This window comes from Lissotriton vulgaris, chromosome 7 (genome assembly GCF_964263255.1).
Source record: "Lissotriton vulgaris chromosome 7, aLisVul1.2, whole genome shotgun sequence".
In the NCBI taxonomy this organism is placed as follows: domain Eukaryota; kingdom Metazoa; phylum Chordata; class Amphibia; order Caudata; family Salamandridae; genus Lissotriton; species Lissotriton vulgaris.
This window is the reverse complement of record NC_141695.1, coordinates 1,066,040,255-1,066,112,343: the sequence shown is the minus strand read 5'-3', so window position 1 is coordinate 1,066,112,343 and position 72,089 is coordinate 1,066,040,255.

Here is a 72,089-nt window from a genome sequence, read left to right as displayed (position 1 = left end):
TTATCCTGACTATGAAAAACGTGTCATTGACCCTGCACCCTTTCTAGCACTACAAGAATAATGTATAGAAATAGTGCGAGGAAATCAAACTATTCCATGCTGATGGTTCAAAGAAAATAAAACATTAAACTAATTTCCATGCATAATTAGTGAAGTGGCACAAGGTCCACAGAGAAATCTAAGAAATTAATGGCATTTGTCAATAAATTTGATTACACAAGGGGATAGTTCAACTGTTTTCTTCCACATTCAATAATGTTTGGGGAGGCTTAGATTTGTTACAAAACCACCACTGGAACTTTCATTGCACATAAGCAATGGTCGAGTATGTATGTACCAGGTAAATAAAGTGACCAATTACCTATTTTACATATAATTGTAACAGTGCTTGCACCAAAGTTAATTTGTGTTAGGTAACAAAGTAAAATAAGCAGTCACCTCTTCAAAACGCTGCTAATACATCGACAGCCATGTCCCACAAGGCAATCTGTAGGGGTCACGTCCTAGCATTTAGCTACCAGTAAAACACTCAAAGGTAAATGGGTTCCAATTGGTAAAGCTGCACTTCACAGGCTGTTAGCAGGAACATTCCTGTCTCTTGATCTATCAACCATGTATCAATTAGAGACTTGAGGCTTGCCCCTTGGGTGGGTATATGAGCTTCACAGAAGCAAGGTATTTTTTGTAATGTCCCTTCTTTTTTAGAGATGATGATTGGGATGTTGAAATTCAGATCAAAACCACACCTCACTGGTTGCAGAGCCTTAGCATGTGGATGAACTGATGATGTGATTTTTTGCTTGAGAAAGTTGACTAAGGAGCCGGGAAATGGCCAACTGCATAGTCATTCAGAAGCACTTCTTTCTTTGATAATAAAACTCGTAATGTGAGGAAGTGAGCAGCAAAAGGCTCCTATATTAGAGTATCACCAGTATTACAACCTTGTGAAAACTTCTAGTATCATAGTACTTCAGAACTGTGGCTGCATTCCCCTGCCAGGCTGGGCACCATCACCACTCACTTCATCCCCCTCAAGGCTACACCCCTCCAATTATGTCACTTCTCAAGAGTCCTTATGGAAGGGCCATGGGACTAAATCGACGGCACCCCATTATTCTCACAGCAGTCGTAAACCTGAGAAAATGGGGACTTGCCTAGTAACTCTCCGCCTCTGAGCATGAGATCTTTTCCTGGATTAGAGGGGCCAGATGAGGGGTGAACCCCCAAAGATTCAGCACCAGAGGTTGTGTATTCTTAGTTTTCATTGGCTAATCAGGCCGGGAAACCAGCTTAGGTCATATCATCACTGGCTGCTCTTGGATAACCCATAAATTAACCTGTTACCTTTGCAAGTAAACCTGCAACATACCGTTCTATAAATAAAACTGGTGAAGTCTTAGACATATTGCTTGTGGAATTTTCCTTTGCATGCATTTATTCAGTGTAATCCAGTTTAGGGGGTGTGGGTGCACCTGCAACAGGATATCTGCGTAAGGCTATTGAACCAGGGCCGGCTCTAGGCTCATGGTGGCCCTGGGCAAGGGAGCGTAGGTAGGGGGCCAGGAAGAGGGGTCCGGGTGGGGTGGAGCGCGCAGGCCAGTAAAGAGGGGAGGGGGTCAGGGAGTTTAGAAGTGGAACAGAGCCGGAGGCCGCCAAATCCCTGCCAGGGGCCACCACGCAAATATGTATCCATCCTCAGAGGATTAATATATTAAGCGTGGTGGCCCCTGGGGTTTGGTGGCCCTGTGCAGGTGCACAGCTTGCACATGCCTAGAGCCGGCCCTGATTGAACCCCAAATCATTTATGTGGCTCAAACAGAAGTAGTCACATCTCACCCCCACAGCCCATCCTCCTACCCGAGAGAACCACTAATCAAGCGTGCAAAGGTCACTATTTAGCATAATATTTTCATTTTGGATGATAGACATCACTACCTCTAAATAATTACTAACTCTAAAGGCAGGAGCAGGCGTAACATCCAGGAGCCAGTGAACATATACTTTGAAGTTAGATACAGATTCCTCTTCTTTTGGAGGTTTCCAGGTACATTGTGAATCTTTCAAATTTGCTTTGATATTGCCTTGTATTGGGTGGTAGAAAAAAACTCTGTAGATTCCAAACAGTGAATATCATGGACTTGCAAAAAAAAAACTCAATTTGGTGGTGGTTTGTGAATCCTCCATTTTGAAGTGTAAGGATCACAGCCAGATAATTATTGTGATGGTCAATTATTTGTGAACACTTTTTAACCATTTCAATGGCTCACTACTGGCAATGTTTTATTCTACTTTTTATTTCAGGATTGTGCCAAAGTTCTCCATCATGTAGTGGCTGCACCCATAAAATAGCGTGAACAGCCAGGGGCCCTGGTTTTACTGCTATATTGTTTTAGGTCATTGTTTGAATATGCACTATTGTAGAAAGTGATTTATTAATTGAGGTGGATAGCAGTCCTCTACAAGTAATAAGTCACTAATCTGTGAGCTCCAGTCAAAGGTTCCGGTAATTTAAATGTAAACTCACCCGCTGGTAGCTATAGCTCAGAGAAGACAGGCTTATTTTAAAGAAAATGTGTAAAGCATTTAAAAGGTCACACAGCAGTCAAAGGTGCAACACAATAACAATCTCGTTAAAAAGTATAGAAATAGAGAAACATTTAATGAAAATAGCACCAAAACAACTAAAATACAATAAAGGGAAATGAAGATATGAATTTTTAAAGATTTCAGTGAAAAGAGTACCAAAAACACGTATGGTAGTCATTAGAAACGATAGACCGGTACCTAGGCTCAAATGAATGCAGACTGTCAATCTTTTCAGACAGATTCTGCTCTACATATCTTGTAGTTGTCTGGCTTCACTTTTGGAGTTTTATTTGGTGACAGGAGGTATGAAATTGGTCCTACGGTAGACAGCACCTGAGGATCTACTGTAAGTTCATACAGGAATGATTGATGATTGCTTGTTTCAAAAACTTAGGAACTGTACTGCATTAAGCAGTGGCTCATAACCTGTCAACCGGGGACATATCGGGGTCTGCAAAGTTTTCCAGGGGGTCCCCCAATGCTTAGAAAATTAAATAATTTAAACAGATCAATAAAGTATTATAGAGAAAAAGGTTACATTGACGTTTTAAAAAAATTGCGTAAATGTAAGGAATTTGCAATAGGAGGCAAAAAATTAAGTTGGCTTCCATAGTTATTTTGTGGGAGTAGTGCAAATGCATCCAACAGAATATAGTATTTACGATGGGTGGAGTGAATTGAATTTAGAAATATTCCCATTATTATTTGGAAGATATGCTTGTAAATTAAATAAAATACTTCATAATTTGTGTATTTGATGGCTTGTTTTTTCTGTATTTTTGTGTGTTGTTTGCAGTTTAAACAATCAAAATTGCTTAGGACTGGGTCCCCAGATTTCAAAAGTATCTCAGGTGGGGTTCCCTGGATGAAATAATGATTAAGTGGGGGTCCACGGATGTCAAAAAGTTATGAACCACTGTACTGAATCTGGAGCAGGTGAAATACCAGCTATCTATGGTTAATATTCTGGTACACATCAGCCGGGCACACAGCAAGAAGAAGCATACTAACTTTTCAGCGTCCCTAGACCATGTCTAATTTCTTTAACAGATCAGCTGAAGAACTAATTGTAGAAGGTGTGGGGGCATAATCAAATGGCAACACTCCCACATCCATGCAATAGGCCTCACATTTGAGGATTCAGACACTAGCTTTTCGCAATAATTAGTTGTAAAGGAAGGTGAATTCCAGCTCCATCTTCTAAGAAAACACCCTATTCCCGACTCCCTTAAACCTCTGAACACAGCTAATAAATGTTCCAGTCACTTCTCCAATGGACCACTGTGACATAGTCTGCAATGGCCACCACAAAAAAAGCTTATTACAAGCCAGAACATGTCTGGTTTTCTGAAAAGTTGACCATTAACAATAACATTAATACATTAATAAAAACATCACTTTTGCGATGTGCTTTCATACTGCGTTTCTGACCACTATCAGATGAATATTTATGTCACAAATAGTTTGCATTCAAAGTACCTTTAGTGCCTTGAAACGATGAAGCAATCTGTACACACAGAAGCCTTTAAGCTAAGTACAATGTTGAAGTAGAAGCACAGCATTTACATAACGTAATTTGTGCTGTCTTTAAAAATGTGCATATTAAGAACGCAAATACACAAACTAAATACTAATCACTCGCTGTATCTCACAATTTACATGAAACCGAATAAATGCATAAAGATGCATTTTAGGTCCAATCAGTAACGTATATGAAAAATTCTCAACAAAACAGTCGTACAAAATATGCTATTGGAATATTTTACTGATTACAAAATCAACAGGAAAACAATAGTTGCTTGAGCGTTTGAATGAACTTGTGGACGAAAAAAATAATAAGTTAGGAAGGTGGTGAATAGATTTGCATAGTTATGAGAGCTGCACCTTGTGTCACCCATCAGTGATATTTGAGTATAGTATTTTTAGAGTGTTGAAAGGGGAAATATGACTTCATAATTTACAAGAGGCCTTCAGTACTTTCCCCAATGCAAGCGTCAAATGTTTCCATGTATTGCCGCACTTTGCTTTGAGGAACTTCTCTCACTGATCTTCCTCATCAAACAGGTACCATGAGACAAGCCTGAGTGTTGCATGCTGCGCTATAGCTACCTATCACAATACTGAAGTAAGTTCCACTTGATGCCCTCTTCAACACAGAAACATGTCTCACCCCACATTCACACACCACCTAGACATTCTTCTGTCCACGGTCTACAGCATCCATCATGTGGACTTCGCACATAAAAACGGAGGAGAACTAGCTGTCACCCTCATGGTCCTGTACCCTCGCAAGCAAGTAACACTCAAATCGATGGATCTACTGATATGCCACTTCTTACCCTCTGCAGTTCAGACCACCACTATCCATCTCATTTACAGACCTCATGGACGGAACAAGGACATTATGATGTATTCTTAAATCTCCTCACCACCTCATCTATCCAACACACCCACACCACCCTCTTGGGTGACGTCAAACTTCCAGACAATACAACTCAAAAAAATAAACAAAAAAAACACCCTCCTCAAGACAATCAACACACTCAACGTGATAAAGCTCGTCACCCAACCAACACACTCCAAAGGCCAAATCCTCTACCTTGTCTTTTCAGCATTACCATCAATCCAATTCAAACCACCCATACGCCTGGACTAGACCGACTAACTTGTCATTCATATGTTTCCGCTCAGTATTCCACCAAAAACAAAGGTCAACTCAAAACAGAATACCAACCTTCAGATCGTTGAATGACTTCTCAATTGACAATCTAGTGCAGCAACTCTTGCTAGGCCAATTCATGTCCGATGCCTACACCCTTTGAAAACACTTTTATGCTGGTTACATAAACAATGTTAGTATCCATGCTCCAACGAAAACACGCAAGCGAATACCTGTGGGACCATTGTTTTCTAAAGACTTGCAGACAACAAAATATTCATCTGTGGACAAGAAAGAAAATGGAAGAAAAGGAGAACTACTGATGACCTTGTGATACTGAAGTCCCTCAGCAGAAAAAATGCAGACAGCTCATCACATTATCCAAAGCAAATCTCTGTACAAATACCCTCAATGAAGCCTCAAATAGAAGCAGAACATGTTTCAAGACACTTGAGCACTGTATAAAACCTCTGCTTGACCCATCTATCCTACATACCACAGACAAGTGCAATGCCACCAACCTCGACAACACTAACCCAGCTTCTCTTCTTACGCTTATGCCTTGTTGTAGAATCCCACAATGGCCAATTTTAAAAACCTTGTGTCTTACTGATCTTACCAACATGCTCACACAGCTACTTTCTATGTTACTATTGTCTTTCATCAAAGCTTTTCCTGAGGAAGCACTCTCATCCGTACCCACCATTATTAACACCTCCCTCACGCAAAGCATCTTTCCAGAAGCTTTAAAGTAAGCCAAATCCTCCCACTCCTTCAGAGACCTACATTAAACCTTTATAATTTGCTGTCTACCGACCCATCGCTCACCTACTCATCATCAGTAAAATCACTAAAAATTGAGTCTTTGCTCAACTTTAAGATCACATTAATGCTAACCATCTCCTGCATGACTATCTATGTGGCTTAAGAAATCCAATCCATCAAATACTGCGTGCATCCCATCTTTACCTGAATGTCCAGAACCTACCTGAACCATAACCCAATAAAGACAGAACTTCTGCTATTTGCCAAGAGCAACCAGCAAAAAATTGTGAAAACCTGGCTCAATGACATGAACCTCAAGTATCACTGAATGCCATGTCACTTGGATTCCCCTTGGACATCAACTTCACCATTAAGGACTACATTGCCAACAAAAAAAAGACCGCCTGATACCAGCTCTCTTGTCTAAAGACAGTGAAGCCGTTTCTCCCAGAAAGAGAATTCAGAACTGCTGTTCAAGCCCTTGTACCCTCATATTTTGATGGTGGTAACGCTCTTATCAATGGCCTCCCAAAAACTCAACACTGGCACCACTTAAGGCCATCCTACATGACATAGCACATCTCATCCAGAGATGGAAGAAATAAGAACAATGCCATCCTGATGGAACTCCACTTGCCAGCACACACCAGCTTCAAACCAAGGTAACCAAGGTGCATCATTTACAAAGCAAGCGTAGCCAGCACCCATGCTTATATTGCAAACAAACTCATTTTCTCTGGTGGCTCTCAGCAGCCAAGCCACCAACAGACTGGAGAGGAAAAAAGTTGACAAAAAGGAAAAAACAAGGTATCAAGCATTTCTGATTTATGGACCAAGGATCTGGAACAACTTCCCAACATCCACAAGGACCGCCCCAACACTGCTCCAATTTAGAAAAAAGCTGAAGATACACCTCTTGAAAAAACACTAAATCATAATGCAATAACAATCTAATAACCAAGGGGCATATTTACAAGCCCCTTGTGTACTTTTGCGTCCCTTTTAGCATGGGAAAAGTGACGCAAAAATGACACAAGGGGCTTGTAAATCTGACCCCAAGTACCTCTACTATTACTTTTTCACTGAATGCTTGACTTTGACCCTGTACAGCGCTCTGCTGCCTTTTTGACAAGGTTCGCTCTACAAAAATACCACATTCATACAGGGAAAAGTGTAAAAACTGTAATCATACAAATAATTTCCAGCAAATTAGTTGTTTCTTATGTTAATACAACTATTGTTTTGGACACCACATACTTTCCCACTGGGGTGCCTCAGATGCGGGCCATTTTATCTGATATTACAATCTGAGAGAAAAGTTGATGTTAGATGGCTTTTTGCCTTGATTTTTAACAACACTTAGATCAGTAGGGTTTCAACTTGGTTCTCCCAAATGAGTTAGAAAGGGCCCAAACTGAGTATTGTTAGACACGAAGAGCTGTATTATATTCAAAATTGCTTCCTATCCAGAGAATTATTAGGAATAATGGATGCACATTGGGTCTCAAAGCCTTCCATAGCCTCTAGAGTTTGACAATAAAGAGAATTATTATTGACAAGTAACTGCCTTGAACTCAATGCTCCTTTAATCTTTGTTATCCCGCCTAAAAATATCATAGCAATCTACAGTCTGCATGCTATTCCATCTCAAGGAGAGGGAACAGACATCTGTTTCATGGGGCAAAACAGTGGCTTTATGTCTTTAGCAAAGATACATTTGAGACAATGCCTCTTCCACAAATCAGTCCATAGTATAATGCCCAAATACAGTTGAATTGATGATCCCCCTTCTCTTTATTTGTTTTTCTATTTGTATACCAAGAATTTGAACTCCATCTCGCCATGAAAATAGAATATGCTCACGTTCACTTTTATCAGTTTCTAAAGCTCAATTTCCTAAGCTAACAGGGCTCATCTGGCTTTGATCCTACCATGTTGGGAGAACCAAAAGGTGTCATGGGAAATATATGGCTTACTGCATCGTCAATGTCCACTCTTTGCATTGCAGATCCATCAGCACGTCTCCACTGACGGATGCCACAGATTGCTCAAACTTTATGCCTTAAATTTCCCAGTGCTCTAATGCACTCACCATCTGGCTCCGCTCTGCTGACTGCTCTATTACTCAGATTATGCCTCATAAGAGCTGCCTGTCCCACTAACACTTTTAGAATCCCAGCTCTATTTCCCAAATCCTGGATCTTTCCGTTTCCATTCACTAACTCTAAGAATGCCCGACTTCCTGGTATTGCTCCACTTGCCCCGACCATTCCGCCTGGCTCCATTTACTGGCACACTGCCCCATCTTCAGCAGACAGGTTTTGCTAAATGTCCCACTGAGTTGATGACCTGCATCCACTACACTGCACCAATTACAGCCTGCTTTGTTAGCTGTCTCGCTGTAGAAACAACTACCTCAAGCATTTCTCACATGGAAAGTTATTTCCCCTTCCAGACATTAGCCTGCCCAGCTCTGGAATCTGGCTGGGAATGTACCTGTTGGCATGCTTAACAGTGAAACCACACCTTAGCACATAGAATTGTAGTATGAGTATTCACCAGGCATAAATATATCCCCTAGTAGCCAAGGTGGACACAGCCACTAGCACTTGCCCATTTCTCTGTTTGTTGTCATGCTTCACTCACCCTTACACTGCCTCTCTCATTTAGAACCATGCCCTTTCTGTAGGCACACTTTCCTCTTCCACAAAACTGTGTGATGTGTTTAACTGCATCAACAATTCGAATGCCTTACCGTTAGAAGTATAAAACAAGCCGAGAATATAATGTAATGTTTCTTCAGAAGTGCCAGAAAAATAGGAGCATTACAGTGTTTTTGCAGTTCAAACATAATGATTTGCAAACTATCTAGCATGAAAGGAAGCTTAACAATTTTATGATCATTGTATTTAGATGGAAAAAAATCATATTGAACATAATATTTACATCTTACTTCATCAAATATAGAAAGTTGAAGATTTCCAAATTGTGATCTCACACAAGAGCTAACAGAGTATTAAAATCACCAAGGCCAGCCTCTTGGAATCTTTGGAGCGAAATAATTTCTCTCCTTACAATATACGTACCTCAGATTATGCACCGCTCACTTTTTTTTCACTATTTGGTCGCTGTGTTTCATTCACTCTAGGCCATTTACTGGGCATTCTACCTCATTAACTTGTCATCCTTCTTCAATCAGTTGTATTCTGTTGTAGAATTTGCATACTGATTCACACCCCCGAGGAGGCTGTGAATGAATGGCTCTGATTTACATTGGGGTTATGGGGGCCTTTGTAGAGCACCTGCTTGGTTGATAGGGTGCTGGTTGTAATTAGGCCTATATGTGTGGTGCCCCCTTCTTCATTTGTCATCATGAAGCACTACACCTTCATGATCATATGCCTGAAATTACAACGGTACCATAAACAATGTTACAGTGCATTCCTCTTTGTTATGTGAACTTGCATAGCACAGTATCTGCAGTTGGTAAGGAATAGACATGCTTACAGCAGTCCACAGACAGTCCGTGTATTTCGGGATTACCATGTCGGATGTTGTGCGGTAATATGTTGTAGAGAAATTTAATGTAGACTTCATTCTGAGATATGCTGAATACCTTTGATCTCCATGCACCACTAATCTATGTCATCTAAAAGTCTATCAAGAAGTTGTACTTACAATCAGACATATCTCTTGGGATTTCCATTTCAAGCAGTCAATGCGGTCTCATTGAGAGGGAAGAAAGAAACAACATGCCATTTTGGATGGGGCGTGGCCTCTTATGCTCCTTGCTCTGATTTCAGTTCCCATCCGCTCTATCAGTCCAATCAAAGTCCTGGTCCCAAGAGATGCGAAGTAAAAACAAGAGAAGCTGCCGATGAAGCACTGTGGTGCCTTCTCCTAGGGGCATAACACGAACACTAAGGGCCATAATGCACGATAAAGAAATGGGCCCATCTGTATCCCCTAGAGTAGGGCAAGGCATACATAACTGAGGCGCATTCAGCCCCTCACTCGGGCAGGGGTCCTCTGCACCAGCTGCATGGTACATTCTTGCATGCTCTGATAGGTTGCACGAAATGCAATCATGTGCATTTGAGGACTTGGTGACAAAACCTAACTTGCTTATAACAGCTTCTATTGAAAAAAAATCAGCGTTCAATATAGATAAGGAAGCCATTGTTCATAGGCCTTAAACACTTTCTGATGTGGCCAAAGAGTACATTAGCTCATCAGATCACCCATACAGACTTCTGTTTAAGTCAGATGCCTACATATTCCTAAACACCTGCTTAACTTGGGGACCTCGCGTTTCGGCAGTAGGCTGAGGTATTGTGACTGCAGAAGGGAATACTACCCCTAAATATAGGAAGGTCAGAAGCATCCAGATCGTTGACGAACTACTACGCAATAGCAATTTCAAATATAGTCCAGGTTACATAATTTTCCCTTTCCGTAATCTTAATTGTTCAGAAATTCTCCCCATCGTCTACGAATAAGCAAAGTTTTTTTGCTGCTATAAAACAGCATGCAGAACCTTACAATAAGCATTAAGGTGCTAAAATGCACCTCTGTGCATAATCATTTTTATTATTATTTTTTTTTTTTGGGGAAAACCTTTATTGCAGCATTCATAAAATACAAGTATGGGCCTACAACCGCAGGGGCCGGCCGCTAAACATAATTAGAACCCAATATATTGTGGTACAACACAGCTCATCAGCCGACAACCCTGAGGTCCTGCAGCGATTCAGGATAGAACTTGTATTAGAACGCATGAATAGGTCACAGGATATAATAGAGGTTTAATTTTATATTATATAAATAAACGGATCAGATGCCATACAATCAAACAAAAGGATCCGGGGGACAGGCCAAGAAAACAGGATATGCATCTAAAAACAGCCGTATATGGAACTCTGGCGCCAATGCTTATGAATCGGAGTAAACAACAATACAATATTCGTGAACGCCAGTTCTCAGGGACTGCCCACCCAGAAGTCCGATTAACGTAAGGAGCATGGGCACTAAATTCCAGAACACAGTGAAATCAGAATAAATCACAAACCATACTGATCCTAAAGGAAAGAAAAGGAAGGGAGAAAAAGGCCATAGAAAATAAAAAAGGCAAAATAAAAAAAACCTCCAACCCCCCACCCTGCACCCCTGCCGATGGCTATAGCCTAACCCCACTAGCAGCGTGCCTGTCGCCCCAAGTAATTTAAACACCCCCTGTCGCAAAAAGACGGATATAAAGCAACCCTTACAAAAGAAATTAGGGGGCACCGTGATAAACAGCCCAGCCTCTTGAATCAAACAATTGCAGATCGAGCATCCATAATAGCCATTCCAAACCATCCCGATTTATTTGATCTTAACCTTGACCCTTTCGAACCAGCACACGAACCCTCCCAAGCGAGACCCAAAAGCACACAAACGAGTCATAAAGGAGAAGGCAGTCACCGAAAGTCAATCCACTACCACTCGTAGGTAGGAAGTCCACGAGAACTTCAGGCGCAGAAAGGCTCCCTCTCCTAGCTGGACAGTCCCGATGTTTCCTGCCCCAGGATCGTAAAATCTCCAAAAAGGGAGGAGACGACCACAAGTTAAGAGATGAGTCTACAACACAAGTCTCCGGGGGGGAACGCCATTCGATACCTCCAAAGTCAATATTGATGGAAGGTATGGTGGTAACTCACGACCTCGGGGACACCATCTTCCAGGGCACCATCCGATGGTTTCAATACTCGCTCCCCCACAGGGTCCTCGCACAGAGTCAAAATGGCCACGGCTTGAGTGGCTGCAGATTGCTGTTCCAACAGTGGGTCAGAGTCTGGTACCACAAGTAGCATTCCAGATAGGCTTGCATCCATTTTAGTCAATAAAACATCCACTTGTGAGTTAAACGTCCAAAGTTCTGCCAATATTTACCTCAGCGATAGCTCAGACACCGTTCGATCCATAGCCTCACGCCCGATACCAATCACAATCAGCTCACCGGGTGAATCTGGCATCTCCGGGGGGGACAAACAGGATCACGAAAGGGCAATCGTGGATGGTGACCCGTCGTTATCTACAGCCACGTTCAACCGGCTTAACGCTGCAGGCTGGGGTCCCGACCCGCCGAACCCCGGCGGGAATCTATGCCGGGTTCGCGGGAACGGGGACCCCCACCCACAGTCAGTAGCAAGCAAGGTCACCTCTCTCTCAATGCTGAGCAAAGAAAACAATTGCCGCCAAATTCGGGCGCAAAAGAGGCCTCCACTACGATTGACCGGACCCTGCCTAGGTCTCTCGGCCGATGTTGTTGCACTGCAGCCTGGCCTTGCCGATACTCGAGGCCCCGGCTTCACCGCTGGAATAGGCCACGATCTTCAAGTCGATGTAACTTCGTAAAACCAGCCGATAAAAATTTGCGGATTTCACCATCGGAATGAGGATCAGTTCATCCACGCAGGGGCTGGGCGTAAAATCAGGATATTGTACAGGATCTTGTGGCGGGATACGGAGGTTGGCGGAGCCGGGAGCCTAAGCAACCATCTTGTTTGCCGTCCTCCTCCCCCCCTATTTTATTTTATTTTTTAAAATAATTTTTATTAACACTTTTTATGTTACTTTGCATACAAATAAGCGTATAGGCATTGCAATTGATTGAAACAATACCATTATACATTGCATTTCGTCGGTTCCTACAAGGGTGCAGGAGTACTTATTGAGGAAATACGCTTGGATAGTGAACTCCCTCCAACAGACGTGTGATGCCGTACTAGGCCTCAATGCTTGTCTAGTAGGATGCAATGTCGTTGGGCTATTATCTGGCCCTTTAAACTACCGGTGTGTGTGCTTAACTGGGGGTTGAAACTTGGAGTGAATTCGTTTGGGCGTGCTGAGGCTGCTTCTAAGAGCATTTGGGGATAGAAGTAAACATGTTGCTGTATGCTTTTATATGTGTGGGGGCGCCAGGAGCGCGGGGCTTTCTAGGAGTGTGGCTCCATCAAAGTAGGGTATGTTGCGGATGGTTCTATTGTTATAGGGATATTGTCATGACTTTTGGCATGGGCTAGAGGCGCTGGCATTCGCGCATGGGGGAGCTCAGGTTGTGTATCGTGACTCGGGTTGTCTGGTGTCTTCAGTTGGAGCACTAGCTGTTGTGTATGGCTAAGTGGTGGCGGAATTGGTGCAGCAACGTAGCCCATTCCATTGTGGCCTGGGACTGCCTAAAACCCCCACCGTTCCTTTATCGAACCTTATTAACGTGAGATGAGAGGGATTTCTTTGGAAGTGGAGGGTCGTACAACCCCCGGCCGTATTTATTAAACATACAAATAAACAAAATTGAAAATAAACAATATTTACATGATTACGCAGAAAACTTTCCAGTACATTGATTACAATTGATAAAGGCAGATATCAGATGGCTAACCTTAACATAATTCTATTACAAGGTTTTTCCTATCCGAATCTAACATATTAACCATAATCATACAGTAATCACTTTTCTGCGTTTCCTATTTGTGGCCTACGGCAAGGTCACTAACTAGTATCAGATCCTTATCAATTAACCATGCCCTCCATTCAGAGTGCGCATGCGCAGAGGGCCCATTTACTGTGAGGGTACTTCCCCGCCCCCTAGTTACCCACGTACACTTTATTAACTCCATTAAAGGGGGCCCTTGCATCTCTGCACCGTTTACTAACATCATTGTGCACGTGCGGGGTGGCAAACCAGCCTAGAGAAAGCGTGACTACTACACTCCCACACCCATCTATCCAACAGGCTGTACTGCCCCTGGAGTTCTAGGAGAGACCACTTGTCCCTCCCCTTGGGCGACCCCATTCAAGAATGGCGCCGCCCTCTAAGGACCTTAAATTTACTGCTCACCAATCATGACCTTACCGCCTGACCAAGCACTAAATACGACGATTGATGACCTGTAAACGGGATAAAATTCTAAGGAACAAAAGATATTAGTACAACACACCTGTACACCATTACATTTGAAAAAAATCTGTGCAAAAACCTTCATAGGGAGACCCAGGGTCCAATCGACACTGGGGCGCACCTGTCGCGTCATTGTATCGCGACAGGCTCACCCCAACACAGAGAGGGGGTGGGGGCCAGTGCGCCCGCCATACTTGCGGCGGGGCCGATGTCGGCCCCGCCTTTCTATATGGCCTGGGACTGCCTAAAACCCCTACCCTTCTTTTATCAAACATTATTAACGTGACATGAGAGGGATTTCTTTGGAAGCGGGGATCATACAACCCCCTGACGTATTTATTAAACATACAAATAAACAGAATTGAAAATCCGAATCTAACATATTAACCATAATTTTAAAGTAATTACTTTTCTACGTATCCTATTTGGACCTACGGCAAAGTCATTAACTGGTGTCAGATCCTTATCAATTAACCACGCCCTCCATTCAGAGTACGCATGCGCAAAGGGCCCGTTTACCGTGAGGGAACTCCCACTCCGGTTACCCCCGTACGCTTTATTAACTCCATTAGAGTGGGCCCTTGCATCTCAGTGCCGTTTACTGAAATCATGGTGCACGTGCAGGGTGGCCAACCAGCCTAGAGAAAGCGTGACTCCCCTCTCCCCCGCACCCATCTAGCCAAGAGGCTGTACTGCTCCTGGAGTTCTAGGAGGTTCAAGAATGGCGCCGCCCTCTAAGGACCTTAAATGTACTCCTCACCAATCATGACCTTACTGCCACAGACCAGCGTAGTTGACAGACTATCTGGCCACCCTACCCTCCTACACTGAAAGGTTATGCTCTGTCCTTAAAACTCACTAGCCAAGCCATTATATTTTCTAACAGAATTTCATTCCCTACCCTAGTTAGGTGGACCCCGTCTTTTAAGAAAGACTGATACACCTGTGTGCTATCATCTTTAGCTGAGGAGACCTGAACAATTTCCCTATTTTATTGTTGATCCTCCTTACCGAGTGATTCAACGCTGTTACAGAATCACCCCCCCCCCCCTCCATTTAAATCTGGGTACCATCTGAGACCATACTATGGTGCAGCCCTGGCATGTCTTAGCTAACCACCCTACTTCTGAGATTATGTCCTCCATCAAGTCCCTTCTCCCCAGATTTACCAGATCATTCCTACCCAAGTGTAGGATAACTATACTGGGTGGAGCCCTATGTTTACCCAAAAGATCTGTAACGAAACCGCTGAACTGGCTAAGGCAGAGACCCCCTTTTCCATGGAAAGAAACCCTAAAACAGGCCTGCTCAACTCTGTGTCTGTAATTTCCTGATAGAAAAACTGCATTCAAACGTTTTACATACGAGTGACCAATGACCCAGACAACATGTGATCCTGCGTTTTGTGGATGTGCCCGACATTGTATTGTATCTTGTTGCTGGTGTGCCGACGCCAGTTTCCCCCCTGAGTGATAGGTTTGAGAAACTGAAATGTAAGCAGAGAAGGAACATGCATCAGTACAAGTGAGAAATGCCACACTCACAGCATGTGTAGCCGCACATAGCGCTTATAACAATTGGAGGACCACCTCCCAATTCTTTTTACACTGTTACTGTTACTGTGCAAACCTCTGGCTGTTGCTTCTGTGGCAGCCCTTATTCTGAATGAATGTGTTCCAAAGCACTTTGGATCCAAACCTGTCCTGTTTATTGCCATGTCCATGTCTATGACCCTTTTAAACTGAAACCTAGTGAGCAGGGTCCCATCTGCATGTATTAGTAGCGCTCCCCCCCATTGCACTATTCCTCTAGGAATGTTTCTAGCTGAGTCACGGGGCAGCAAGGGTTATCACGTGCACAGTGAAGTTCTATCCCTTCGCCACGGGCTTCCTGGTCTGTTTTCAATTTTCTAATTGATATTAGTAAAGTGTTGCCCTGTACCTTTGCATGTTCAAGCTGCACCCCTCCTTGCACACCCTGTTTATACTGTGCCACCAACTCCCCTATCCTAAAGATTCCATAAAAAGCCAATGAAAAGGCGGGTCTGAATAGCAACGCCTCTCTTGTTGAGCTGCAAATGCCATCAAGTGCTGCTAGTAGAGATGTCAGCATTTCTATCCCAATTGGGCGTCTTGTGTCTGGTACTGACCCTTGGAGGCGTCGCCACCCCTTCAGGGCCCTTCTAAAAAATGAAACTATTAGTGGGATCCCTGCTGCCCTTGATTTGTGGGAAGAAAGAGATTGCTGCTACATGTGGCCTGGCTGCCGCCGCAGAGCGCCCCTCCTTATTCAAAGTATCTAAATACTGCAGGAATGCCCCTGTCTCATGCCAGTTGTCTACCCAATCCTGCCCCAAAAAAGCGCAGTAAGACCAAAACACCCCTTCATAAGCTTTCCTGGTCTTGGGAGCTATGCTAGCTGCCACGAGTTTCTGTCGCTGGGGGCACTAATCTGCCAGAGAACTTCCGGGAAGAGTGTTGGTGTTGCTTCCACAGAGGGTAGGTGTTCCCTGAAAACCTGCATCTTGAAGCAAGAGAGTGCGTCAGTAGCATTATTCAAAACCCCGGGACATATTTAGCCTTAAACTGTATGTTCAGTTTCATACATAACAACACTATTTCCTTCAACAGGCGGAGGATCATTTTACACTGTGCAGCCTGTTGGTTAATGCATTCAACCACCGTCATGTTATCTGACCAGAAAATCACAGATTGATTATGCAGATGATGAGGCCAAACAGTGAGTGCCACCCAGATGGGAAAGAGTTCCGGGAAACCAATGTTGGCCACACCATTCTTCGCCCACCATGCCGGCCAATGTTGTGCCTCTCATTCCCTCCCGAATATAGCACCAAATCCCACACTGCCCAAATCCCACCTAACTCCGCAGAAGTAGTGGGAGGACCGGGCCACACCACCCTGCCGTTGAACCCCTCCAGAAATGCCATCCAAATAGGCATGTCCTGGCGAACCTTAGACGACAGTCTTGTGTGATGGTGTTTTTCTTGGAGACCTGTCATGGCCTGTAAAATGGAGCGGGAGAGTGGACGAACCATAAGTACGACTGTCAGTGCGAAATTCAACTGACCCACTGTCTGTTGCAGCTGATGTAAGGTTACTTTATCTTTTGACAGGCATTGTTGTAATGATGTCTTAAATTTCTCATTTTTTTCCCTAGGTAACCGGAAACACCCCTTTACCGAGTCTAACTCTATGCCCAGGAATTCCATTGTGGTCGCTGGACCCACCGTCTTCCCTGGCACCAGGGGAAGCCCGAAGGCCCGCATGAGCACGCAAAAATCCTGCAATGCCCAAGCGCACTCCCGGGAGCCCGCCGACCCCAGAAAGAGAAAATCATCCAGATAATGCATGACGTATTGGTGCCTCGTCGCCTGTCTAAAAACCCATTCCAAAAATGAACTGAATTTTTCAAACTAAGCGCAGGAAATGGATCAATCCATGGGCATGCACATATCCATGTAGAATTTGTCCTGAAATTTGAAACCTAGCAGGTGGTAATCAAGAGGATGTACCGGCAACAAACGGAAGGCAGACTCAATATCTGACTTGGCTAGCAAGGCCCGGGGCCCAGAACCCTTAGCACATCCACTGCCTGGTCAAAGGAAGCATATTTCACGCTACAGATTTCCTCATTGATGGCGTCATTCAATGAATTGCCTCTAGGGGCTGACAGAATATGAATCAACCTGAACTCCCCCTCCTCTTTCTTGGGGACCAATCCAAGGGGTGAGCAAACAAGATTGTGTACTGGGATGAGATCAAAAGGACCGGCTATTCTGCCCAAGCACAATTTTTTTTGCAATTTTTGTTGCTGCCACCCCAGGATTGGTCCTTACAGAAAGCTGATTTTTGCAATCTGGTGTCCCTATGTAATCAAATGCAGGAAAACTGAAGCCATACAAAAAAACCTTCTTGTAAGGTTCTAGCCGTGGCATGATCTGGGTACTTGCTTAACCAAGGAGTCACAGCTATAACGTCAATGGGTGAGTGTGTTACAAGTTGTGTCCTCTCCTCACTCCTGTTTCTTCTTTCCCCTATATCCAGATTTATTGCAGCATTTTGATTCTTGGTGAGATGGGTTATTGCAGATAGAGCATGCGTGCCTGAACTTACAAGTGCCTTGGTCTCTGGTGCATGTCCGCCTATTAAAATCCCAACATGTCCCTTTCCGTCCCCCCGCTCCCTGGACTAGGGGCCGTGCCCGTTGTTTGGGGTGGCCGAAAGGGCTGAGAAGCTTGTAATGTGTGACCCTTGTTGAAGTTTTGCACTGTGCTACCAGGCTGCCCTGGCCCAAACTGATCCAACCATGAGATTGTGTCGACTCCGTCCCAGGAAGGTGATGGGTCAGCTGCCCTAGCCTTCCTAAAATTAATGTCATACTCCTTCCACCCTACGCTATTTGTCATGAGACATATTAATCCTGCTCTGGTAAAAAGCCATCTCTGATCTCTGCTTGTATGTTAGGTTAATGCTCAGCTGTTATTGCCATAAAAACTGAAAAGGCCCTAATCAAGTTGCTCAAATTCTCCTCTACTCTGAATTTGAACAGTTAGCTGAGCCATTTACTAGGAAGCATCCAATCTTTCTGTTTCCTTGAATACTCCATTTCCCTTTCATCCATGAGTAGGGAGAACATATTAATGTAAACACCAGACCATACCAATTCTTTCACTTCCCATGTTACATGCCTGGCCAAATGTTCCCTTCCTGTTCGTGACTCACCCATGCCCAGTAATAGCAATGTCACTCCCTTGCCTATTGAGACCCCTCCAGCTGGCTCCGTCAGCTTGTCCTTTCCCTGGCTGCTCGCTGACACATTTTGTTGTTTCCTGTTAAAGGAACCCCCCCCGTCAGTTGCTTAAGAGATGGAGTACCTGGCCCCTCGTTTGGCGCCCCACCTGGAATATTCATTGCCACCATCTTTCTTGCCTTCGCCAGGGGGTCCTCCCCTACTTCCTTTGACCCCTACAGAAGTTGGCAACATCCCTCCCCTCCCTAACCAAGGGAGAACTGCCACTATCTGTGCTACTAATTCCTGTGGGACCTGATTGATGTCCATTGGGGTACCCGATGGGATACCACCCTGCGGGGCCACTCCCACAGGCACCGTGGGGGCAGGTGAAGGGACCACTGGGGCAAGTGTAGGAACCACTGGAATATGTGTGGGAACCTCAGAGATAGGTGTGGGGGCCACTGGACTAGGTGAGGGGGCCAATGGAGAATGTGTGGGGACCAATGGGATAACTGTGGGGACCACCGGGACCGGTGTGAAAGGGACCCCCACTGGGACCCTCGCCCGTAGGCACCTCCCCCGATGGACCGGGCCTTTCCCCGCCCCCTCAGATGAGTGACTGGCGTGGGGGTTCCTTCTTGGGTCTTCCCCTTCTTTTGCCTAGCCCGCCTGGGGAGTGGATCCAATTTACCCTGGGTTTTGGTGGTAGTATGGTTCGCTTAGGCCTCCCAACCGGCTCACTTTGCCCTTCAACTTTTTCTCTGAGTTCCCCCAGGCTCTGCCTCAGTTTTTCAACCTTTCCCCATTTCCTATTCATAGTCACCATCCTGCGCATCATGGACTCCATCATGTGTTCCATGCGGGAACGCTTCGCCCCACGTTTACTGGCCATAGCACCTGAACCCCAATTGGTGAATCACTCAGACCTTGCAACAATAACACCGCAAACACAATGTTATCTATACCTCAATACTTTCACTCACTGAGAGGCTCCCCGCACTATTTGCCTAGCCTGGAAACCTGTCCAGGTGATTACCGGCGCACTGTTGAAGGTACTCAAACTGGCCGAAAGCACCACGCAACTGGAGCCGCGCCACACACCACACGCTAACCTGGGTGTTGGGCGAGTAATCTCTAGCCCGTGCGGCCCACAGAAGCAGTGAAGTGCAGGCCTGTCTGTGACCTCTGATGAGCGAAACCCGTGTCACCTCCGATGCGCCACTGCAGAGAGTCTATTCGAACTTGGATTCTGTAATTATAACAAGTGGATGTTGTATGACTGATAACCGCTCTGCACAACGTTTGATTCTTTATTAAAATGATTTAAATCAGGGCTGTAATCACTTTTGTATGCACACAGTGCTCCAAACACAATGCACAATTAAATGCCACTACATGCCCGGGCGGGTTTAACCAAAATGAGTAGCACCCCACAATATTGCACTTGTTCAATGCTTGCACCCTTGCAAAATGGTTTACAAACAAGGTCCCTTTATATGGACCCAGTGCTTACACAACAGACTCTCCAATGATATCAATAATGTCCCCCTTTATTTTAAAGCAAAAGATGTTATTCAAACATTCCCTTGTCATCAAGGGATATACTTGAGCCATTTCTACTGAGAGCCGACTGCGGCTCGATTGCCTGTGCTTAAAAATACTCCTTCACCACAGGCCTTGCATCGCAATCCCAGTATCGCGCTCCCGAGCTTACAAACCCCAAGCTCTTCAAAAAGTGAGCCTACCAGAATGCGAGCCTACCAGAAGCTCTCCCAATACCTTTGAGGAGCGCTGCATGTGCTCCTCGATGCAACAAACCCTCCAGCGAAGCAGGAGGGAGGGACGGTCCGGATGTCCTGAGACAGCTGCCCTACTGCCAAGCTGGTCCGAGCACGCCGCCTGCTTGCCGTTGCGGGAGACAAAGAACGATTCCTTTCCTTTCCTTTCAAAAACTTTATTTCGATTTCATGTAGAAACCATAAAAGTATACATAGGCAATTTTAAAAAGACATTAGAATTAATCAACCATAAAATCACAATACATGTTTACATAATGTTTTTAAAAAAGAACCAAATTCCATCAATATCTATTTCTAATTACCAAAGCTGATCTACTAAAGTTTAAAACGGCATTACAAATACGTGCAGTTGACAAGGATAACAAGTGATCATACGCTTCTTTATAGTAACGCGTTTCAAGTGATTCCAATAATGGTTTAAGGAAAGTGTTTCTTGGCACTTTGTACAGAGTGCAAAAAAGCAGAAGGTGGAGAGTATTTTGTGAAACCCTATTGTTACAGGGGCAATAGGGTAACTTCTCCCACCAACCCCCCTGCTTTGGGAAAGCAAACAAAAAATGTAAGGTGCCAAGGCGAAATCTTGTGAGATAAAAAAGCCATTGCGTGTTCGTAATATATGACAAATAAAACTGGCGAACTGGTTTTCCCCGTACAGTTAATACATGATTATTTGTCTTAAAAGAACCTAAACTAATACTGAAAGCATTTTTAATAATCTCCTTGGCATCCCTACCAAGCAGTTCGGGATTTGTAAACATCTTACCTAAACCTATATTATTAAAAGTTTCTCTAACATATCGTAGCCACGGAATTTGGGTGTAATAATCAAGCTTAAGACAATCTTGAATAATATCTTTTGTTAATTTCAGTTCTTCAGATTGCCAAACCTTAGCCCATAGTGTTAAAGGGGCAACGTGAATAATATCACTTATAAACTTGATTCCGACTTCTCCATGGCAAAATATATTAGATGCGCCCATTGGGACAGATAATAAACGTTTAACAAACTTGTTTCCCACAATTTGTATTTTTTCACAATTGTGCGAACCCCAAACCCCTGCACCATAGGTCAAGGCAGAAACACACTTGGCTTTATATAATGATGTAACTTCTGCTACACGTCGCTGGCCTAATTTGCTAGCAAAGCGGAAAAGAGCTTCAATTAACTGTGCAACCTTCTGAACCCGTGCTATCAGCAAAGGTTCCCAGCTCAATTTTTTGTTAAAGAGTTTACCCAGGTAACAGAAGTTATCCACTTTCTCAATAGTAGCGTTCTTCACCACATATTTCCGTGTTTTAACATTTTTTTGACCACAGGCCATGGCAAAAGATTTAGTAAAATTAACACCTAATTCTAATTTGCCCATAAATGTATCAAAAGCATTCAGGGAAATCTGCATGCTATTGGGGGTAAGTGCCATTAAAACAGTGTCATCTGCATAAGACAACATTGGGATTCTTCTTCCATTTATCTTTGGAAAATCAGCAGATGTTTCTAACAAAAAGCCCTCTAAGCCGTTTGTATAGACCAGAAATAAGAAGGGTGCTAAAATACATCCTTGTCGGACACCTTCAGTGGATAATATAGATTTTGATTTCTCTCCACTACGGCCATATCTAACCCTAACCATTGTGGCGGTATGTAACCTGCGGAGTAGGGTGACCAGTGGTTCTTCAAAACCCATAGAGTCCATCATGCGCCATAATTTGTCCCTACATACTGTATCAAAGGCGCTGGACAAGTCCATGAATGCCAAGTGTATAGAACCATTCTTGGCACCCATGTACTTGCCCATAATCAAAGCAAGGTTCAGGCACTGCTCATTAGTTCCTTTCCCTTTCCTAAAACTATATTGAGATTCTACAATTACCCCTGATGACTCAGCCCATGTTTCCAGCCGTGCCAATATCACCCTACCCATGAAGAACGATTCCTCTGGAGCGACGTCTTCCCAAAAACAAGGCTCCTGCCCGACCTCAGCTTCTGCTTGCCGTCACAGGAGACGAAGATCGATTCCTCCATAGCGACGTCTTCTCAAAACAAGGCTCCTGCCGGAGCTCAGCTTCCTGTAAAGGGGGAGAAAAGGAAAAAGAATTACAGCCTCTCCAGAGGCTGAAGGGGCAGGCCGTGGAGCGCGGAGTCAAAGAGGCAGGCTCCCGCGCTCCCCGGCCTCTTAACCCCTTACAGGCCAGGCCGGTTCTAACCAGCTTGACCTTTGCTCACTGGTGACCCGGAAGGGATTCTATCTCTTCCGGGTCACAGGGAGACCCGGGGTCCAATTGACACTGGGGTGCGCCTGTCGCGTCATTGTATCGCGACAGGCTCGCCCCAACACAGAGAGGAGGGGGGGGCCGGTGAGCCCGCCATACTGTTCTTAGGGTAACAGACGGAGCCTTCTTCTGGGAGCCCTTGACTGTCGAGCTCAATCCCCTTCTCCGCCTCACCTCGGGCTAGCGCAGGCCTTGTTGCGCATGATTTTGCCCACCACCGCCGCAGAGCCCATATGCCTTCTTACCTGGGTGTCCCTGCCGGTGTACCCTGAGTCTGATGTGTGGTGGGCCCCGGCTCCCTCAAAATTGGCATTCCTTGCCTTCTGCGGGAGGAACGCTTCTCAGCTCTTCAATCCTCCAGCCACGCCGATTGTTTAGGGGGCCGCCATTTTGCTTGAAGTTTCACTTCTGCTTGCAGGCACCGCACACACCGCTCGTTGGTGCCGCGCCTCTCTCAGCACCAGTCCAGTAATTAGTGGTGTGTGGCCACCGCTTTGACTCATCACCAGGCCCCGTCTACCAGGATGGCTATCAATGTTAAATGACGGTGACCGGAGCTCTACTCGGGCACTTCCGCCATCTTGGCTGGCTTAGCCATGCTCCACGCCTCTGTGCATTATAATGCCGATTTAAATAATCTTTATAAGTAATCCGTCACTTTACTGTAAAAACATTCTAAAAACTTTCAAGTAACAGTTCCAATATATGTACGACACATTAATTTAACATGCAGGTAAATCAGCTTTACATGATTCATTCTCTGATAGGGTTCTTCATCAGTATGAAATGTGGTGCAAACAAAAAGGTGTGTATTATCTAGATAATGTGATATATGGGCCCGAACTGTTCGTTAAGTGGTAAGGTAAAAAGGTCTCAGTGATTTATGCTAATTGGAAGCCAATACATAAGTGCACTTCTTCTTAGAAACATGTGCATTTTTAGGTCTAGGGTTAGCAAAGAACTTTTGATTTGACTAAAACAGCAAGTTACTTCCCTTCAGTATTGCTCTTTCTGATGGGCATTCTATCCAACAGCAGGTTCCTCACTGTAGCATATTTTCCAAGGTGCAGACTGGATCAAGAGCTTTTTCTAGCAGCGCTCCAGTGCACCACTAGATGGCGTACTCTGGCACAGTCTGGCTCCATACTGCTTGGGAGTGACAGAGCAGAGCCACATATAAGTTCTATCCCTGGGCGCAACATCAGCGATTTGTTGTAGGAAGCTGGATCTGTACATACTATATCCAAGTAAGTTATAGTGTGCAAAGAGTTCTGTGGAACACCCAAGGTAGGCAGAGGTAAAAGTAGATAATACCTTACTCTCTATTTGTGGTAGTGTGGGTGAGAAGTACAGCTTTATCAGAGGGTAGTGTTGAGCGTTTGTTGTACACACTCAGGCAAGAAATAATATCACACACTCAAACATTAAACCCAGACCAATTTTGTTTGTATCAAAAATATTAATTAGTTATTTTATTTCTCGAACCAATTCAGGCCTGGTACAGGTAAGTGAAATAATACTTTGCAATATTTATGCATTAAATTACAATTTGAATGCAGGTTCAAATGCAATTGGTTGATTTACAGGTAAGTCAATAGTTACTTTGTAGATTACAGAGCGTTACTTCTTGGATTACTTTTTAAGTTACTATTGCTAATCAGGGTGATAAATGCCTAGATATCACAATGGGACATATCCTAGACAATAGGTAAGTAATTCACTTTTTTACACATATACAGTTTTTCAAGTTTTCATACAAACCAACTCCACAAAAGAATGTTTAAATAAAGCAGTCAATGCAATCCTATGGGAGGAAATTAAGTTATCAGTTTGCAGGTAGGTACTTTGTTGTGGGAGTTGGGTGTCTCGGGATAGCACTAGGGTTCCCCAATGGGTCGAGGATGCACTCTCAAAGCACCCTCAGCGGTACTCGGGCGGCCGGGTGCAGAGTGTTGAGGATCAATGTTATTCATTGGGGGAAAGGGAGCCTCCGGTTGGTGGCTGCTCAGGAGCAGGCCACAAGGTTGTGAGAGCAAAGCTTCTGGGGTTTAGCTGAGGGCAAAGGAGGGGTCCGAGTTAGCACACAAGGTGCTCCCGCAGCGGCACAGAGGCGGCTGGGTGCAGGGTGCTGTTTTGTCATTGGGTGTCCTGTTGATTTCAATGGGGATTCTCCAGTTACAAAAAACACTGCAGCGACCACTAGTTGGAGAGCTAAGTTGGGATGCCTGGTGATGCAGGGACACGGTCGGTTGGGATACCCAAGGATGTGGGATGTCTGGTGCAGGGGTTGTCTTTAGGCCTTTGGTTATTCTTACCAGCTCTGGTCGTGGGGCATCCTCCAGAAAGGGGCAGCTGGCGTCCATAGGAGATTCAAGGCAGGTCAGAGATCACCAGGGAGAGCTCCTCATGGTGTTGAGCCACTGGAACTCGAGCCGTGGGCGTCAGTTGCAGAGTGATTCAAACTCGAAAAATTTGCGAGAGCCAGAGTCTGTGGGTGAGCAAATCCGGTGCTCACTGGAGATAAAGACTTGGGGGGAGATTTACAAACCCCTTGCGCCACTTTTGCGTCACTTTTAACATGGGAAAAGTGACGCAAAAGTGGCACATGGGGCTTGTAAATCTGCCCCTTGGTTTGGGATGGTAGGGCAGGTCCTCCGGGTTATTGGAGGCTGCTTGCTGTAGAACATGCCGGGATTTCGCTGGAGAAGGTTTGAGGTTGGGACAGGCCAGTAGGGTTGGGTCCACGTCAGTGGGCGTCCTCCTTTTCTTAGTTCAGCATGGTTTCGTATGGTATTTCTTCTGTCTTCTCGTCTGAGGATCGGGGTTTCCCCTAAATACTAAATTTAGGGGCGTTACATGTGGGTACAGGTTGGGACCAATGGGTCCCTTCCTTGGGGTGGGTACACCCCATATTATGCCACCTTCCAGTGGGAGGGGAGGTAAGCCTCACTCTGGTGGGCTGGGTCCCTGCATCTGCAAGATGGCAGGGACTGCGAGTTGCGCTTTACCTCGCCTCCCTCACTTGAGAGGTGGGCTTGGCAAAGGCAAAGGTGGGCACACTTCTCCTCCCAATTTGTTTTTCCTGCCGATTCTCCTGCCTAAAGTGGAGGTCCGAACCGGTGGGGGTCAGTTGTTGGGAACAGCAAATGGCTGGTGGCAACCTTTTGAAGCTTCCCTTCGTGGACCCTGCCCATCCTGCAAGAAGAGGCTTGGCACCTCGTTCCAGGGTGTGCATTGTTTCAGGACCACAAGATCGGCAGGCTCTCGACCCAGGGGTCCAGAAACATGTCTGGTGGTGGCAGCTGGTGAGCAGCCACTCAGCCAGGACACTAGAGTTGGGTCGTTTTTCAGGGGCATTTCTAAAATGACCTATGAGTGCATTTTTCATTAAATCCCACACTGGCATCAGTGTGGGTTTAATGTGCTGAGAAGTTTGATACCAAACTTCCGAGTTTTCAGTAACTCCATTGTGGTGCTGTGGAGTTTGTAATGCAGACTCCCAGCACCATATACTCTTTGTGGCGCATTACTGCACTTACAATGTCTAGGAATTGACACTTTAGAGGTACAGGGCTCATGCACCTGTACCCTCACCACTGGTATAGTGCACACAGCTAGAGGGGTGGCTTACCTATGCCAGTATTATCAACAACAATATCTCCATCGGTATCAGTAAAGGGGGTGAGTAAAAAAATATGCACAGAATATTACACGCACTTGGAGAAAAAGAAGAGACTTTGGGTCTAGTTTTTAGAAAGTGCAAATAGCATCATATATTTGAGGACACATTTTATACAAAAATAGTTAAAGCAGCACTGTAGGCATAAAATATGATGGCAACCCAAGGGGGCTATGTGCACTAAGTGTTAGTGAATCAAAGAGTGACGGCGCAAGTGACAAGTGGGTGAATACAGCGAAGACGCAATGTGACAATGTGACCAAAAAACACAATATATACAAAAAAGCAATGGTTCGTCCTCAATCAATGAGTGATGATTCTTTGTTTTTTTAACCAAGGTTGATGGTGCTCCATAAGGTGCACTGTAGAAGGGTTGATGGCGTTTCAATCCTATTTATTTAGGATCTTCATAAGGACCGGGTTGCCAGTTAGGTAAGTGCTGCATGGGGAGGAAAAAGGAAAATGAGGGCTTGAAGGAGGACTGCGGACGCCATGTGGCTGCGGGGGTCACAGGGCTCGGTAGAGTGGAGGTATCGTAGGCGTGTGGGCATCGTGCCAGGTACAGGCTGAGGTTCTGGGGAGCGGGGGAGTGAAAACAGGTCCCTGGTCCCAGGTATTGCTGTGCCGTGTCCTGCACGCAAATGCATAAGCTGCACCCTTTCCCCATTTATGTGCTTGCTCTATGGCTACCATTCGTAACCTCGTATTGCTTCTGCAGCTCAGGGGCGCCTTGTAACTTCTGCAGTGATCATCAATATTCTTCCGCCTGCGCAGCGCCTCCTAGAGTTGCTTCCTTGAAGTCAGCCAGGCTGCAGTTCCCGGCAGTGTTCATAAAAGTGCTTCTTTTGCTCGTAGGTCCGCGGCAGTCTGGAGTTGACTTTTCAGTGGACAGTAGTGGCCTCCTTCTTGTACGTCGAAGTCGCAGCGCTGTTAATTCTCTACATCCCCTTTATTACGCCCCTCAGGTAGGCAATTTTCTGGAGTCTAGGAACCTCAGGTGCAACCGAACAGTCCTTCAAACAAGTACTGTTTCAAGAACATCGAAAAGCAGATACTACTGCGAGCCTATGTGCGAGAAGCCTCCCAGTTAGGTATTGACTCTTAAAGGGGAAGCAACAGGGAACGCCCACTCATATATCACTTTAAACTTTGAACCATGTTGGGTGGGTGGTAGAGCATTCAGGTAATTATAGAACGCTGAATAGTACATGAAATTCCAAAGTGGTGTTATAATTTGAATCATTACAAAGAACAAACTGGTACATACGGAGCAGGGAGTCTGAATGTAATTTTATTGACTGTCATAAATACTGACCCGTTTCGGGAGGACAACCCCTGAATACCACATCTTCGCTATAGATAAACACCTGATCGTGGTTACGCCATCATACTCCCATGCCACTTTTTAAACTGAGTCTGAACTGACAGTAATCTCTAATAACGGTGGCTCCGATGTACATCAACGGACCCTCAAATTGATGACCTGAGGGTAATCCTATAGAAGTGACGATCGGTACCCATAAAAAGCAGTTGGGACCTGATGATCAAAGAATTGGAATTGAAAATTTGAATCCTTACTTGTACCTCTTGAAAGTTTTGTTTGAGAATTGTCCTGAAGAAGGTGTTTTACTGTCAAATAGCCGAAACGCTGCGTCGACAACTGCTTCTCAAATTTTGTTACTACCACAAAAGAAAATGTCTTTTAAATATGTGTTTTAAGTTATTGTTATTTATGAATTTGATATACATTATAATGTATTGTAATAAATAAAATCATGTTTTTTTTAAAAACATATTTTAAAAAATTTCTTCAGTATGCTTTTTGTTGATAATGTTACATTGACACTGTGGCACTAGTGTTTTTCATCTGAGCCCTGATAGTTGTGAATTCAGCTTGACTAAACAGATGCTTAGCATCTAGTCTTGTGACTGGGACTTGTCCATTTTTCGTTACAATATGATTAACAGTGTAAACATATTCACGGTTAAACACATACCCGTCAACCTGCCTGCATACATATTCACCCTTTGAGCAAAATGCCTCCAAATACTTTTTTTTTTTATTATGGTCACTTTGTTTTCCTAACTACATCACTCCACAAAAAAACTGTTCATTCTTCGTTCACAATATTTGAATACTCTTCCTAAAAGTCTGATGCCACCCTCATTAGGGCCTGAGAACAACTGGGGTCGGCTCATAGTCAGTACGGCTGAGCCAAAATCAGAAATAAACAAAGGGAAATGCCAATACTGAACGTTTCTTTAAATAGGTAAAGTAACCACCAGGGCAAAGACCATCCGTCAGAGCTAGGATATGCTATTGAATAGCTTTTTATTATTTATTTTTATGAAAACGTATATTTGTTTCAGTCATATACTGTTAAACTTTTTTTGAAAAACATGACAACAATTTTTAGACAAAAGACAGTGAAGCATTAAAAATTAGACACACATGCCAGCCTCAATCGTATCTCATTCATGCCTTCCAATCATACACACAATACACACACGTGCATACAATTACTGTACCCCCTTGGGTACGAATAGACAAAGGGGTAGAGTAATAGGTCTGCTGTAGTTATATACAATTATATACAAACAATTTATACAGTCAATTCTTATATAACAGTTTCAATCAGTATATTATCCAGAGTCAAATAACAAAATCAAACAATATATACACAACACTTATAAATCAATAGTATGACAGGGTCGTCACACTAAGAAAGAAACCAGGGAGCAGACACAAAACATGAAGGGGCCTACGCGTTTCGAATCCCTAAAGGTGGAAGGGGATTCTCCTCAGGGCCAGGTTTCTCACTATGGAGAGTATCCAAAGAATGAATCACCTTTCTGGCAGACGAGCCAGTCAATGTCAGGCTTTGATTGAACGGGCAGGTAGAGCCGGGCGGCCGGGAAATAAAGCGGTAATCTCGTCCAAAGCACAGGATCGCGTCGTGTTTTAATAATTTCTGGAAGAATAATGGCCTCGTAAAAGAGGCAGTCACCGGCGTCTACATGAGCACTATTCTCTGGCGCGCCAGAGAATAGTGCTCGTGTAGAGAATACGATTTATGGTCCCTCTGGAAACTGTTCCCGTGTTTGGCCTATTCTCAGTCCTTAAATGGTAGCACTGGTATTCACACATATAAACTAAGCCCATGAAGGCTCTCTTAAATGTTTACCTGTTGATGCAATTTAAAAAAAGATGGAACGATGCTGAGCTTTGATGCCCTTGTTTTAGGTTCATTGCATTGTGTCCCTGTGGCTCCTTGAGTAGAGGGTATGTTGTATCCTCAATATGAATGTATTCTTCAAAGCATAGTCCCTCCAGAGATTCTCTGACTCTTGTTAAATACAAATGTTGCTGCATTTCTTATTTGTGTTTTCTGCCCACAGTTGCCTCTCCTTTCCTCGGGCTGTGATTTAGGATTTTTTATTTTAAATGTGTTGCTGCCCCACCTCATCACACCTGCCCCACCCCACTGTCCATGCTTGTTTAAGGAGTAGCCGCCTTTTACCGGCTACCGTTTTCCAGTGTTCTTAGCTTCCGGCACTGAGGACTAGTTATGGTGACTTATTGAACTTTCTTTTTGACCCAATCTTTTCGCTAGGGCCGGCGCGGAGTGTGAAAAACAAATTTGCTGTGGCCAGGATTGGCCTCAGCCTCTTAGTATCTCCATCGTTACTCAACCGCCCGTAACCCCACAAACTCTACAATAATACACAGATACAAAGTTATTGGAAGATAAAATTGCAGGTTTATTTGTATACAAGTAAAAGGTGGGTTATCTTACAGGTGATCCCGTTCGCCCCGCAACCCCTTGTTGCAGGGCACCTGAAGTTCAGCCAAGAAAGACACCAGCGGCCATAGCCCGGTGTGGTATCTGGGAGGATTTACTCCTCCCACCGGTGAACCTATTGTCCACCAACCCCGACCGCTGAACAAGGGAGAGTGACTCACACCTTCCCCAGCTGGGCGGAGCCTATAAAGCAAGCCCCCGGTTGTTCAGGTTTAAAACCGCCCTAAAGACTAACGGGGTGCCGTCATGCTCCAAGTTCCCAAGAAGGACCCCTTGAAGCCTGTATGACTTATGAACTGTGCGCTTAGCACTGGAGGCTTCAGGTCCTGTTCCAGTGCCTTTCCTGTGTCGGACTCGCCCTGTAACTCCTCCACAACCGTGGGTGTGGCACCCGCTGCACCCAGAGCCCCCACCACTTAGCCCCTTGTATCTCTTCCTACTTGCACCGGCTGCTTCTAGCATTTCACCCATGTCTAGCAGGAAAATTGCCATGCCTACCTTCGGCCAATGCACCCCGTCAGTTTCCCAGCAGCTGACCGATTTTGCGTGCAACAGGCTGTGTCTTATGAAACCTAACCTTTGCATCTCTGTGAACTTGCGCATGGCAGTGTTTACGTGCTTACGAGCTATCTCCAATGCTTCTTGGGATCTTGCCCGTGCCATATGGGTCTAGGTGTCATCTCAGGCCACCAGAGGCCACATGATCCCAGCTCGCCGCTCAATGTGCTTAAATCCTCCCTCATTACTTCCAGAAGTCGCCTCTTGCCTTCTGCCACTAGGTCATTCCTCCCCAGATGTACCACTATGCTGTGCGGCTGCGGTCTACCCTCCTTCAAAGTCCTACGCAGCGTTCCTAAAAGCTCACTCCAGCGCATTCCCGGGAATCCAAACTAGGATATATTGGTGTTGGTGAAACCATGTTTCCAAGGCACAGCCTTAACCCATCTTGCAACTCTTGCGACGTAGGAGTGCCCCATCACCCACACATTCTTACCTGAAATAAATACACAATGATATGAAAAGGTTTTTAGTTTATTAACACTCCACACGAATGTACAAAGTAACGGCCACCCATATGGGCGCCAATATCTCAGATTCCTTCTCTGCTTACATGTTCCCTGGGACATTTCTGATTACAGGTTGTATTACGCTTACTGGTCTCACATACCTTTTATAACAGTTGGAGTCCCAGCGCCCTACTTTTTTAATTGTCTCTGCAGGCAGGCCCTCCCTGAAGGCAGTGGTGGCCGCCCCAATCCTGAATGAGTGAGAGCTGTATTTGCCCCCCCCCTCTAGTGTAACCAGCAAGGAACAGGGACCCTTGCATCACGTGCTCTACTTGAAATTTGGTGACCGGGGAGCCATCCAGGTGTATCAGTAACAACCCGTCTGTGCGAGGGCGGCTGGCCAGGAAGACGGGCAGCAGAGCCACCGGGCAGTACCTGTTGTTTCCCAAGCGGTGCAGGGAAATTTCCCTCCCCCTGCCCGCCTGGTCCGTTTTTGAGAATGGTAACAATATTTCCACTGAGTCAGCTGTCAAGCGCACATCCCTCATCTGCAGGGCCCTAGGCTTTGGTTCTGTCTTGGATCGAGCCACCAGTTCTCCTATTCTAAATGCCCCAAGGAACTCTAAGCTAAAAGTGGAGGCGAAGAGGGATGCTTCGTATGCGGACTGGGCGACAGAAGGGAGAGCATCTTGCATTCCTTGTAATGTCTCATAGTCAATGGGGGCCCTCTGGTCGAGTGACTAGGGCACCACTCTGGCCCAACCTTTGAGTGCCTCCCTGGTTGTAAACAATGCGGTTGGGTCGTCCTGCCCGAGCAGCTTTGCGTGGTGCCCGATGGCCGATAGGTGCCCCGCCATCCTTGAGTGGCTTTTCCCACAGTCCTTTGCCGATATCATGAACGCCTGGACCCTATCCCCCTGGAGGAGGCTGCTTGCTCCCATGGGCCCATGACTTCGCAGAATTCATTTACGCATGTCTGGTATCTCTTCATGGTCCGGGGGGCCAGAGACAGCTCGCCTAGCTCTCTAATGCGCTGCGCCACTGCAGCAGGTGCCATAGCCGCGTCTAGAAAGGTGTCATCCCCTCCCTCTCTCTCGGCCACGCCTCCCAGAAACGCTGCCAATGAAAACGTGAGAGGGCGTCAACAGCTGTGTTTTGTGCCCCAGGGATGTGCCTGGCCCTGCACTCTACATTGTTGTACAGGCAAACCTTTACTAATTCCCTGAGCAAGCATAGTACGAGCGCGCAGCTAGCGGACTGAGTGTTGATTGCTTGAACCACGGCCAGGTTGTCGGACCACAGTACCATCCTCTAAGCCGCTAGCATGGCCGGCCATAGGTGAAAGGCCACCACAATCGGAAACAGCTCCAAGACAGTTATGTTGGCTGTTATTCTTTTCTTCCTCCATGCATTGAGCCATTTCTCTGCGCACAACTCTCTGTCTAGGATCGCGCCAAATCCCTCCCTGCCTGACGCGTCTGTAAATAGCGCTTAGTTCCTGGCTGCTAGTCCAGGGGTCTCTCCAGATTACCAAGCCATTAAACTGCTCCAAAAATTCCCCCCACATCCTCAAGTCGTCTTTTACTCCCTTGCTCAGCCTCACTTCATGGTGTCTGCGCTTAATCTTGGCGGCTGTCTTAGCTAGTCTGTGCACAAAGGCCCTGCCCGCGGGGCTCACTTTGGTGGCAAAACTTAGTCTGCCATGCAAGCTTTGTATATCTTCCAGAGATACTTTGCCCTGTCTCAGTACTGTCTGTATCTGTGAAGCCAGGTCACTGACCTTGTCTGATGGGAGCCTGGCTTCCCCTGCCCTGGTGTCGATTTCCACTCCCAGGAAAACTAACACTTGTGCCGGCCCAACTGTTTTCCCTGGGGCCAGGGAGACTCCTAGGTGTTTTGTGACCTTCTGGAACTTTGCTAGTGCCTCAGTGCAATCTGTGGAATCCTCCCTTCCTACAAACAGGAAGTCATCTAAGTAGTGAGTCATGCTGTCCACTCCCTCAGTTGATTGCAGTACCCGCTGGATGAAGGTGCTGAATGCCTAAAAAAATGCACACGATATGGAGCACCCCATAGGCATGCACTTGTCATAGTAGTAATCCTGTCCTAACCTGAATCCCAGCAAATGTTGGCTGCTGGGGTGTACCGGCAGAAGGCGGAAGGCCGATTCTATATCTGCTTTTGCTGACTAGGCCCCCTTGCCGGCTCTCCTCACCAAGTCCATGGCCACATCAAAAGAGCAGTAGGAAACTGAAAAGACTCCTTCCTCCAAGTTATGGTTGACTGCCTCGCCCTTGGGGTAGGACAGGTGATGTATTAATATGAAGGCTCCAACCTCTTTTTTGGGGACTATCCCCAAAGGGGAGACAATTAAGTGGGCAACCGGTGGCTGCTGCAAGGGGCCCGCTACTCTACCCAACTCGATTTCCTTCAAAACCTTGGCTCTTACAATCTCGGGGTTATCCCTAGCAGATTTCAGGTTCTCAGCCCCTCGCGTTCACGATGTCCCTGCGTAAGGTATCACAAAGCCCTCAGAAAAGCCCCCCAAGAGCAGTCTCCCATTCACTCCGTTGGGGTATTTGTTCAGTAGGGGAATTAGATGTTCCAAACTAACTGGTGAGGGCCCTTTCACTGCACTTGACTGAGTGGATGGTGGGTGGGTGGGGGGGGGGGGGGGGGAGCGCGGGAGCCGGTGACCAGGAGAGGGTGACCTAGCGATGGGGGGGGGGTGCGCCATTCGCCTGGGTGCGGGGGAGGGGGGGGGGCGGGGGTGACTGGGTCGCGCCTCTGTACTACTTGCTCTGCCACGCACCACCCTTCCCTCCGGACTGTCCTCCTTGCTTCTGTCCCTTGTGGTTCCTGCATGCTCCTGTCTGGTGCTGCCCTCCGCAATGATTGCACGTGTGCGAGAATCTACAAGAATTTCCCCAGTGACAGTGACCATTGTTAAACAACCTGCAAGTTCCTACCTGAGTCCTCCCGCCTCCCCTTCTCTGCCCTCTCCCCCGGTGACCACCCCGAAAGGGCTGATTGACTTGCTGTTTTGTAGGAATCATGAATTATAAGTAGTGTATACACATGAATGTCTGTAAATATATGCCTTTTTATTTACTTGTATATATATTTTTATCTATTTTATGCACAATGTATGTATGTATTGCTGCTTCTTTTATGATTTTAACTAATCGAAATAAATAGTTTTGACTGACTGACTGACTTGCTAATAATGCTGCTGCGTGAAATTCTTTTCAGTTGTTGCTGCTTGCGCATCCTGCCCTTTGCTGCCTGACGCGACTCCGTGCTGCGCTCTGGACCCCATGTGTTCCATCCAAAGTTGTACTTCCTTGTGATCCCAGCGCATGCTGGGGCATTTGGACATCTTCTTTCGAAACTCCCTATCGTAGTTCAACCACCCCACTCCTCCCCATTTCTCCGCCTCGTTGTGAATTAGTCTACCATATTGAACTAGGGCGATGCCTTGATCCACAAATTTTTCCATGATTACTGAAGATAGTATGGCGAAAGCTTCCAAACAAGAGTCAATGGATTTTTCTGGCCAAGGCTGGAACCTTATCTTTTTCTCCTCCTCTTTTAGATCTGCCCTGCGCAAGTCTGTACCATGTTGCCCTAACATGAACAGGGAAAAATATCTATGAACTCCTTCCTCCATATGACTTCTTTCGCAGCCAGGGGCACTTCCCATGACAAGGAAAACCGCCCTGACAGCAAGGGGGCGTCCAGCAACACCTCCTCGTCAGCTGGGGGCGTCGTCGGGGTGGGTGCTGGTAGAGGCGCATTGGGAGGAGCCGGAGTTACAGGAGGGAGGGGCATCGGGGTGGGAGTGGGTGGTAAGGAGGGTGGTGCAGGTGACGGACTTTCAGGTGGTATGGGCGCTGATGCCGGTACCGTTGACCCTGGTACCATCGGTGCTGGAGTGGGGGGTCCCTGGCCTAGCTAGATCAGGGGCGACCATCTCCTCTGGTGCAGGTGCAGCCGGTGCCAGCGGGGCCCCTGGCGTGCATGGCTGGCGGGGAAGGAGGCCTGGGAACTGAGCCCCCTTTGCCCCATACATTCGCTGGGCACGCCCCTCCCCCCACCCACGTTGGATACACTCTCCTTTATTTCAGTCATAAACACTTGTAAGGTGGACATTATCTTACCAAGATCGCTCTGTGTGGCGTATTCCACTGGGGGTAGCGACCCTTTTTGCTTCCCCGAGGGAGCAGGCGCTTCATGAACCATTGCGACTGCCGTATTGACCCCAACTTTCTTTTTCACGAGTGGGGAGGGAACTCTTTGTTCGTGGCAATGCGTAACCTCTTAAATGCCCTAGTGTGTCCTGAATCATCCGCATCAACTTCCTCAATATCTATAATATCCTTGTGGCAACTTGAGTCATTGTTGCTGGCATTGAGAGCTCAGTGGCCCAAGCCATGCAGTTGTTCCTAATGAGCTGTAGAAAGGTTGCCGCCTGCTCATCTGCGGACGACCTCGCATCGGACGAACTCCGTTCACACATCTTGACGAGGTCCCTGTTACTCCTGTAAATAGAAATGTGAGGTGACCATCCCGCCTTGGAATAATTATTTCGCTCACGCCCGGAGAGCGTCCCCCCACCCTTCTGTGTACGCCGCCTCCTTGCCCCCTGTGAACTTACTTCCTGTATTTGAGCGTAGAAGGGGCCTAAAGAGCGTCGAACGGGCGTCTGTGCGATGTCACCACCGTATTCCGGCTTGGCGTCCAGCCCCTGTATAAACTGTGATAAAAGCAGATATCAAACTTTGTCCCTCCTGCCTAGTGGTGCTGCGTCGGATCGGAGGGGGGGGAAGAGGGTTGGAACGCGCATGCACGCTCCCCCCAGGTGCATTTGTAATTGTTGCCCCTTTGGTGCAGCGGGCACCCCAAACCCGCCTATCTTATGCTTACCTTCTACTGTGCTCTTGTTCTGTGCTCCCGCGATCCTGCTGCTGCTTGTCTACCCCTACCTGCAATAAGGAACACGCTATGTCTGCAATCAGGCCCGTGCTGTCTTAAAGGCTACAGTGGGGACCTGTCCTGTGCTTACATAAACATGTTGGCCCCCAGTAATACACTCTGAACTGCTCCATAAGGAACTGCTTATCTGGCCTCTAAATTATTTTGGCAGGGTCGATGCTGCATGCGCGACGTGAGAACAAAACATCATTGCGGGCCTATGAATAAATTAAAGACACTGAGTGCTCCCACGATCAGTTCTGTCCCTATTGTGAGGCGCCTTGACACATTCCGAATCTATGATGCACAACTAAATTTGCAGTAACATTGCTTGTGTAAATAAAACGCTTCCACTCGCCTCTTGTTCATAAGCAACTTTGGCTGTTTGTAGCTTTTACCGAACTCATGTAGTCCAAAGTCCTATGTAATGCAACTGATTCTTATGTAATGCTCTCTGACACCTACAGGAAATGTTCGCGCTATACAAAATCGCATTTAAATAAACGTAGCACAGCTCCTCCCAGCCTCAAGAGGGAAGCAGTAAACAAGGCTCGTATAAATTGAAAACTGGTTCTTCTATGCAGCGCTCTGCCACCTAGGATAATGTTTGCGCTGTCTAAAACCTATTAAATAACCATCGCTCTGGCTCATGCTAAGCAGCATGGGGGGAACAAAGAACATGGCATGTATAAATGAAAACTGGTTCTTCGTAAAGCGCTCGGACACCTTCCGTTGATGTTAGAGAAACCCAAGCCCGACCAGGCACCTCCTGATCGTACGCCCCGTACATCGTGGAGATAGACGGTCTGCAGCTCTCGCTGGCGGACGCGTGCAATATAACCCAAACACAGATACATAAATTAAACTAAAATTTTCAACATTTGCTCCGTACATCGGGGGTGGCCAAATGCTGGGATTTGGCCGGAACGTCGGGAACGGCCTGCTGTCCCGGACAATTCCACCGCGGGCAAGTCTATGAACGCATGGATGGGGCCGCTGGGGTTTCACTGCACGAGTCCCCTGCCTGGCCCGCTCCGTCATTACCTGCGGCCAGCCGGGATGGAAACACGCCCCCCCCCACCTTTCAGTAGTTCACGTTCTGCCCTGGGTTGGGCAGGAATCCACGCTCATCCAGTTGCGGAAATAATGCACATCACAGAACGGTGCATGCTAATACAAAGGTTGCAGTGACACATAAATACTCAGAGTATAAACGAAGGAAACAGGGACCTATACTGCAAACGCCACTAACGATCTGATATGTACATAAAACCACACCGCAGAACAGAACCGCGCCCAGTCTCCGTCCAATGTTGACCCTGCATGTGCAGCCTAATGCACCTCGAAAGCGGTCCACGATGCCACACTTCCCCCTTATAGACATTTCACCCACGCTCTCTCTGCCTGCCGACATGCCCCCTCTCAAAATGGCCACTACCAGTACAACCCCCCCCACCTCTGCGCGATGAAACAAACCTTTCCCGGACCTCAACCTCACCGTGGGCTATAGCCACGGAGCCCCGTACAACTCGAGTTTTGCCCAAGGACGGGGCCCAGGGGGAGGAGAAGAGGTCACGCTTACCTCGATCCCGAAAGTACTCAACGATGCGGTAGCCCGGGGCGAGTCCTTCGATCCCGACGATGCTCCACGACGATGGGAGATGACAAAAGGGGGGGGGATCTAGGGACCTGGACGGGGTGGGGGGACTGGCTACCGCCGATGCGGCTGGAAGGGCCTGGTGGTAGCAAAGGATGCGACCTGGTGGGAGAGGGGGCAGCAGACAAAGAGGGCGCGTGTGAGGAGGGGCCTCCCCTATATACCTGTAACCCCGCCCCTCTCCCTCGCACCGCCCACCCCCCGGATGCGCTGGCTGCTGCGTCCCTCGAGATACTACGGGGCCTGCCCTCCTATGGGGTCCCCTGCAGGGACCAAAGGCATCCTGCAAACACGCAAGTACTGGGCCCAGCCACGCTGACAAGATTCTGCCTCCTCCACACAGTGACAGTCATGGACTTTCACTAAAAGGCTCCGTTCAGTTAAGGCTGTGCAGCAACAGGATGTTTTCATTTCAAATTCCTGCCGCAGCTAGCCCAGTCCCCCAGGAATTGCTGCTACTACAAGCAGAATGAATAATTAAAGTGCTTCCGTGGCCTCCTTGACAGGTGCTGACCTCCCCTGCTTGTGGGGGGTCACGGGGGACTATGCTATTCAAGCTGAGAGTGGGGGCAACGTGTCTAAAGGCACAGGGCACAGCTCTGAAGGCTTGTGCCACGCTATGCCTTCTCGCCATGACTTCAAACTATAGCAGCAGATGGGTCAGCTTCATCCCTGTCACTGTGCCTGCCTGCCCTCCCTGGACCAGTAACTTACTCCTGTCTCCAGCATATCAAAACACTGAAACAGCAGCTGTCTGCAGTGAGCGACTCCACAGGCGGCAACTAAAGATACCAGCCCGAGGCAGTAGCCAGTATTTACCTAGCTCTGTCAGTGACTTCTTCGGTAAATCAAAGATAACGTGATGATTAATGTTCCTAATGGAAAGAGATATACGTTTTTTGATTGCAAGTTTTGACTCACTAGCAGCACAGTGTTAATGTGCCTGCTGCAAAGAACGCTTTTTCTGCATATCACAGATACTATTTCATGTGGATAGTTCAGTGGGTAACTGCTTTTGCCACAGAGATTTTTTTTGTTACTTGCATTTTATAAATTACAATACTAATGTTCACACTACTCAATGCAACATAAATACACCCCACATAACAATAAGTACCACATAATTACAAGCCACATAATTACACTCTAATCAATGCAACATAAATACACTGCACATCATACCATCCAGTACCGCATAATTACATGCCACAAAATTACACTTTACTCAATGCAACATAAATACACTCCATATAATACCACTCAGTGCCACATAATTACAAGCCACATATTTACTCTACTCAATGCAACTTAAATACACTCAACATAACACCACTCAGTACCACATAATTATACGTCACATAATTACACTCTATTCAATACAACATGAATACACTCCACCTAATACCACTGTGCCACAATATTACACGCCACATAATTACACTCTACTCAATGCAACATAAATACACTCCACATAATACCACTCAATGCCACATAATTATACGCCACATAATTACACTACTTAGTGAAACATAAATACACTCCATATGATACCACTCAGTGCCACATTATTACACGTCACACAATTACACTATATTCAATGCAACATAAATAGACTCCACATAATACCACTGTGCCACATAATTACACACCACATAATTACTCTACGCAATGCAACATATATACACTCCACAAAATACCACTCAGTGCGACATAGTTACACGCCACAGTGGAGAAGTGTGGCTCACTGGTTAGAGGAGACAGACCTGGAAGCAGAGGTCAGCCCGGGACCAGGGTTCGATTCCCGGCTCGGAGGGGTCTTGAGTCCTAAAAATGTCCATGGACTCGACAATTCTCGCTCCGGTGCCTACTCGATTCACGGGTTCACACTCTGCGACTCTGGGCAATAGCTTGCTTAATCTCCACAACGGCCCCTCGCGGTGGGATGCCTGGCTTTCACCTTGAGGATACCCTGCCGGGGTTATCTCACAGGGGAATACCAGGACGGGTTCCCTAAGCAAGCGCTTAGAAACCGCTCGGTGATTTGCGCTATATAAATTCCTGTACATTTACATTTACATTCACATAATTAGTCTACTCAATGCAACATAAATACACTCCACAAAATACCACTCAGTGCAACAGTTACACGCCACATAATTACACTCTACACAATGCAACATAAATAAACTCCACATACAGCTCAGTGCCACATAATTACACTTCACATGATTACACTATACTCAATGCAACATAAATACACTCCACATAAATGCACTCTATGCCACATACCACCAATCAACATAAATGCACTCCACACCATGACACAATTTCACTAAGCATAATTTCACTCAACACCACAGTTCCAGGCCACACATTTCAACTCCACACATTTCCAAAACACACCACATAATTACACACCAAACAACATATTTCAACTCCACAATCCACAACGTACCTCCAATCCACACCATATAGTGGCACCACCTGAGCACCAAACATCACTCTCCACCACTATTTTGCATCAGCGGACCACCTAAGCATCACCTGAGCACCACGTCAGTCTGCCCTCGAAATCTAGCATCTGTTGATTCTTCCCTAGTGTCCGTCTGCTGCTCGTGTTCTAATTAAATTACTGTTTTCCAACCTCGACTCTCCTGTTATTTATGTCCCGCTCCCCCATAACAAATAAAATGATAACAAACAAGCATTTGAACAGACAGAAAGAAGTTGCCAGCAGTGCAAGTACCAAAAAACTAGAAGACATGTTTTATGTTAAAATCTATTTTTAATCAGGTTGTTCAGTTGTATATAATGTTGTGTTGGTTTGTATAAAGGTATCAAAAATGCTTAACACTTTTTATTATAACTTGTCAACATGATGCACAGCAGCCACAATGCTCTACAACATAGCCAAACGTTCTGGCTAAATACATAAGGTCTCAAAGGCGAGACCTATTGGCTATGCCAATGCTTTTTACTTTCATGGTGTTGCCAACTTAGATGCTTTAGGCACTTTGCCACTGCTGATCAGTGTCAAAGTGCAAGTGCTCCCTGTGTAAAGTGTAATGGTAATTGGTTGTGCTTGATTTGTATGTTTGCCTTACTAGTAAAGTGCAATATGTGTGCCAGGGCTGGTAATGCAAATTATACTAGTGGTCATGCAGCACCAATCGTGCCACCCACACAAGTAGCCTTAAAGAGATAATGTAGGCCTGCCACTGCAGTGCCTGAGCGCAGTTTGTTAAACTGCCTTGTTGTCCTGACAAGTGCACCCACTTGCCAGGCCTCAACCTTCCCTTTTTATGCACATCAGACACCCCTATGGTATGCCCAAGGTACCCCCCTGGGCAGGGTGCAGTGTATGTGAAAAGTAGGACATACTCTAAGGTGTGTACCATGTCCTGTCAGGGAAAAACTTCCAAATTCGTTTTTCACTGTTGCAAGGCCATCTTGCCCATAGGACAGAATGGGGCAGGCTGTTTAATATGCTTAAGATGGAGAGGTGAAGTTTAGTGTGGCTGAACTCACAATTTAATAACACATCTTTTTGTGAAGGTGTTTTTTGAATTGTGTGTTTAGAAACCACGCTTTTAGAAGTGGCTGGTATCTTTGTTCTAACAATTCTGTGTGTCTATGCCTGGTTGTGGATTTTCTGTCTCGATTTGAATGTGATAGGATGTGGGAAACATCTTGACCCAGGGGGAAGAGGTGAGACAGCAACAGGCTGACCTGCATCTGGAGTGCAGGGGGAAGGAGTAACCCCTGAGGTGAAGAGGCCTAGGCTGCTGCCATAAAACAATGGCTGGATCTCCTGCTGAGTGATTGAGTATCCAGACCACCACTAATCAAAGGAATAAGGTGTCACTGGCAGGCAGACACCCAGAACTGGTTTGGACATTGGTCAGTGCCCCCCTGAACACAAAGACTTCAAAGACATTTAGGGGTATAACAATGAGAGCTGAAACCCCTGAACGTTGGGCTGATCAAGACTGAAAAGGATTGAAACTACTTTGCGTTCAAGAGGAGCCTCTGCCAAAGGAAGAACAGCTGAAGAGAAGGACTGATCCTTGCTGTGTATTCTGGGGCTGGCCTGCAGTTTGCTGATTTAACTAAGGAGAGGCTAAGGGACTTTGATGTGTGCTGTGTTCCCCTGCTTGAAAGGACTTTGCTGTGTGCTTTTTCCCGAAGTAACGTGTCTCCAAGGGCCGGAGGAGCACTCGCTCTCTGTTGTAGAAACTCAGGAACATAAAAGTTTCCAAGTGTGTCGCAGCGACGCTGTGTGCATGTGTCCTGTTGCAGCCTGAGACCTTCGTAAGAACTGCCCAGTGATCGTATACACCCGGAGTCCAAGCGAGTCTCAGCAATGCTCTGTGTGTGTGCTTCGTGCAGCCGGAGACCTTTGTGAGGATTGCCCTGTGATTGTGTGCACCCGGAGTCCAAGGGAGTCTCAGCGACACTGTGTACATGTGCTTCGTGCAGCCTGAGACCTTCGTGAGGATTGCCCTTTGATTGTGTGCACCGGGATCTCAAGTGAGTCTCAGTGACGCTGTGTGCGTGTGCAATGTTGCAGCCTGAGACCTTCGTGAGGATTGCCCTTTGATTGTGTGCACCGGGATCTCAAGTGAGTCTCAGCGACATTGTATGCATGTGCCCTGTTGCAGCCTGAGACCTTCGTGAGAAATTGCCCCGTGCAGTGACGGTGTGTCCCGAGTAGTCTTGTTCCTTGCTTCGATCGACAGCGTGACCAGATGTGCTGCGATCGTCATTGCCATTGGCCCGGACCAGATTCCCCAGAGGATTTGTGAGAAGTCACAGGTTCCGGCCTGAGCCTGCCTTTGCCAAGGAAAGACCTCAAACCATCACCGTCGGGGGTCCGAGTTCCACTGCCAACATCAATGAAGTCGCATCGGAGGCCCAAGCGAAGAGAAGAGAGGGTGATCATACACCCCAGGTAACACTCACCGAGCATGCATGTGTCGCTGTCGGGGTTTGGGTTTGGGGTATGAGAGAAATGCTCCCTGCTTTTCCATCTGTGCAGCGCAAGCCTCCACTCAAGTCTGCATCTTGGCCTGTACTTGTCAGGGAGTGGCAGTACCGGGGCTGGAGTGTGGAGCTGCACTTTGTTTTCCATCATAACTGTGTTGGGGGCATAGTTTGGCATTAGCTGACCGTGAGTCAGTAAAAGTGGCATGGAGACCGTCCAGAGCACCATGATAGGTGCCGGAGTACATTATTTTGGCATTACGAACTGCATTATTTTTACATTACGAAGTGCCCGATTCTTGCATTACGAACTGCATAGCATTGCATTCAGACTGCATTGGATCATCGAGAATTGCTCATTAATTGTCATGGAGATAGGCTTTGCCTTCACACTGTGTTAAGTTAGCATGAGTATATTAGAAGTTTAAACGCCATCTTTCCTTTTTGCTGCTTCTGCACACGGCACATATTGTTATTAGTGCTTTTAGCCTAGTAGACTATTTTGCTTCATACGAGAATAATATGTTTTTCCTATAGTATCAGCTTTGCTTGGTAAGCTATGTCTGTACAGTGAGTGCCGAGGCCTTCAAGGTTATTTCAACACAGTGGTTGTTGTTCAGTTTGATCAGCGCACGTCCTAGATATAACACATGTACAGCTGTGGCCAACTCTGGCTTTTGGCGCGTTAAATAATGCAATGCGCAGAGCATGCACACACACACTTGATGAATATTCGCATGCAGAGAGTTGGTGTAGAAGATGATGTGATCCCTTTCTAATAAATCCAGAGGTATGGTGAAACCCAAAGAGACCTTCTTTAGATATAATATAATATACTAGCAAGGGAGGGTAAGACTTCGGTGTAATTTAGCCTTCTTCCCATTTGCATTTTACCATGCTTTCTCCCTTTGTATTTTATGGAATAGTAACTATGCTGATAACCTTGTTGCTTATAATATGTTTGCTTGTATTAGCTAAGATACTGCGCCTGAGAACACAGCATTAGAAATAAATATTTCAAACTTGCACGTGTCCTCATTTACTCCTCGTTCTGGACTGGTATGTTAGTATAACGAAAGAGTGTTCATGTGTTCTACGTGACCTGAGGTGTTCTAAGTTCATGTTCTGGGTTGTCTAAACATTGGGGGTGTGTAAGAACCAATGAGACACTGATTGCTAGTCTGGTAGGGGATTTTGGATACTAAGGTGAGTTTTGACACACCCTAATTCACTGAGGTTCCAAGAGTCTATGCACAGTTCTGTGTAGGAGCAGAATCCCTGTGACATGGCGCCCATTCGTTGGTGGTCTTATTACATGATAACTGAGTAGTGCTTATATCAGTCCTTAACCCCCTTCGCTATTGTTTCCGGAAGACAGTGGTGTCGGACAAACTTACCTATAATTACATAGGTCTTTTCAAGCTTGAGTCTATTCGAACGGTTTCCTTTTGAATTACTACCCAGTTGTGCTACGTAGGGTCTTATTGTACCGCTTTCTTTCTGTGTCGTTATGGCTGGTGTTGACATACCGCAGCATAGTCGCATTGCGGTGCACAATCATTTGCAGAATTATAACGTCACCGTGGATGGCATGGCAGTAATTTTGGTTGTGAGTGCGGAAGTGGCTTACCCTTTTGAAATTTTCTACTCATGGGTGACCTTCCCAGAGGGTGAACGCAAATACTAATGTGTTCGACGTGTACACTCCCACTGCCGTGCTACAGGAATATGTTCCGTATAGGACACAGGAAGTTCCCATTAATGCTTGGCAGCACAGAGTTTGGTTTAATGGCGCCCTACCCCACACTTTATTGACTCCGAGATTAGGTCCTTTGTCCATTCCAGGTGCTACTTGGCCTGTTTTGGCTTGATTTACACTGCATTCTCAAGCAGGAGCATTTTCCCTTGCAGATATAAGACGACTACATACAGTCGCTATTAGCGTTATTAGGTCGTTAGTACAATACATTACACGCAATCTCCCGGGCGGGGCCCAGGTGTTGCGGCGCTTCCAGCCGTACAGGGTGGAATGAAGCTTAGCCCTGTGATGGTAAACGCAGTGATAGGCAAGCACCAGCAGAATAAGGATGACTTTCCTTTCTGGCTTGCCGAGAAGTTTGGCCAGCTGGAAGCAGTATTTCCTAACACGACTCCTGGTGAAAAACACAGGATTCTGAAAATTAGTATGCCTAAAGACTTGATCCCAGAAGCTGGTGAGTGTGAGTCTTGGGGTAAGATTTTTGCGGCAGTGTATACGAGGTGCTTCAGCACTCCGTCAATGACTGTCCTTTCATCGGTCATTAAGCGTGTTCAAGATGAGCATGGACCTGAGGCAGCGGTGGAATTGGGTATGCGCCTATGCAGCAGTTTCGACGTAGTTTCTGATCTTGTACTTGCTAATGTCAAGGGAGATGCGGTAAGCTTTCAGGTGTCTAATGCTTTGATGGCGGTTCCCGATCAACCCCGATAGTTACCAAGGAATATTGTACGGCTTATAAAACCGTGGCCGCAATAGTTCAGGTGTCAAGCCTTTCTCTGTTAAAGAGAAAAAGCAATCCCAAGGGCCAAAGTTGGAAACAGACGAACAGCCCAAGGCTAAAAAACAAAATTGGCCAAAAAAATAAAAAACAGGGTAAACAACAACAGCAGAAACAGGAGTCAAGTCCTGCATCTCCAGGGCCTGCGTCTACAGAACGTGTTTATGACGATAAAATCACCTGATCGTTTTCAGGTTTCTGAACAACGCTTTCCTCGTTCTTTTCAGGATTCATCGGCCTCGTCGACCGTTGGTGATGAGGCGGCAAAGGTTGGGGTGGCCATCAGGGACACGACCACTCACGCCCGAAAGACAGGAAAGGCAAGCAGGACAATTGGACACCGAAAAGACCCCAGTTTCAGAAAAAGAAAGTTGCCGCTTTAACAGCGAGATATGCCACAGATATGGAGAATGCGGCTTCGAAATCTGACATGGGCGCTGACGTTGTTGGGCAGCGCGGCGGAGATTACCATAGTGCGAGAGGCCCTGCGTCCACTACTGAAGGTGACAGCGCCTGACCAATATGTTGTTGTGGAGACAGCTGATACTAGAGTAGCTCCCCCTGATAGACTTTATGAAATAGTCCTTTTAATTGAAGGTGACATACAGCATACCATCAAAGGGGTATTTTGGGAAAATCTTACAACTACCTATGACATTTTGTTAGCGGAGGCTGACTGGCCCCCATCTTTTGTGCTCGCGGCTCCGAGAGGGGAGGAGGTAATCCTCCCTAGTTTCGCGCACACAGTCTCGAAAGAGCATGCGCTGAATTTTGCAGAAGAGTGGGCTGAGGCTCTTGTACTGTACACATTGTGGGTGGGATAAATTTTCCCCATACCACAAGATTCCTTTGCAGTCTATGCCACAGCCTCAACCTCAATATCCCATCCAACGTGAAGCTAAGGCTTCCGTCGCGGAAATCCTTGTACAGTTGGAATATCAAGGTGTAATTAAAACGTGTGTTTTACCGATGAATAACCTTCTTTTTACTGTGACCAAGCCAGACGGCTCGTATCGGTTGATATTGGATTACCAGCATTTAAACTCGCATTGCCGTACCTGTGCAGTACAGAATACCCACGGCTCTGCTCTTGTGGATGGTCTTGTGCGAAAGCGGTTTAAAACCACACTTAACATTTCCAACGTTTTTTTGCCTACAATTTGGATCGACTGAGTTCCCAATGGACCAGTTTTACCTGTGGCGGCAAACAGCGCCAATTTAAACGCTTAGCGATGGGCTATAAGAATAGTCCAGGCGTGTTTGCTGCCCGTGTTCTCTCTCTCTTGGAGAAAGTGGACACGGATGCGTGTTCGTATGTGGATGACATAGATCTCACAGACGTCGAACTTTGGGCGCATCTGTGTCGCGTTGACCGCATAATTTGTAACTTTGCGGACTTTGGTTACAAGTTCAACTTTTTGAAGTCTAACATTGCAGAGTACAGTGTTGTTCCTGGGCTATGAGCTCAACAATGAAGGTCGAGGATTGGCTCCTCACTTCTTGGAGAAATGCGCACAACTGCGCGCTCCTACAACTCTGAAAAAATTACAGTCCTTGCTGGGATTTTTTAATTTCGGGCGTACATACATTCCCGAATATGCTCAGCGTATCAAGTCTTTGTATGCTTTGATACAACCTACTTTTACCAAATCTTGCTGGCTGCCAGAACATTCAGTTATTCAGGCTGATCTTCTAGAATCTAAATTCTAAATTCTTACTGACTAGTGATAATCACACCAACCTGGTGATAAGAATCATCCCTGGGGCGGTGGGTTTCACGTACCTTACTTTTAACGAAGGAGACACAGTACCTATTGCTTACAAGTCACACTTGTACACTTCGGCTGAAATGCGGTTTTCCTCTGTGGAAAAACTTTTGACAGCTGTGAAAATGGCGATTCTTAAGGAACATGCGCTGTTGCAGGGAAAACGCATATTGGTTGTTACACCGTATCCTACACTAGAGGTAGTGACGAAGGCCAGTGTACCGAATTCTAAAGCTTTGCACCCACGGTGGATACAATGGGCAGCATCATTGACATCTCCGATGTCACGTTTATTTTTGATGCCTCCTTACAGTCGCAGGAGTTTTTTCAGTATGAATTAGTTCATCCTGCTCCTTTGGCTATACGGCCTTTGAGGATTTCCATTGCATCATATACTCTGATGGGTCAGCGCAAGTTGCGCATGGGTCTAAGCACACATACGTTTCTGCTTGCGCCATTGTGGTAAGTGCCATGGTGAATGATGAGTTAAAGTCCAGAGTCGTGCACACGCAACTTTTAGGGGACTGCACCGCACAATTGGCAGAGCTTCGTGCTCTGATGCTTGCATTGGAGTACGCTGATCCTAGTGTGACAACATTAATTGTGAGTGATTCTTATTATTGTGTCCAGTCTTACAATGAAAACTTGTTCTTTGGGATTCAGAATGATTTTCGTGATTCCAAGGGTAGCACAATAAAACATAAAATGATCTGGGTTTGAGTGGCTAAACTTAAAGAACAGTTGCCACTTGTGTTTGTAATTCACACTCTCGGTCATCAGCGCGTGGGAGTCCACGCTGTTGGCAATTCGTTGGCTGATGAGGCCCGAAATCAGCAGTATTGAAATATTTGGTTGCAGCAGTTACACGTTCCAAAATTAAGATTGATGATGATATCTTGGCAGCTGTTGCTGTGACTGAGAGGGGAAGTAAATATCCTAAAGCAGTGGTTCCCAAACTTTTGACTTCTGAGGACCCCCATTGACTCACCACTGGAAGCCGGGGACCACTTGCAATTTGTATGATTTAATTTTCAAACATTAAAAGAGTAATAAAAAAAATAAACACACGTGCACACAAAACAAATATTCGAATTACTAAGGATTTTAGTATTTTATATTGAAAGAGTTTGCAAAAACAGAACATTTTATTGGGAAGGTTGGTGCTGCATCTCTGTGATTACATTTTAAATGGCTAGTTTTATTTCGCAGTACAAGGCTCCTGCCAGGGCCAGAGTGGAAACCCAAAGCAGCCCTGGCAAATGTTTTCAGACCAGTCCCCATATAGTGCACACCAAGTTCAGTGAGTGAGCCTGACCACTACAAAGGGAACCTTTGGGAGGTTCTCCCTCCTGTGGAAATTTAGGATACAAGGGTGCATTCTACAACACATTGATCAATATATATTGAATTGTATTAGCTTTTAAAGAGTAGTAAATTATGATCTGACTATGTACCAGGATACAACAATCTTTGTTAGGGTTCTTCAATGATTCCCTTATTATCACCCTTCAACAGTGCCTCGCATTTCTCCATCCATAGCACACCTCTCACATGTATTTCATTTGCTTTATAGCATCTCTCATACCATTGTAGGATATCAGAGAACTTTACATCACCCACATATAGAGACAATGAATCATACTTGTAAATCAGTGTAAAGAAAATGTTACAGAAGGTAAAGGGGACTACAAGGTGTAGGATTCACATGTCATTCATACTGGTAATTTCAGTGTATTTATATTGTAGGCTCATTATATAATTAAGACCAATGTATCCACAGGATTACTTAGACATTAGTTGAACAGTTTCTTTAGAAAGAATATATTCAATCTAGTAAAAAGTAGAGCAAAAAGAGAAGCACACAGCCAAGAGAAGTTATGTTGAAAATAAATTGTATTCGAGTAAATCACAAAGAACAAATCGTGGGGACAAACAATAGAACAAAACTATGAATAAAAGTCAAGAAAAGCAGTGTATCTATATTCACTAATCAGTTCATAACATTTCATCAGCTCCTAAAAAAATTAGATGAAGAAGACCAAAATCAAAGATGTATAAAGGTGTCCTTCAATGCGTGAAAGCTGAGGAGTTGATGACTTTGGTCGACGTTTCGGTCTTTTCTCTTGAGTTTTATAAGACCATCATCAGGACTTAGTATTTCATCAAGTAAAAACCCCTTCAGTCAACTTAGTGTCTGGGGCTGATCTTCAGACTGGATATATTTTGAACAGAAGAATCTGCCAAAGCTCTTATCAACAGTTAGCGCTATTAAAGCGATGTCATGATCCTGGTGTCTTTATTTCCAGGTAAACGATCGTGCTATTTTTGAAAGTCAAAAGAGAGTCTCAGGTCGGTATTTTCACAATCCCTCGTATTCTCGAGTCTTATCAACTCTTATCAACTCGAGACTAAGAGGGATTGTGAAAATACCGACCCAAGACTCTCTTTTGACTTTCAAAAATAGCACAATCGTGTTCTTTGTGATTTACTTGAATACAATTTATTTTAAACATAACTTCTCTTGGCTCTGTGCTTCTCTTTTTGCTCTACTTTTTACTAGACTGAATATATTCTTTCTAAAGAAACTGTTCAACTAATGTCTAAGTAATCCTGTGGATACATTGGGCTTAATTATTTAATGAGCCTACGATTTAAATACACTGAAATTGTTTTGAATAAATTAAAAAACAAAGTCCCTTGTAGCCACCCTCTACATAAACTAACCATTGCCCAAGCCTACAAGGGTTTATTGGGTTTCCCCACGTCCTTAAGATTCATACTGGTAGGCATTTTTAAAGAGTGCTTGGTCTGGAAAAGCACAAACTCGGGATTCCGAACATAACACAGTGGTTAGCATTGACTAACAATAAAAATGTATTTCCACCCAAATAAACTCCTTTAACAGCATCAGGATAATGAAAGACTGGGAAAAAAACATAAGTTACTAACTTGTACCATGCAGTGTGTAAGCAGCTCTTTGATGAGCGTTTATAGGTCACTGTGCTAGATTATGATTGTCTTTTATGAGCTGCAGAGTAACAAAAGAATCTCTCTGACAAAAGCAGTAACCCACTGACCTATGGACATAAAATACTGTTTTTTAAAATGAATGGTACACGTTCTTTGCAGCAGGTATATTAACCCTCTGTGCTACATTAGATAAGTCAAACCTGCCACTGGACAAAACTCATCTCTCTGCAGTAGGTACATTTATCACTGGTGTTATCTTGACACATTTATTGTTGCTTGAAAACTGCTAATTCTACAAGGAACTTTGCAGTGCTTTTAAAACTGCTGCCTGCGGACCCCCTGGGAATGTGTCAAGGACCCCAGTTTGGGAAACACTGTCCTAAAGGGTTCCCTTCAAAGTATTCATACCACTTAAGTCCTGATAAAGTTCCTTATGTGAAAATACCGGACGTTGGTGAAAGGTTCATTCCCAACGCGGACCTCAGGCCCAAACTGCTTACTGCAGCCCATGAAGGTGTTGCGTCTGCTGTAACTTAGTTACAACAACTGACACGTGTTTCGTCATTAACGGGGTTGACCCGTGACTCTTCAGGGCTGGGGAGATAAAGTAGAGTATGAAACAATACTTTTTTGGGAGGGTGGTGGTGAGTAGGGGTAAGTTTGTGAGGGGGAGGTGTAAGAAGGCCAGTGTGGAAGGGAGTGAAAGAACGAACTAATTAGCTCAAGGGCCAATTATAGAGACGTGGAAACCAAAAAAGGGGGTGGAAGGGGTAGACAGGGTGTGAGCCTAAAGGTGAGAGAGCACCCGAGTGATACATCAATTGGAAGTGAGTGTTTTCAGTGTGGTGGTGAGCTGCTGTTTACACTATTACAAATCCCCAAAAATGTTAGAGCGGTCCTACACTCTACTTCCTGAGCCACTGCCAGGTGGGGTGAGGCCTTCACTCCTTACAAGCTATGTGAACGACATAAGCTGTAAGTGAAAGACAAGACGCTTCACCTGGATACCGCAGGTGATCTCTGTACTTGTCTGTCATACTTGTTTTTTAGTCATCACTTTATCATTTATTTTATGTATGCAGTAGCATGTAATTGTTGTTAAGGTCCTGATGAAAGCAAGGACAATTATGTCCCTTTGTTGCTGAAACATGTCGACCCAGTTCCACCTCTAGACAGCGTATTTTTCAAACTGTCTGTAACAATTGTTTAACATTGGTGGAGTGAGCATCATCCGAATAAAGAGTGTTCTCTGCTCCCTCATCCAAATTTAATACACACTCTTTTATTATTTTTCACATACTTTTTTGCACTGCACTCCCCCAGTCACACCACATTTTGGCCATTCACCAGCTCCGAGGAGTGGTTAACCATACTATTGTTTGCTCAGTGAAAGAGACCTTTTTACATCTTGGTCTCTCTGTGACTGGGCAAAACATACCTGCATGGATGGTTTTGAAAAAAATCCCAAATGATGAAGGGCGGTTCCGAGTGGTGACTGATGGGTATCTCTGACCATCTATTCAGGTTGTCATTGTATACCACGTTTTACAGGTCAGATGTAGAGGTCCCCTGTTTTCTGTCTGTTCCACATACACTGATCTTCATTCATCGTCACATAAAGTACGGAGATCTACCTGTCCCTTGTGAACATTTCTGCTTTTCCAGTGCTTGATGGAATTGTTTGGGATAAGGTCCCATTTAATATTTTTGGTCCTACAGAGTCACTGCAGATTTCTTATGTTTTTAAGGTTGTGATGGGTGTTATGATTGAGATTTAAAAACAGTCCCCTCAATGCTCTCAGAGCTTGAATATTATACTGTATTTGGAAGTGAAGATTTGTTCCTTAGCTATGCAAACTATGGAGCATGGTTTTGTTATCAATACTACGCACATCATTATTTACACAGAGCTAGTGTTCTGCACACAGCTTTCAATTTTACACAATGGGAACATATCTCAACACCCCCAGTTGGTAGCTCCAAGATATATATGGCCCAATTTGCATATTTGTGGGGGCATAATCCTTTAGACTGTTTCCTTTTATTTTAACCTTACCCTCTCACAAGGAAAGAAAAATATGCTGACCTACACTAAATTCATTTATTTTTATTACTTTCCCAACGGGCCCAAAAAAGCTATTACTATTGGAAAGACACTATTGATTTAAAAATAGTTTGGAGAACTGGATACTGGCAAGTTCAGGGAAACAACCCTTTATTTAGAGCCTGTTTGATTCCAGCACAGATGATTTTCTTAAATAAGGCAGTACAACAGACTACTTGCTTGAGTCTAGCCAAAATTTAAAAAAGTAATTTGCCCAGCATTCCCTCAATTGCCCGTTTTGATAATTGACAACATCTGGTAAATTACACTGAGAACAGCTAAAATATATAGTGCAAAATGGTACATACAATTCTACACTTTTCAGGTCCTAACGTGTTGGTATTGTGGGCAGTGGACACAAATTGTTTTTATGCATGTTTTCTTTTAAACTCTACACAGGGTATTAAAGCTAGCAGACTAAACCCTAGTTACATTCAGTCTCAGCACTCAGGGTTATTACTACCTATTCCATGGGAAAGTCATGCCCGGAACGGTTGCAACATTCCACTTTGTCTGCAGTACAAGTATATCTTTCTCTCTTTTCGGATGACATGGATTTGCAAGATATTTTGTTAGGTCTTAGATCTACACGTTCTAAAAAATTCATTTATGCTGCCTATAATGGAGTTTAGAAACTATCACAAATGTAAGTTGTGGCACGTTTAAGGCAAACTAACCAAGCTAATTTAGAAAAGCACATGCTGTTGATAATGGCATGAATACGTTGTCAACTCGATTTTGCAGTTTGAATAACATTAAATCCTCTGCAATTGACATTATAATAAGTGAGATGTCTTCATAATACCATGGGCAAAGTCAGCTTAAATCTTTTATACAGCTGAGCTAGACACTACGCATTTTAAAATCTCACTGCATGCCATGGCGATACTTTAACACAGCAGAATTGTTTTTGCCCTTTAATTTAACATATAGACAACTGGTCATGGCTAAGAAAGATGCTATATATACAATGTTAAAAATTGAGAAATTAGAAAACTGGCCCTTCGTTGTAGATGGGAAACTGTCAGCAGTATGGTTAATACATGGAGTGATCTAATTACCAATTTCAACTTTTCCTTTCACATCAGGCTTGAAATGTATTCCAGTCAGCAGAAATGAGTCCTATGGGGAGAATTTAGACCACGAAATGTGGTCATCACCCTGTAACTATAAATATGTAAGGGGGGAACGGGAAGTGTTCCTTAGTGGAAATAAATATGAATCTTCGCTCGGCTGTGAAGAGGTGACTGCATGGGGCATGTAATGCCTCGATGGCCAATCTAGTGTGCTATCTGAAGGGAGTACCAGCTTGTTTGAATTGTGCACTCATTAGATCACTTTCCAATGGAAGTTATTTGATGTCAAACTATCAAAGTTACTGTGGGATGAGAGAAGGTGTCCCATAGGTGGTTTCCGTCTCTCGGATAGTAACATGTTGCAATTCCATGCTATTTCCTCTAACGCACATCTTCATAGAAGTTAGCATATGGCCTTCCATTTCAACTTTCAAGTTTAACTTTGACAGACTGAGCAGACTAAAAGCCTTATTGTTTCAGAAGGATGTGGCACTTACATCTCTTCCCGTGAAACCTTTGAACTTCAAGTAGCAAGGTCATCCTCCAAAATTCAATTGCTACAATGCACTTGTGCATTGCATATTTAATACTTCCAGCACCACAGGTGTGTTACACTTTTCTGAAGCGGTTGGGTCTGGCTTTCTCAGCACATTTTAGACCATTTTTGGAGGGATGTCCTTCATACTTGTTATGTTTTAAGTGTTTTTGGAGGCATACCACTTGTGCTATTTCTCATTTGTGATAATTCGGGCACATCTTTGCCACTCCGCAATGGAGGTTTCATTTATAGGTCAAATGGTGATGGATCTACTGCATGTCCAACGGTGTTGTGAACGTTCAATACAGGTTTTTGGATTGTCTTTGCTTCGGGAACTGAACAATGACTGGTACTTGTCCTTTAGACAAGTGTGGTTTACCTGAGTGCAAACAGTATTTTGCTGTCTGTGGTGCGGTTTCGAGTGTGCACTCGACATTTGCTTTGCAATGCAATTGGTACAATCTATGCACATGGATCTGCTGTTGCATCCGATGAGTGTCCGTTTTCAGAATTGTCCAATGAGACTGCCATTGGTTTAGGAAGCTTCCTATGAACCATTCTTTTCCTTGGATATGGATGCTTCGGCTCCTGAACGCTTAGATCCTGGCTCTTCCAATGAAGGCACACTCCAGGATGACAGGCCTTCTGCATCGGCTGAGGGTGCTGACCAGGTTTGTTCTGAGGAACTCCTCCACAAGGCTATTGTGGAAATATTGTTTGCAGATGCGGAATCCATCTTTGATTCCCTTAACAATGAGAACATAAACAACATCTTGGGAGCCTCCTTTGAATTTCGATTTGGCCCTTGTTGAAATAATTGTTTTCAACATTTATTCTTTTTAAAGCATATTTTAATTGCCATGTTTTAGATGGCTTCGGTTTGCTTGGCTTGTGAATATGACAATTGTTTAGTATATGGTTGACTTTTTTAGTATGGCTTTATGTAGAAGCCTATTCTTTATAAGGCCAAGGAGAGGGTGACTTGAAGCCTTCTTGAGCCCACTTTGGTTCTCCATTTGACATGTTTTAGGCTGATATCGTTTTAGCAATGTTTACATGTTTTGCTTCCACAATATTATTCGGAGATGATGTTGTACATTCTGCTGGTTTTTAGAAAGCCTTTCTCCTCATTTAATCTGTACACTTCATTCAAGGCTAGGAACACAGAACAAGATATCCTAGTGCTTGCGTGCAGCTTCTAACATCTATGACATATCATTACATTAGCGCTGTACCTCTAACACTGTGGCTTTTATTATATAAACGGTACACTGGCCTGCAGAGGCCAAAGAGGAGTCCTCCGGTCACAACTATCATGGACCAATTCCTGTGTACAACATGCAGCTCTGCTGACAATGATCTTCCATCCTATAGAAGATTGCCAATCCTATTCCTGGCTGATTCTCTGGCCCATGTAGGAGGGCCCAGGCTACTCTAAGGTATCAGGTATAGGGTACACCCACTACGCTCTCAGAGTAGGGATAGCGGTAGGTAGAAATATATATAGAAGTCACACTGTCATGGTTGGACTGTTTATTTTTTTCACCAAGTTCATCATGCTGGTTACATTGCTTTGCTTTATTTGTCTAATAATCACAGCTCATTCTTTCTATGCAAGACTACAATTGTTTCAAAAAAGGTATTCAAAATGCTATTCACATCTTTCTTGTGTTCACCATGGACATGCATAAGTGAACAAAAATGGGGTAAGATCTGTTTTCATGATTCCACTGGGGATCAGTGTCATGTTTGAGGTTGCCAAAATCAACTGCCACCCAAGGAAGATTAGGGGTTTGGATGAGGCACTATGAGCTAGCTAGTAATTTGCCCGACATTATCGGATGGTGTAGATGGACTCAGCCCCTGCATTCTGAAGTTCTGTCACCCTAAGACGCAGTCCTACCTTTTCTAGTGGGTACCGTATAACAATAGCGCATCTAGGAATATAGCCCAAAATTTGTTGGCTGATGTTTATGATGTGGATCTTGCTCAGTACCATACTCAAACGTTTTAATAACCTGGGTGATACATTGCTTGCTTACGTTACCACCCATGGTTCTACTTAATCTGTGCAGAGTATATTTGTTGATTCCTAAAGGCACTGTCGCTGCCTCCAATGTCTTGGAACGTTTGAGGTGTCAATATGTTATGTTATGTTAAAATTATTTCTACCGCGCACGGTCACCAGTCGGTTTCATGGCGCTCATAGACAAAAGCAGGGAGGGTAGGCAGCAAGGATTATTCGTAAGCTAGCTGGAAGAGATGCGTTTTGAGTAGTTTACGGAAACTGGTGTAACTGGGACAGAGTCGGATAGTAATGGGGAGGGAGTTCCAAGTTGTGGGGGCGAGATAAGACAAGCATATGTTAATTGTTTATTTATTCAGCGCACGTACGCCCATGGGCTTCATGGCCCTATTGAACAGTGGGTTTGAAGACATAACACAGCAAGGCATTTTGGGCAGTCATCTATTTAGAGTATGCCTGTTTAAAAAGCCAGGTCTTGAAAGCATGTCTAAAAGAAAGAAGGTTTTCAGTTTGTCGCAAGGATTGTGGCAAGGAGTTCCAAAGGGAGGCTGCAAGGTAGTGAAAGCTGCTGCCACCCTGAAGTTTTTTCTTGTACTGGGGTACCAAAAGTAAATCTTTATGGGCTGAACGAAGGCTGCGTGAAGGGATATATTTACATATCAGCTGCCTTATAAATTTCGGGCCCTTATTTTGCGAAGCTTTAAAAATAATAGCTTAGTGGATTGGAAATTGGTACAGGAAGAAGGGGAGGAGTTGATGGTAAAAATTAACTGCAAATCATCCGCATAATTGAAAATGGTGACAGGGGTGTGACGGAGAGAGGCTATAAGGGGTTGCATATAAAGATTAAATAAGAGGGGCGAAAGAGCAGAACCTTGAGGGACACCACATGAAAGTGAGGAGTAAGGGGCAGAGAAAGTGGATAAATGGACCGATTGGTAACGCTGGTGCAGGAAGGAGCTGATCCAGGTTAAAGCCAAGCCCTGAATGCCCGCGTTTTTGACACGGTCGATCAAGATGGGGTGATCGACCGTGTCAAAAGCAGCCGACAGATCTAATAGGACGAGGGCTTGGGCCAGGTTCTTATCGGCACCTTGTCTCAGCACATCCATTACGGCCACGATGACAGCTTCTGTGGAGTGGGCCGGTCTAAACCCGGCTTGCTGGTCATCTAAAAAAGAAGACTTTTCAATGAAAGTTCTGAGGCAGCGGATGACATAAGTCTCAAAAACCTTCCCAAAGTAGGGGAGGAGGGAGATTGGCCGATAATTACTCAGGACCGATGGGTCAGCACCGTGCTTTTTGAGTATAGGTACAACTGCCTGTTTCAAAGCATCAGGGACAGAGCATGTGGCAAGCGAGTTGTTGAGGAGTGCTAACGGGGGGACCGGACAAGCCAAGAAGGCGGCTTTCAGGATTTGAGGCGGACAACAGTCATTAGGGGAGCCTGAGCTGACCGCATGTAACAAGGAACTGAACTCAGTCTGGGAAATGGGGGAGAACTCGTTAAAGCAGCAGGGATTCATGGGAGGTAAGGAGCAAGCAGTGGACAAGGAGGGGAGAGGGATATTGTTTTTGATAGTGGTGATCTTCTCAATAAAGAATGAATTGAGGGAATCACAAAGGGCCTGTGAAGGTTGGGGTTGAACAGTAACGCGGTCGGGCAGAGAGAGTTCTTCTACAATTGAGAAGATATCCTTGGTTTTGGAGGCTGAGCTAAGAATTTTCTGGGAAAAATAGGAGGATTTGGCCGATAAAATAGATTTTTTGTACAGTTTTAGTAGATCAACATAGGCAGTTTTTAATAAGGGATCATAGTTGCGCCTCCAACGGAGCTCAGCTTGTCTGAGAGCTAATTTATCCAGTTTTGGTTGGTCTGTGAACCAGCGCTGAGCATCATGCGGGCGTTTAGTTTTAGAGGTTGTCAGCGGAGCGACCACATCGCTCGCCTGTTTCAACCATTGATCAAGGACGTCTGTTTGGGTACATGTCATTGTCATGTAGCTGGGGGTTGTGGTGAGTAAAATGGAGTGGAATTCAGAGATATCGGCTCGCTTCCAGTTTCGTGCAGTGAAATTGGTGGTGAGTAAGGGACGGTTGGGCAGAGCAAGCTCTAGTGAGAAGGAAATAAAACAGTGATCCGACCAGGTGCAGGGATAGACTAGGGGAGGGGAGATGTCAAGATTGGCCGTCCACATTTGGTCGAGAGTATGACCTTTAGTGTGGGTAGCCACTGAGATGTGCTGTTTACAGTTCAAGCCAAGTAGCAGATCTGTAAATTCAGCAGAGAGACTGCTTTCCCGCGGATCCAGCGGCCAGTAATTAAAATCGCCAATAATGAGGATTTTGGCAGAATTCATAACTAACCGAGAGAGGAGGTCGCCGAATTGATGAGAAAAGGAAGGCATGTTATCCGGGGGACGATAAACAAGTACACAGATAAAAGAGAGCTTGGGAGAGATGAATTTCAGCGTAAGGATGTCGGTGTTGGGAATGGTGGTAGTTTCCAAGTTTGTGAAATTATATTGAGAGCGGATGATAGCAGCTACCCCCCCCACCCATTCTGCCCGACGCCCTGTTAGACTGTAAGATGTAATAGCCCGAAGGGATAGGGGCGAGGATGTTGGGGGTAGAGTCATCTGTTAACCAAGTCTCAGAAAGGAGAAGAATATCAATATTACTGTTGTCTAGCAGTTGAAAGATGTCAAGCTGATGCTTAGCCAGCGAGCGGGTGTTGAGGTAAACAACTGAGATAGAATGAGGTGCTGTTGGGCCATCCGCAAATGACAAGGTGGAGAAGTTATTACAGGAGATGGGAGTAGGCAGATCGGGTGTACTAGAGGGGGAGCAATGAGGTTTCAAGATGCCGCAGTCATGAGCAATGTCGACGGCGCGAAGGTCAAGGGGGGCCTGGGTGTTGGAGAGAGAACAGGTCCTTAGAGGAGTACGTGATGCGATGGGCATAGTGGCTGGCCACAGGACGCGGCCGGCCACGGACGGGCGCAGATGGGCTTAACTTAGGCGCAACTTCGGTGCAAAGTCTGTGCTCATCCGCTGCGCTTCTGCCAGGCCGCCAAATTATACAGGCCGTGAAATGAGCCACTAGACAGCTAACCTGCAAGTTGGAGAGGCAGGGCAGAAGTGGTGTCAGGTGCAGGAAGTGGCGCTCGGCTGAACGACCCTCTGCACAAATGGCACAATGCCGGGGCGGAACGGGGTCAAGAGCGTGAGGAAGCAGGTAGGTAGGTTGCCAAGCCCAGTACCCAGAGGCACATAACATTAGACAAATTTGCGCTAGCAAAATAAATGTAAAACACAGCTAGTAAATCAGCTAGTAATCTATAAAATCAGCAGCGAGACGAGCACACACCCGCAGCCTGAATCGCCGCGTCAATAATCCCAAGAAACACAAACTAGTGCAGTCATACCCAGATAGCCATAACGTATCTATCACCTAGCTGCAGGAGACAAATCTTCATGATAATGACACACAGCGGTTTACAGGAAAGGAGGTATCTCATTGCTACCTAGAATCATGCAGCTCATACACGTGCGGTGTCGTTACTTTGAATCGGCACACTAGTGATTATTAACACCACTCTACATACAAAGACCTGAAAGGAAGATATGTTATAGTAGTACGGGTCAGTGATGGATTGCCCTGTACAACTACTTCTTTACGGTCCCAATACTGATTAAACAGGGTTTTTCACATGATCACTGAAATATGGAGACAAAATATAAATTGTTTAAATATATGAGGAAAATATTTATATTTTGCTCTCTAAGATCATTGCTGACACTTTCAAATGTGACATGTAATTACTGGACATCCATGATACCTGCAACACACTTACTCCATTCAATCCACTTTTTATAGCACATCTTCTAGGATATACCATTTGCGGTGCTCTTCTGAGATCCTGCAATGGGTTGAGAGACAAATCTATCTTCCCAGACACTTTTCAGCCCACTCCCCACTTCTTCTGAGCCTGTTAGTTTCTGGTGTCACGGGTAGATCGAAACCATGGTGCTTCCCCTCTTGTGCACTATTGGACACTGCTTTTATAACTGAGCTACCTAGTACAATACATGAATACTTCCAACTGAACACTGATACAGGGTCCACATATCCAATGTTGTAGGAAGTATTTAAACCTATAGTTCAAGGCATATGTATAGCTAAACTTACTGCCATACTCTAATTGTCGCTCACAGAACTTAAAATGTTGGAGGCTCAACTTCAACTCCACTCGGGAGATTAGATCATCAATGCACTCAGAGTTGATGGCATTCAGAGAAACAGTTGATAGGGAAGTAGATGTTTTGAAAAAGGTGCAGGGCAGATGCTACGGTGAGAATGAATGCCCAAGCAGCACCCTGGAATGGCTGCTCAGGGACCGTACCAAAAACAACATTATACCTGTTGCGAGAGACAACCACAGGGACCTTCAATTGACCACACCGGAAATCTCTACAGTCATTATTAAATACTACCCACATTTGTAATCTGCCAATGGGTGTTCCATCGCACCAAAGATGGACTAATATCTAGAGAACATATCCATGGCCTGGCTGGAGCATAACAACAGAATACCATTTAATGTACCTCTGACTGTTGAGATCTCAGGTGATTGCACTACTGGTCACTGGTAAGGCCAGAGAGTCAGATCGTCTTACAATCCGAATTCTAGAATGCCTTAAAGGAGACCCTATGACCTCACCTCCTGAAGAAGTACAACTCGGCCATACATAGTAACATACTACCACCGTCAATGAATAAGGCTATAATTATTATGCTCTTAAAACCCAACTAACATAACAACTCACAGCCTCATACTGACCCCTATGCCTTCTTAATACAGATGGCAAAATCTTTGCTACGGTCATTCCTAATAGACTGACTAGAGTGATTAAAGGGCTGGTGTTACCAGACCATTCAAATTGTATAACGGCACAATCTACTACACATAACATCTGCCTAGTCTTTGCACTTATGCATCAAATTTATCCAGACCTCCAGGCAATTGTCAGTTTCCTAGTTGAGTAGAAAGCCTTCAACTCGCGTTAGTGGCCTTTTCTACACATACACAGACTAGGACTGGGCACCCAGATATTGTGCTTAATTGCATTCCAATACACATCACGGAAGGACAGGGTTTGCATCAATAAAATGAATATGTTCTGCTCCAATATTACTCTGAGAGGAATAAGATAAGGAAGCCCGATTTCTACTCCTATTTGTGATTGCAATGGAACCCTTGGCTTGCAAACTGCAGAAATCTTCAATTTACTCATGGGTGATTAATTGTGTCAATGCATGCTGACATCATGTTGCTTGGGAAGAACTTGGACTGTAGTTGTTGCAAATTGGTTTATTTGTTAGGCAGGATGTGAGTAAGTAACAAGTCCACAATAATCTCGCCACTGGGAGCCAAGCACCCCATTGTATTGCTTGCCTCTGTGGTACTGAAAATTCTGGACTCTGCTTATTGTGTGGTACCGAAGCTCTACACTCATGTCAGAAATATCGTCGTATCATGACGATTTTGGTATTGGCAGACCGGTAATGATTGGGATACTATACCTAAGCATTTGCGTCTTGATCGAGTAACGAAATCACCCTGAAACCGTAGTTTTTGTCTTGAACCCTTGGGTTCCATTTTGTGAGCGGCAGCCATTTTGTGATTGCCCTTACATATTCAAATAACTAAGGCCGAATTTGATCCAAAGGACACGTTCACCTTTGCTGACTCCTCTATGAACTGGGCGAGCTGACTCCACTGCCTCAAGCCAAACATGTTCGGGCAGTTCCTTTCCCAGTGGCCGAGCGAGATTAGTATGAAGGCTCAACATGTCATAAACCGTTCATCGCATACAAGCTATGTTTAATCACACACACACCTGTCCCTGTTTCTTCTTTATGGCCTGTTTTACAAGGAGGAGGTGCCCGATTTTATGATGGGTCCGTCGATATCTGATGAAAGTTCTGGGCCTTGCCGGGTAATCTATTACGAACTGGACAAACTGAAATGTGGGCTTGTCATCATGACTCTGCTTTTCCTTTGTAGTAGAAATATTTGTATGACCAACTGTAAAAACGAGGAATGTTTTCCTGAAGCCCATTATTGTGTATAAAAAGAGAAGACTGGTTCTGTAAAAACGAGCAGTCTCCTGAGAACATACATGCTGTTGTACTTCTAGGATACCTGTTACTGGTTGCAGCCAATAAATACGATCCTTGACATCACCTAGAAGACTCTGTGTTTCTGAGGTCTGAAACAGGAAGGACTCGAGGTCTTTGGGTGTTCTCCCTGGCACCGCCGGGTCCATAAAAACCCGGTACCTCAACTCTCTCAGGGTAGACAAATAGAGAAGTAAAAAGCCTATTCCCGGGAGGTGGTGAGGGCTAGCACTCACCATTTGCTACCACACAATAACATTCAATATACATTGTCCAATCAATCAATATTGCTAAATATTAAGCATTCATTTACAAATATATACATTAAGCAGATGGATTTACCTTTGGTGACATTCTAAAATCACAGTTGACGACTAAAGGCTCATGACCCCCAAAAACCACAATATTCAACACCCACACCAGATGAAACATCACAAAATAGGGGGGTAATGCAGGCCTATTCACAATTATAATATAAGCCTACTGGCTATGTTAGGGTTGACCATATTAAATGCCCATTAACCACATGTTAAAAATTACTATGCATAAATGCAAACAGTATTGTAAATAAAACATTTGAATGTTTATCAAAAACCACTATCAACAATATATTGTCAAGAAAGCATTACAATCAACATACATGCGTCCGAGTCTGCCTCTTACATCTTTAGGCCACATGAAATGCAACCACAGAACCAACCACTGGCGGTACCTGCACTCCCAGGCAGAAGAACAAAAATTCCAGCCATATGAATGCTTGAAAACAATGGGACAATCTACTCAAGTCACGCAACATATGACGTAGGAGACATTGGGTTGCTTTGTTTGAGGCAGGGGTGTCCTTGCTCACCCCTGCTTTTTGCTCTATATATTAACCCCCTTATTTTGAAACTATTAGAAAGCAATATTATTAAGCCTGTTACTAGTCATCAGTTCGAAACTAAAGTATTGGCCTATGCCGATGACATCGCGGTTACTACATCTGACCCGATCTCGAGGCTATTCGTGAAATAGAGAAAGTGACTACTGAATTTGGACGCTGCTCGGGTTATTCTCTTAATAAAGGAAAAAAGATTATTTTGTGTACTGATAATACCATCTGTCTGGATCAACGAAGAGCTGAAAAGGCCACGTATTTGGGAGTTGTTCTCTGTGCAAATACTAAGTTATTACCAAAAGCTAATTTTGATCCACTATTGGCCAAGATCAAGAATGATTTCGAAAGAGTTAATAGCCTCCATCTCTCTATCATAGGAAGAGCCAATTATGTAAAAATTAACACGTTACCTAGATGCCTCTATCTATTCCGGGCAATTCCGCTAGCTATTGATCAGGAAACGCTAGAGTTGATTAATTCACTCATTTCAAAATTCATGTGGGAAAATGGTAAGATTCGGAGATCACTTGCATTATTATCACTTCCCTTTGATAGAGGCGGACTTACTATGCCTAATATAACTTTATATCACTGGGCAGCATTTCTAAAACAACTTACTCCCATGATTAATGGTTATAGGTTAGAGAGCCCAGAAGGTTGTGACGAAATACCCTCAATATACGAGCTCCTCATAGGTCAGGATGCTAAGGGTTTACTCCTACGGAAGACCGAGGCAAGAAACTATAAGGTCTTTAAGGGAGAAGTTATAGCTAGCGCATGGTGAATTTGGAATAAAGTGGCAAAATATATGCATATTGGGAAGATTAACCGATATACGCCGCTCTGGTGCTCTAATGCCATTCAAGGCCAGGATTTCGCTTTCGCCGTAAAGAAATGGGAAAAGTTGGGAATAAGAACAATTGGCGAGTTTCTAATAAATGATTTTGACTCCACCTTTTTGGATTTAAAAGTAAAATATAATTTAACAAATGGAGACTTTTTACATTTTGTACAGATATTTGCTAAATTAAAGGCCAAAGAGTCTCTAATTTGTCTTTCTAAAATTGAAATTCTGGATGCAATTCCTAGAATCATCACCAGGATTGGAACCCTTTATAATATTATTTTTACTCACAAACATGATGATCTTGATAAAATTGAAAATAAATGGGCTACAAAATTAAACAATCCTAATGTAGATATTGATAGAGTGTTAGAGATGAGCCAGAAGCTACTTATGGCAAGCAATCTTAAAGCGCAACTTTATAAAACCATATTTGATCTTTATTTTACTCCCGCTAAATTGTTTTCGTGGGGCAAACGTGAGAATGATCTATGCCCTAGATGTAACCAAGGACCGGCAACCCTTACCCATATGTTTTATAACTGTTCTGACTTGATGTTGATCAAAAATATGATACTATCCTTTTGGGAAGAGGTATTTAGTCATAAAATACCAGAATCAGAAACCTTGTTTTTACTAGGTCATGACTATTCCTTAAATTTAACTAAACCTGAAGAAAGATTAATTTTTATAGGTACAGCAGTATTAAGGTTAATTTTGTCCGCACGTTGGAAAGAAGCAGATCCGCCAAGTTTTCAGATGTGGCTAGCGCGTTTCCTAGCGGTATATAGATATGAAATTGCTATATTTGAAACAAGAGGAGTCAAATCTAGGGCGCGCGGGGAAGCACTCTGGCGTCCAATTAATAGATGGAAAGCCGGCATTATTACTAGCAGTATTGGATAATCCAAAAAAACCTATGTATTCAATTCATTTGTCCTAAGTACTTACTGTTGTATCTATGTTGATCCTGTCTAAATCAATGCTTCTTCATTTGTTTAACTGTCCATTTTGTATCACTTGCTGTACAGTTTATTTATTTATGTTCTGTTATTCCCTTTGATTTTCTGTAAAGTGACTCCTGCTTTTCCTGGTAGAAAACAAAAAAAAAAAAGGGTTACTTTGTATGATAAGTTTTTGTGGGGCTGATGCACCTCCTGCAGCCCCCGGAGTACTTTTAAAACATATTTGTGGTGCCCCTGCTCATTTTGGGGCAAACAAAAGGCCACAATTGCAGGCAGTACAAGCCCTACAGGTTATTATAGGGTGCTTACTCAGAGGAGCGTACATATTTTATTAGTGGTTTCGCCTGTGTTTGGCTGCTTGAAATGTGGCTGCAAGTATTTATTTTTTTGTCTTGGGAGCGCTGACCTAGTCGCTTTCTGCAATATTGGGTGTTGGAATGAAAAAGCTCCTCGTACGGAGATGGACATTTACCCCTGCCCAGAGTACCCCAGCTGAAATTATGTCTGGATCCCTGGTGCTGATTATTTATGTCATTGGCAAATATGGATCATGCATGTCCGCCATGAAATAGGCCTTCCCAACGGTTTACAGCCTTGTTGTAGCAGGAAGGGCCCCCAAAGTGCTATCCTCATGGTGGTGAAAGGCGCATATGTCTTGAATGCATATGCTGGGTGTATCGGTGACTGTGAATGGTACAATACATGGAAGATTTTAGGATTCTATTACAGGACCGGAGGCTTCAGATTATGCTTCTCAAACTTTACTGCATCAACACAGCAGCCAATGAAAATATATTATTTTTGCAACAAACAATAAATTACTACATTTCCCATGAACACCATGGTTATAGGCACGCCCCCATAGTCCATAAGAACCCTCTGCGTGCGTTACACATCCTCTTTCTTTGCTGCTCAAGTCAGAGTCAAGTGCACCTCCCCTGGGTCCCCTCACTCTGCTTGTGTTTGGGTTGTTCCTTTGGGGTTAAATGTGTTGATTTACTATGTGTGTATGATTGAGCCATAGCTCCGAATTGAATTGTTTTATTTCTGTTGGAATTGTTTTTGCACTTTTCTCTGTCCGTTTACGAACCACTTCAGAGCCGTTGACTTTGGACGTCAGTCCTTCGGTCCTCGCGCTTCTGGCGCTCAGGACAACGGTCTTTGGCCGGCAAGGGGGCTGCCGCTCTTACGCATACGAGCCTGTTCCCGTCAGCCGCAAAGCGCGCAGAGGCTTCCCTCGTACGCCCTGACGCTTCTCCGGGTGGCTCTCGGTCGACGCGCGCTACCTCCACGTTTACCAATTTGGGCTCATTGGGCGGTTTTGGTAGCGTTTGGGCGGCGCGCCTCGTTCTGATTCCTTGGCTTTCTGCGAACGCATTGCACACGCGTTCCACACACCGGCGGGTCCACCTTGTGTGATCGCCAGCGCTCTTGAGCCTGTTGGTTGTAAAATCTGCGAGGCCCAGGGTGTGCACACGCTCTCGGAATCAAGGGCCCAGGTCTTTGACCTTTTGACTACAGCTGTGCTGAGGGGGTTTGGGAAACGTTACCGTCGAATTACTTCAAGTGTGCCCGGGCTGACCCCCCCCGTTAGTCCCCTTTGTTCGGCAGTCGGCCGGTGTTCCTTCGCGATGGAGGGCTGGGTTCGCTACCCAGATGAGGAACATCAGGATGAGGAGGAGATTGTAGACGGACAGCGTGAAGCTGTTCTAGAGGACAATATCGTAGAAGCTCTGGATGCCTCGGTCCAGGCTTCGGTTTCGAAAGCTATGGAGACGCAAGTCCCGCAGACAGTGCATCAGGCGCTTGCAGAGGCTCTGCGCCCTATTCGGAAACAACTCGAAGGTTTTGCCAAACGCCATGGCTATGCGAAGAAGAAGATGCAGAAATCTAAACACGCAGCCACTTCTTCCGAGACAAGCTCGGCGGGTCAGCAGTGGCCGCATGCTCAGTCTCTGGCTTCCCTGCCAGCGAAAGGGCCATCGGACCAACGCTCCGTGGGCGGAAAGGCCAAGTCTAAACGCCCGCTGCCTGTGGATACGGACACGGCTACCACAAATACGGACACAGGCACTGACACCTCGGAGGAGCAACCTCCTCCCTTTAAGAAGGCCAGATCCGAACCGAATCCGGCGGAGGAGAAAATCGGGACATTCAACTTTGACCCGGCGGATATCATCCACCCCCGGTCCTCGGACTGGATCCCTCCCCCGGCGGTCGCTGAATATCTTCATGAGAACCTCCGCAAGCCTTTCAGCAGGGAGGTCCGCAATCGTTTACGGTCGGAGTGTCCCCGGCCTGAGATTCAAGATGGCGTCGCTGACACTCCGGAGATAGACGCGAGCATGCTCACGTTCTTACGTAAATTCTCCAAGGACCCGAAGAGAGGGTTAGATAGGGCCTGGCGAGGCTGCCAGGATAAGATGTTGGATGTCGTGGGGCCGCTAGCGAAAATTCTGGAAATGGCACTGAAGGCCAAGGAGGGTCCGGACGCAGTGGATCCAGACATTCTGGCGGGCTGGGCCCAGCGCGCCATTTGCCTCGTGGGCAACGCGAACTGCGCCATATCTTCCGAGAGGCGGAAATCCCTACTCCTACGGATGGACAGCAACCTCACGGAGCTTGCAGAAGCGGAACCCGGACCCCTGGCGGGGGGTTTCCTCTTTGGCGAAAAGTTCGTGAAGGACGTTACTAAATATGTCGGCACCTTCACCGCCCTTGACAAAGCCCAGAGCGGTATCAAGCGAGCCCTAAGCCAAGGGGTTTTCAACAGGGCCGGACGAGGCGGGGGCCGCTCGTCAGGCCGAGGATTCCAGCAAGGCTCCCAACGTGGGGACTTTGGCCGTGGAGAGTGGAACTCCACCCGCGGTGGGACTTTCTACCCTTCCAAGCGCAGATTCTCGAAGGGCCGTTTCCAGTCGGGAAACACCAGGGCCAACTTCAAGTCCAGACAGAACTCCGGTGAGTGTTCCAGATCTTTCTATTCTTCCGTTGGGGGGAAGGACGCAGCATTGCATGGCGCAGTGGCGAGCTTTGACGCAAGATGCATGGGTGCTGCAAACGATTCAGGGGTTCCATCTGGAATTTTATTCACGCCCAGCGCAGGGCTCTCCCCCTCCACCTCTTCATTTTTCCCTACAAGATCACAATTTCATAAACGGAGAGGTGGAAGAATTGCTGAAGAAAGGGGCGATCGCCAGGGTTCAGAGGGGCCCTCGGTCCTTCTTCAGCAACGTCTTCCTTGTCCAAAAGAAAGGAGGTGGCAACAGGTTGGTTCTCAATCTCAGGGATTTCAACCAATACCTTACCTACAATCATTTCAAAATGGAGGGGATTCACCTCCTGGCAGATTTGCTGCAGGAAAGGGATTGGTTCGTCCGCCTGGACCTCAAAGACGCTTATCTGTCTATCCCGATTTTCCCACCGCATCGCAGGTTTCTGCAATTCATTTGGGGCGACCAATGTTACGAGTACTTGGCTCTTCCCTTCGGTCTCTCCTCGGCTCCATGGTGCTTCACAAAGGTGATGAAACCGGTGGTCGCCTTCCTCAGGGAAAGAGGGGTTCGACTGATCATCTATCTAGACGATATTTTAATTATGGCGCAGGATCGAATTTGTCTCCTGCGGCATCTGAACATGACCATGTCTTTACTCCAGAGCTTGGGTTTTGTAGTCAACTCAAAGAAATTGGTACTAGTTCCGACACAATCGGTGGACTTTCTGGGTTTCACGATAGATTCTCTGTAGGCTCAACTATTCCTTCCACATTCCAAATTGCGGGATTTGAAATCAGAGATACGGAAGTTGTTAGACAGTCAGGTAGTGACTCTCAGGACGCTGGCCAGAGTAGTGGGCATTCTGGCATCGTCCATTCAAGCGATCTTTCCAGGGCCGTTACATTACAGAGCCCTCCAGAGGCTCAAGATACAACATCTACGGAGGGGCCTCTCATACACAGACTCGGTACCTCTCTCGGAGGAAGTACGGACAGAATTACAGTGGTGGTTAAGTCACGTGGATGCCTGGAATGGCAGGGCGATTTTCGGGTCACAACCAGAGGTTGTGATCGAGTCCGACGCCAGCAGGTGGGGCTGGGGCGCACGCTGTGGAGAAATTTCTACAGGCGGCAGATGGTCGGCGCAAGAACTGGAAATGCACATAAATTGTCTGGAACTGTTAGCGGGGTCGTTTGCGATTCGCACTTTGTCCCCGAAACAGACGTCTTGTTGCATCCTCCTCCGCTTGGACAATGTGTCGGCGGTGAGGTATATCAACAAGCTGGGCGGCACGAGGTCGTCGATGCTTGTTCAAATAGCCAAGGACTTTTGCCACTATTGTCTCCAGAACCAGATTTCGGTAGTGGCGGAATATATTCCGGGCCAGGCCAATCAAGTAGCGGATTGGAACTCCAGACATCTCAGGGATTACAGCGAGTGGAAGCTGCTCCCTCGTGTCTTTCGGTGGCTCCAGGCCACGTGGGGCCCGTTTCAGACGGACCAGTTTGCCTCCAGGCTCTCGTTTCAGATTCACCGGTTCTTCAGCTGGAGACCGGACCCGATGGCGGCGGCAACGGACGCTTTTCTCCAAGACTGGTCTCAGGGGACGCAGTATGCATTTCCTCCATTCCTCATGATACCCAGGGTAATGACTCAGGTAATCAGACAGAAGGCAGAGATAGTCATGGTGACTCCGTGGTGGACGTCTCAGGCTTGGTTTCCCAAGCTCTTGCAGTGGAGCTGCGATTGCCCACGGATGCTTCCGGACTCGAAATGGTTGCTGCAGGGCCCTCAGCAGGAACAACACCCGTTGCTTCGGGAAGGCAAGCTGTCGCTGATGGCATGGAGGCTTTCCGGGAACAGTGGCAGTTGCCGGGAATTTCGAACGAAACTGCTGAGTTTATCAGACAAGCATGGGCGCCTTCCACCAGGAAACGTTATTCCTCAGCCTGGAAAAACTGGGTGGATTGGTGCGTGGGACGACGTTTGGATCCCGTGGGGGCGGAGTTGCCCCAGGTTCTGAATTTTCTGACGGAAAAGGCCGGATCGGGTTTAGTGTACCGGTCGGTTAATAATTTTCGGTCGGCAATTTCGGCGGGGCATGCCCAGATAGACGGGAAACCGGTTGGCATGCACCCGATGGTATGCAAGCTGTTAAAAGGTATCAGGGCGGCCAAGCCGCTCGCGCCCAAATATACAGGTTTGTGGGATGTATCCTTAGTGCTTTCGTTATTCAATACATGGCCGAGTAATGCTCTTCTTTCCAGGAAGCAGCTATCGGCTAAAATCGCTATGTTATTGTGTTTGTCGTCTTGCAGGCGGTCTTCGGATGTGAGAGCGCTCGACGTAACAGGTAGAGTGTTCACCCCGGAGGGGGTTTCCTTTCATATTACAGGTCGCACTAAAACTTTGTCACGTCACATTTCATATGATGCTTTTCCTTCAAATGACAAATTGTGTGTGGTTCATTGCTTGAAAGCTTACGAGGAATGTACTAAGGCCTTGCGGCCGCAGGGTTGTAAACAATTGTTGATTGCCATTCAGAAACCCTTCAAACCTGTGGCTGCGGCCACGATTGCTAGATGGCTTCGTTATGTGATGGCCGAAGCTGGTGTGGATACTAGAATATTTGGTGCTCATTCTGTTAGAGGCGCAATGGCGTCGAAATCGTTTGGGTTGGGATCAAGTATCCAAGATATTATGCGTTGTGCTGATTGGTCGTCTGAATCGATTTTTAAAACCTTTTACTATAAGCCGGTGGGAGATATTACTTCTGTTGTCTTTAATCAAGCGTTAAACCAAGCATAATCTAAAGCCTCCGGTCCTGTAATAGAAACAAAAATTTGCTAGCATTCGCGCCAAGAATTTTCAATTCTATTAAGGACACGGAGGCGAGGATTATCCCACCCGGCTTAATGTTGTATATCATACGCTTGCCCACCCTGTATTTCAGTGATTACGGTGGTGTTATCCTTTTTTCCAGGAGCTGAGAAAAAGTCGGATTAAGGGACGATGGACGTCAAGCTGTTGGGCTGAAGTTCTTTTTCCAAGTTGGAGTTCGTGTTGGTTCATGCAATGGACTTTCGCCTCAAAGAAAGAGGATGTGTAACGCACGCAGAGGGTTCTTATGGACTAAGGGGGCGTGCCTATAACCATGGTGTTCATGGGAAATGTAGTAATTTATTGTTTGTTGCGAAAATAATATATTTTCATTGGCTGCTGTGTTGATGCAGTAAAGTTTGAGAAGCATAATCCTCGCCTCCGTGTCCTTAATAGAATTGAAAATTCTTGGCGCGAATGCTAGCAAATTTTTGATTCATTTTCAGAGACCCACGGCTGACTGGAGGAAAATGAGGGGTGGTGAAATACCCCCAGACCGATTTGTGGATTGCTGCATTCTTGTGAGCTGGGTGGGACAAACACTGGAGGAAGAAGAGCCAGGCTCTTCAGTACATTTCAAAAAGTGCTCTTTTATTCAGAGAGAAGTCTCAAGAAAGGGGTCTGGGAATATCTCAGGAAGGTGACTGGGCTGACAGAATCCTAGAGTACAGCTGGAGGTCTTGCAGTAACCTTTTGATACACATCACAGTGGCAGACAACAAGATATTAACCTTTAGTCACTTTCATGGCGTGTGTTGTAGGGTTATCAAATTTTGATTTGCTCCCGCTGTGACAGACTGCTTTCTGGAGGATGGGCAGTGAAGAGGAAACGGTATTTCAAAAGGAAGCAGATCCTCAACACAAAGGTCAAAAGCTCACCCTAAATCACATTTGGTGTCTGAAAATGAACTGAAATGAAAGGAGCTTAAGCCCCCAAAACGGTCAACTGTGAAGAAGTCAGTTTGGCTGTGCAAGGGGGATAAGCTCTGCCAGACGTCTACCTGGGACAAGAGCTAGAGCCTAACCTAAAGCCTAGGTCTTCTCCCAGCTTGGTGAGGGAATGTTCAGTGGGGAATCCTGGTGCGTGGATCCCTATAACTAAGTGTGATGAGACTGATGCTGCACCGATCAGGTTATTACCCATGTGTAAGCTAAAGTTAGCGACACCTGTATGCCAGGTGGGATCACAGTGAGGATTACTGAATGCGAAGGAAAGTCAGCGATCGCCTATGCCAGGTGAGGCTGCCAGTAAGATTTTTGCTGTGCCGATCAGGCAGTCTCAAGTGCGCGGATCTTGGTCAGTCACCCAGTATTACCAGTGGGGCCACACGGAGTACAAGAACCATTGCCAACTTCAAGTCACCGCCGAGAGGAAAGGACGCTATGATGACCCATGCAGGCCTCAACCCCGAATGAGGATCAGAACCATTGTAACCTACCCCCACCTGT